Source organism: Pyrus communis, chromosome 14, assembly GCF_041283825.1.
Source record: "Pyrus communis isolate YQ-2024b chromosome 14, ASM4128382v1, whole genome shotgun sequence".
NCBI lineage: Eukaryota > Viridiplantae > Streptophyta > Magnoliopsida > Rosales > Rosaceae > Pyrus > Pyrus communis.
The window spans coordinates 3,271,378-3,331,432 of record NC_142578.1 but is presented as its reverse complement, the minus strand read 5'-3'; the positions used below and the strand labels follow the sequence as shown (position 1 = coordinate 3,331,432).

The window sequence follows — 60,055 nt, the reverse complement described above, 5'->3', positions numbered from 1 at the left end:
CTCAGGCGGGAACTTATCAACCCTGGAATCATTTATCTTTCACACCCATGGACGGAGGGAGGTAAGGCCCAATGGAGGCACATGCCCCCTCTCATCCTTTTTTATTTTATTTTATAAAAATTTCAAATTATTCATTTAATTATTTCCATTTTTTTTGCTTTGCAGGTTATTCAATTAATCATATTAAAATAGTGAAAATCCTCTTATAGTTTTTAAATGCCCCTCCGTCTTGTATATTTTTCTCACGCACTAATGTCTAAACTTTGTTGAGTTGCATGTATTTGGTTAATTAGTACAAATGAGCATTAGATTGTCAATAATTAAAAACAAAATCATACAATAGAGTAATAAAATTAGGCATTTTGCAATTAATTTTTTTCAGCATTTGTAAAAGAACTAGTTTTATTTGTTCAAAAAAGGAGCTCAAATTTTTTAAGGTACCTCTTTTTAGTTAAATTTTTGACTTCGTTCCTGTTCACACCCAACCCAGCTGATAAGGTTGAAATCACGATCAGCCAAATTTAGAAAAAAGGATTCCTTTTTTTGTTTAGCTTTGTATTTTGGGTAGTGGAAGAATGCCAAATGCAAACGTTGGGTAACTTTATTGGAGTATTATTTGAACTAATGTAATGTTTTTCGTTCTCGACTGGCAAGTCTGGCATAACAAGTGCTTGTCCAGCTTTTCTTTTTTCTTATCTGGATATTATCAAGCCATTTTTCCTTCGAGTCTTTTACTTGAAACAAACTAGTCGATCATCTGAGTTCACTCCGTATTCTAATTAAGTACACTCCAATTTTTATTTTCAATTCTCGTTATATCTACGAAAACCCCTAACAAAGCCGATTGTTTATAACGTACTGTTGACCCTAAAAATTACAAAGCTTACGTGGCGCGCATGTCTGGTAACTAATAAGCTAACTACGTCATTCGGTTGAATGCGGGGCGTGCCAACTCGTTGGCCGAGCTCGGCCGAGGAGTAAAATTTGTTGATGTTGCGTTGAGCGCGTTGCTGACTTCTTTATCTTGCGACTGCGGTTGATGAAGGAACAAATCTCGGCCTTTGGATTCTCGAGCCTGAAGACAAGGCTGCTAGTTCTGCGAAGTTCACAAATCTTCGGCATCGGATTCGATCATAGTGATTATATTCCTGAGAGTATAAGCACGTCAAATCAACACCAGACTGTACAGACACAAGTATTCAAAGGTGATGTATGTCTTGATGGTGAATGTGGTTCGGCCGTTAGAATGCCAAACTCTGAAACTCACTTGTGAGTATCCAATCATAAAATCACTCGGCGTTCAATGCGTCGAATGTCGTAACTCGTAACACCTTACTTTGCCGAGAAGGCTAATAAGATGACCTCTGCCAATAAGGATTCGGAAACCCTTCTCGACTGAGACTTGGATAGGTAACTAGTCAGCCTCGACGCAGTGATGTTTATCTAAACTGAAGATGCTTCGGGAACGGCTAATTCTACGGCAATAGTGCTGTTTATCCAAGCTGAAGATGTTCGCTGGTTGCCTTCATAGTGCTGTTTATCCAAACTGAAGATGTGTTGGCGGAAAAAAGAAAAAAAAAAATCTCAAGATGTTTGAGAGGTTTTGCGCAGGGCAGTTGTGTGTTGAATTGGAGGTCTTTGAACTGCACCCTCCTTTCTTTATTTATAGCAGCAAAACCCAATCCTAACCATACTCGAACTAGGACTCCTTACCCCAATCCATCTTATCTGGGCCAATCCCACTTCTATTAGGATTTTGAATTCAACCTCTTACTAGGCCATATTCACCTCCACTTTCCGGTATCCTTATCTGGCCGAGAATCCTTACTGCATCAGGACTTAACCACTTCATTCATTTGCTTCGCAATAGGGCCCACCTATTTCCTATTCATCTGGAATATTCTTTTCTGAACAGGGCTTGGCCGACTTTTAGTTAGGCGGCCTATGAACTGGCTGGGTAGAAATCCTCGAACAGAGCTTCTGGGCCGAGAACAATTCCATATTCAGCCCAACCCAATAATTTTAGGTCCAAACACGTACATACTCAGATTGGATGGCCTCAAAAGGTTTTATTGTCGATCAAAATCTCAGTAATAAGAAAGACGACACAAATTGTCATGGCCATCCAAGTGATGAGGAGAAAACAAGGTTAAAGAAAAGAAACAAAAGAATTGATCAGTATAGCCAGCAATATATATAGGTTTAATCGTTGCGTAGACAGAGGAAGAGGGTTTTTATAAAAGAAAAAAAACAAATTTTCTTCAATAATACGTAGTACGTAGTATTTAGTGGGACGAAAGATCAATGGCCGAGATTGAAAATAAAATATTGAATAGTTGTGAAATAAATTTAACGGCTAAAACACTCGTAACACTGAGTGTTAATAACATTGAAATCATGTACACCCACGAAAAAGAGCAGTTTTTCTTTCATTGTATGTATCACTAAGTAGTCCATAAAATCAACGATGAAATCTTACATATAGAAATCTAATGGAACTTTCCAACTGTAAATTCTTTCATAAAACTCGTAGCCGAACCCATTTGTACAATTGGTGTGTATAGATTAATATGGTTAGGGTTGAAGTGTTAATACGTAAGCAACGTTGTAGAATAAAAAATATATATAATATAATTCAAAAGATCTTAAGTACCAGCAAAAGCATCTGGTTAATCGTAACGACGCTATAATTTTTGGTTTGATTACAAAAATGCCGCAATTTAGTGTCAACAGCTAATTAATAACTTTAGGCGGAGCTCAACACATAGGCAGTCTGCAGTCAGCTAGGTTTACCTTTACCTTTTGTATACAAGACTGGTTACAAATAGATAGAGGTTGGCCGTTGGAAAGGGATTTTACCTGAGGACATGGACTAAAGCTCATCAACTATGCTAATTGAGCACCATAATATGCTGATTTGTATTCAACAATGTAAACAAACTTAACTTTGTCCTTTGAAAAAAAGAATAAATAGAAGAGGATTATGCTTAAGACGGGTGTAAGTGCAACTACCTCTTTGGCACATAAGGACAACAACTAAATTACCTCTTTGGCACATAAGGGCACCAACTAAATTACGTATACAAATAGCCCTATTTGGCATATGGGAGATTTATTTTATTGTGTTATTCTCATTTGATAGGAAAGGGATCCTCTCCGGATCTCTTCCACCAAATCCACCCAATTAGAGAATCCGGACCCTTGAAATTTGATTTAACGTCTAAAATTATTATAACTTTTAAAGGAAGTTCCTGTTTTTAGCCGTTAGATCAAATTTCAAGGATCTGAATCCCGTAATTGAATGAATTTGGTGGAAAAGATCCGGAAAGTATTTATTTCCATTTGATAGGGATAGGAGAGTATTAAACATGAGGGATGTGACCGAGGCAGTGTTTTGCATGTAGGTGTCAAGTGGGCTTTGTTCCCCTTGTCCGCAAGCCAAATCCTGGTCATACGAATATTTAAACTAGGATATTTAACCAAGAGGGGATTTCGTATGTGCTGCATCTCAGATTACGACATTCGCTTACCGGCGCTAAATTGCGGGCCGGTCATATGGACATCCATTTTGGGGTGCGGTACTCACCTTCTTTTGGTGTTCCAAAATTGTTTGCCGTCCAGAGACGACTTTATCAATGATAATTTGGTTAAGTACTATATATTTTCATTTTCTTGGTTCTATATTTATGTATGAACAATACTTGGCTACTTAAAGATGAATAGGAACTCTTACTTAAAATTTCTCAAAATTGTTCATTGTCAATTTATAGAAGTTCGTGTTAATAATTAAAACCGTTCATATTATAAATCACCCTATAAAATTCTTCTATGAACAAAATCAATTAAAACTAAGGTTGTTTAGTCATCAATTTGTTTAAAAACAAATGAATGGTATTGGTAAAAGCATTACGAACCATCTATGTATTTTCTACAGTAGATTGACTAAACGACCTTAGTTTTAATTTATTTTTTTGCAGAGACGATCTTGACAGTGTGATTCATAGTATGAACGGTTATGATCATAAGCACAAAGCTCTATGATTAAAACACTAAGAGTTTTAAGTAGAAGTTCCTACTCATCTTTGAGTAGCCAAGTATTGTTTCTTTATGTATACTAACGAGCAACATTAACATCGTCTTTTTTTTTTCAAATAAAATAAAATAGAATACAAATAAAATTTGATGAGTATTGACAAATGATTTAGGCTTATTTTTAGTTATGCACTATGAAACTCGATGTTAATCTCACTTTGTTCCCTGTAACTCAAAAGTCACTACTTTACTATCTGAAACTCAAAATTCGCTTCACTTTGCGCCTTGGGACTCAATTTTGATCCCAGTTTGCTCCCTAAAACTTTGAAAGTCGTTTCTACAAAACTCAAAATTCGCTCCATATTAGCTTAGATATGTTAATTTCTTATGTGAGTTCGATTTGGGCAAGCCAGGCTAATCAATTTCTTTTTTATTTTTTTTATCTCTTCAATTTCTTTTAAACATAATATTCTCAAATTGTTGAATGTTGAATAGTCTTATTGCACATGTGAAATAATCTTATTGGGTATTGGTAGACCTGGCAAACGGGTCGTGTCTGTCGTGTTCGTGTCGTTTTCGTGTAACACCTGTTATCTTAACGGGTCGTGTCGTGTCACACCCGTTATCTTAACGGGTCCTTAACAGGTCATGTCACTTTACCCAACGGGTAAAGTGACCCGACCCGTTATGACCCGTTAAGAAAAAAAAATATTTTTTTTAAAATTTGCACATACCACACATTGCGACATAAATATTACTTGAAAACATTAAAACATTTCTCGTTCAAGTACTATATCTACACTCGAAAATGAAAGCCTAATAAAAAAAATAATACATACACTACTAATCTATTACAAATATTAAATGTGCAAGGATAAAGAGTTTTTGTTTTTAAGATTGACTAACACTTAGAGTTTATTTATACTTTTATTAAGTATAACATAAGATTTTGTGGTATCCACTTGTGTAAATATTTTAAATTGAAGATCGAATTCATTCATTGTATTCATATAGGGTCAAGGAGTGTAGTTATAAAAAATCATCAAAATCGGAGTTAAAATAACCGTTAAATCGTGATTTTTCGTTTATAACCGTTGAAAAGCTTTGTCCCGTTACTTGATCTCTGAATGTTTTTTTTTTGTGATTTTTTGCTGATGTGATCTCCAAGCATATACAAACAATTTTGACGGTTTGGATCGTTGAAATTAGTTTTGGAGAATTCGTAAAACGATAGATTGACTAACGCTTAGAGTTTATTTATACTTTTATTAAGTATAACATAAGATTTTGTGGTATCCACTTGTGTAAATATTTTAAATTGAAGATCGAATTCATTCATTGTATTCATATAAGGTCAATGAGTGTAGTTATAAAAAAATCATCAAAATCGGAGTTAAAATAACCGTTAAATCGTGATTTTTCGTTTATAACCGTTGAAAAGCTTTGTCCCGTTACTTGATCTCTGAATGTTTTTTTTTTGTGATTTTTTGCTGATGTGATCTCCAAGCATATACAAACAATTTTGACGGTTTGGATCGTTGAAATTAGTTTTGGAGAATTCGTAAAACGATAGATTGACTAACGCTTAGAGTTTATTTATACTTTTATTAAGTATAACATAAGATTTTGTGGTATCCACTTGTGTAAATATTTTAAATTGAAGATCGAATTCATTCATTGTATTCATATAGGGTCAAGGAGTGTAGTTATAAAAAATCATCAAAATCGGAGTTAAAATAACCGTTAAATCGTGATTTTGCATTTATAACCGTTGAAAAGCTTTGTCCCGTTTACTTGATCTCTGAATGTTTTTTTTTTGTGATTTTTTGCTGATATGATCTCCAAGCATATACAAACAATTTTGACGGTTTGGATCGTTGAAATTAGTTTTGGAGAATTCGTAAAACGATAGATTGACTAACACTTAGAGTTTATTTATACTTTTATTAAGTATAACATAAGATTTTGTGGTATCAACTTGTGTAAATATTTTAAATTGAAGATCGAATTCATTCATTGTATTCATATAAAGTCAAGGAGTGTAGTTATAAAAAATCATCAAAATCGGAGTTAAAATAACCGTTAAATCGTGATTTTTCGTTTATAACCGTTGAAAAGCTTTGTCCCCTTACTTGATCTCTGAATGTTTTTTTTTTTGTGATTTTTTGCTGATGTGATCTCCAAGCATATACAAACAATTTTGACGGTTTGGATCGTTGAAATTAGTTTTGGAGAATTCGTAAAACGATAGATTGACTAACGCTTAGAGTTTATTTATACTTTTATTAAGTATAACATAAGATTTTGTGGTATCCACTTGTGTAAATATTTTAAATTGAAGATCGAATTCATTCATTGTATTCATATAGGGTCAAGGAGTGTAGTTATAAAAAATCATCAAAATCGGAGTTAAAATAACCGTTAAATCGTGATTTTTCATTTATAACCGTTGAAAAGCTTTGTCCCGTTTACTTGATCTCTGAATGTTTTTTTTTTGTGATTTTTTGCTGATGTGATCTCCAAGCATATACAAACAATTTTGACGGTTTGGATCGTTGAAATGAGTTTTGGAGAATTCGTAAAACGATAGATTGACTAACACTTAGAGTTTATTTATACTTAGATTCACCACTTCTATTAATTTTCATTTTTCCCTCTCTTTTTTGTTTCCTTTTCAACTTTTTCTTATCATTTTCACTTTTCCCTCCAACATCTTTCCCTAATTGAATTCCCTCACTTTTTTGTTTTATTTTCAACTTTTCTTAACATTTTCATTTTCCCTCCATTTTTTTTTTCAAAAAGGGCGGCAAGTTGGCAAATGGCAATGGCAAGAAATTGATTATTGAAATTTGAGAATGGAAACAAATCACATATGAGTCCTGACGCATCAAATTTCAATGGATGCAAAATCATGCAAATATGCAATGCATGATCATGCATATTAAATTATTAATTAATAATTATTATAGTTTTTATAAAATTTAATATATATATATATATATATATATATAATTAGTATAGATAGACTTAATATTTTGGGGGTATAATTATTATAGTATATATAATTATTATAATTATTATAAATTTTATAGTTAATTTAATATATATATATATTTATTATAATTTTTAGGGGTATAAAATTGTAAAATTAATGTATATAATTATTACAGTATTTTTTGAGGGTTATAAAATTATAAAAATAATATTCTGCTTATCGTGTATCGTGTTTACCCACGTGTATACCCGACCCAACCCGTTATCTTAACAGGTGCTTATCGGGTTACCCGATAAGACCCGATTCGTTATCGTGTCGACCCAAACACCTGTTAATTTCGTGTCGTGTCGTGTCGGGTTATCGGGTCGTGTCAGAAATTGCCAGGTCTAGGTATTGGATCTCACATATGTTTTAGGAGACAACTTGTAGGTTTCAGGGAGAAGAGAGAGTCCACAAAGTTTCAAGTAGATTACTATAAGTTTCAGAAAGCAAAGTGATGACTTTTAGTTATAGGAGGCAAAGTGAGATTAAAATAGAGTTCAAGAGGATGTAGCTAAAAATAAGCCAATGATTTATTTCCATTCTTTTTCCTCCATATATGTCTACAGTATACTAACTAGCTAGGGGGCTTCTTATTGGAGCAGTTCTAGCATGGAAACCCTCCCCCCAAGCAATACACTATGCTATCCACCTAGTGAACAGTAACTGCCCTTAATAAACAGTAATCGCCTTTTGCATTTCCACCGTTGCACTTCAATAGCTTTGGCAATAGGCAATAAAATATTAGTATTTTTTTGGGTAAAGTACAAAAAAACTACCTCAACTATTGGTATCACGACACTTTCATACCTCATCTTTTAAAATTGACAATGTCATACCTCATCTTTAGAATTTGGTCCAATGTTATACCTTCTGTTACTTGGCCATTTACATTTCAATTAAATGCTGACGTGGCTTGATTCGGGGCCCATTTTCTATTAAAAATCATTAAAAAATAAAAAAAAATTATTTAATATTTTTAAAATATTAAAATAATAAAAAAAGTAAATAAAATAAATAAAAAAAACAACCCTTAGTTCGTCCCTCCCCCTCCCTCTCTCCTCTCTCTTCTCCCCATCTTCATCTTCTTCCCCCGACTTGCAACACCACCCCCCCTAAAAAAAAAAAAAGAAAAAAAAAAGAAATAATTCCAATTTGTCTTCCCTCTGCACCCACCCTCAGTTTGTCTTCCCCCCTCCTCACTCCCTCTTCTCCCTCCTGCAACCCCCCCCCAAAAAAAAAAAAAAAAAAACCCCAGATCCCATCGGTGGGAAGATGGGTGCGCGAAGAAGGTGGATGATGGGTGCGGAAGAGGATGTGGAGAATAGATGAGAGTGGTGGATTTGGGGTTGGCAGGGGGTTGAGTTTGGAGGGGGGGGAGGGGGGAAGGGGACGAATTGGGTTCGCTTTGGATTTGTTTTTTTTTTCTTTTTTTTCTTGTTCTTCTTCTTTCTGGGTTGCAAGGGGGACGAACTGGGTTGGATTGGGTTTTTTTTTCTTCTTCTTTCTGGGTTGCAAGGGGTTGTTGGGCGGGGTGGGGGGGAGGGGAGAGAGAGATGGGAGGAAGGGACAAATGAGGGATTTTTTAAATTTTTTACTTTTCTTTATTATTTTAAAAAATATTAAATAATTTTTTTTAGTTTTTAATAGTCTTTTTATTAATTTTTTAATAGAAAGTGGGTTTCGAATCAAGTCACGTCAGCATTTAACTGAAAAGTAAATGGCCAAGTAACGGAATGTATAACATTGGACCAAATTCTAAAGATGAGGTATGAAATTGTCGTGACACCAATAGTTGAGGTAGTTTTTTGTACTTTACCCTATTTTATTTATTTATAAAATAATACAAAATAATTTTATTTGTAATTTCGGATAAGATTTTTAATTGTTCTCGTTGCGCCATGTGCCATTATCCGAAAAGTTATAAAATAATACAAAATAATTTTATTTGTAATTTCGGATAAGATTTTTAATCGTTCTCGTTGCTCCACTTGTCATAAAATCCGAAAAGACAATTATTGGTGATGGGATTTCCGATAAGATTATTAACCAATCACGTCGCACCACATGTTATAATCTGTTTACAATCTTTGAGGATATATTTTCATCAAATTTTTAATGAATGACGGCATGCCACATGACATTATCTACAACCAAATCCTTTCTAAATCCTCCATATAATCCACCATCCATTCTCACAAATTTCACACCAATTTTCTCAAGATCTCTATTATTATTCATAGTTTCTGCTTTATTCTTCACCAAAATCTCCATCATTATTCATAGTTTCTACTTCTTTCTTACAATGTCTTCTTCTTCCTCAAGGATGATGTGAGAAATCGATCAGCAAGAGGAAGAATTGTTTAACCAATTCTTTGTCAGTAGCAATTAAATACGGAATATGGATATGATCATCGTGCGGACATATATTCATATTTAGCACCTCTTTTCAATGTTTCTCCATTTTTTGCTGCTATGTACGAGGTCTTATACGGTAAACACATGGTTTATGTGTGAGTCCTATCGTTTCGTTTTTCTACAATAAAACAAGACACCTACTAAGAAGAGACTCGTACTAACTATAACATTAACATGGTATACTGAATGCTATTAGTATTGACAAATGAGATTGGATTAGGTACGGTGATGGAGTAAGAAAGTATAAAACTCACCTATTCGGAGCACCAACCGTCATATAAACATGTTTTCCAAAGATCAACAAGTTTATGTTCCAAGCAGAATAGCAGATGAAACCTTCATCCTAGACTAGCCCATTGTTGATATTGTAGGGGCCAATTCTATAATGGCAGTTCACGGAAAGTCTCATACTAGAGTTACAAGCTATGTTGTAAGCGTAATTAACCGTCCCGACACTCTCGGTCATATAAGCCAACTTGTCCAACCCATGGTGGCTGCACTTGAGTCGTGGGCTCAAAATTTAGAAGGGTAAAGTCAAATCATACGATGAAGCCAGGAAGGTAAATTAACTATCAAAACAATAAGTGATGAAGGAAATTTGAAGTTCTACTCTAAAATCAATATCTTTTTTTTTTTTTTTTTTTTTTTTGAACATAACCAAAATCAATATCGATGTATAGGAAAATGTATTTGTTTTGTAGTGGGTACTACGTAAGTGACACGTAAAACAAATTAAATATGGTTGGAAACAATCTTAAGAGCATATAATAGACTTGCTAAATGAGCTTCTAGCTAAAATAGAAAGAAATTGAAAAAACTCATCTCCAATCACAATTCCTCTTCTGCTTTTAAGATGACTAATCTTCAGCGAGCTCCTAAATCTGGAAAGGGAGAAAAAAGCTCCTATAATTTTTAGTTAAAATTTGATTTGATGAAATTAAATACATGATTGAAGATGCTCTAGAGACGCATATGATGTTTGATATAAGTACAGAAATACTTCTAGTTTAGCTATTTTTTTACGGAGCTCAATGCATATGTATTTAGCTAGGTTCATCTTTACCTTTTGTATTATAGGCTGGTTTACAGAAAGATGGAGGTTATTTGATGAATAGTGAATTTGCTTGAGGGCACCGACGCGTGCTCAAATTTTTTGTCAAAGCAACATTTCATTTTAAAGAAAAACCATTACAAAGCCCAAGAGCATATACGGATGCTTACATGGGAGCATAAAATTGCTTCCTACAAAACAAAACTATATTTTTTTTATGTTTAACCTTTTGATACCGACCAACCGAATGCTTATATAGGAATCCTTTATTAAGAGGGATTCTCAATTTAAAAAAAGAAATAAAAATGTGGACATCCTCTTGATTGTTAGATTTGATTTTAATAAAATTGTGTGACCTGTGATTTAATCTCAACCACACAATTTCATTAAAGTTAATCCAAAAGTCAAGAGGGTGTCCCCAATTTTTTTTTGAAAAATAGGGATCCCTCTTGTTAAAGGGCCTGTTGTAACATCACACATCGACCAACGGAGAGGGGGTGATGTGCCTTATATGTACATGCCCACCTCCATATAGCACCAGACCTTTTGGGAACTCAATGGCTTTGGGTTCCATCGGAACTCCGAAGTTAAGTAAGTTCAGGTGAGAGCAATCCCGTGATGGGTGACCTATTGGGAAGTTCTTATGTGAGTTCCCAAAAACAAAATCATGAGGATATAACCTGGACAAAAAACGGATAATATCGTGCTACGGCAGAACTGGACTGGGATGTGATACCTGTGCTTATATATATAAATGTGTAGATCATTAAAAATCAATTATAACAAGAAAAAAAATGGTTAATAAGACACGTTCCAGATTATCAATTAATATTAGTATCAATCATAACAAAAGGAAAAAGCTAATAAGACACGTTCCAGATTATCAATTAGTCCAGACGGGTTAAGTGTATTTTTGCTCACCTCTTAAAATGTGGATGATGCTTACACCTCATTGATTATCGTTAGATTAATTTAAATTCTAAAATTGTGTCTTAAATCAATTAAATCAAACCAATCCAACGACAATTAATGCAGTGAATATCACCCCACTTTAGAAGATGAGCAAAATTGCAATCAAAATCCTTCCTATTTAGCACATAAGGTGACCAACTAAAGGATAAGGAGTAATATCACCACTCTTTAGATTTCTTTAATTCAAAGACTAGAAATTAATAAAGGTATGTAAAAGAAGAAAAAAAATGTGTGAAAATTATTTCCTAAAATATAAATTTAGCCCAATATTTTGGCACAAGCTTTAATTGTGTAATCTCATTGGAGAGGAGAGTATTAACAATAACTTTTGAAGGATGTAATTGAATACATATTATTGAGAAAATTGTAGCAGTTGTTCCTCAATTTTAATCCAATTGGAGCAGTGACCCCTTAACTAAAAATCCATGACTATTGGTCACTTAACTCATGAAAACGTGCAGCTACATATGGTCATTTTCATCAACTCTGTTAGAATTCTATCAAAACGAGTCATGTCGGAAGAACCATTACTACAATTGGGTTAAAGTTAAGGGACAATTGCTCAAATTGTGTTAAAGTTGAGGGACCATTTTTCAAATTGGGTTAAAGTTGAGTGATCATTGCTACAATTTTTCTCATTTTCTTTTCCATATTTGCACCTTGATTCAGCCTCATGTGCGTAGCACGTAACTTATTTTGACAGAAGTTCTAACGGAGTTGACGAAAAAGACTATAGTTGCACGTTTTGATGAGTTAAGGGACCAATGATCATGAATTTTTAGTTGAGGGACCAATACTCTGATTGGGTTAAAGTTAAAAGATTATTTCTACAATTTCTTCTATCTTATATAGTTAATTTATCACGTACTAATTGTCTACTGGATAAATAGTGCATTTTTATATATGTGACGCACACTTACTAGACAGTAACACCACACTAGGACTAAATAATGGTTGTATGAGATATTTTCTCATTGTATGTGGGTATATGAAATTGTCAGCATGCTAATCCTCGTGATGCGAGTAATCAACTCGGAATCTACCACAACTCGACTATAAAGCCCAGAGGGACTTTGGCTTTGGCTTAATTATCATATTTGTTGGGACACAGCATGACTATTTCTATGGGAGAGTGGGTGGCCTTGGTTTTGGGAGGTTTTCCATTGTTGGGGTTGCTATTGTGGTGGTGGAATGAGCTTTGGTATGTGCTGCCTCTCAAACTACGACATTCGCCTACCGGCGCTAAATTGCCGCCCGGCCACATGGGACTTCCATGCTTGGGTGAAATCTTCACCTTCCTTTGGTACTTCAAAATTGTTCGTCGTCCTGACGACTTTATAAATGCTAAGCGGGCTAAGTACGATTCCATTTCTTTTTTGTTCTAAATATGCATGTATGCTAACTAGTAACATTAACATTTGGAAAAGAAAAGAAAAAACTGGTAACATTAATTAACATGAGAGTATTAAGTGCAATATATATTGATGAGTTTTGACAAATGATTTATTTCCATTCTTTATATGTATACTAACTAGCATCAACATGATAGGATTAAATGTTTGAGAATAAATTAAAAACTATTTTATGCTCTTGTACTTCTGGATATTTTGTCATAAGATTTTGATGATTATATATTTGGGTATGAATCTAACAACTACAAACTTCAAAGTATGTGATATCTCGAAAGCCGGAGCATATATTGTAGTTTTGACAAATGAAACTAGTTCAGGTACGGTGATGGAGTCGGAATGTATAGAACTCACCTCTTTGGATCACCGACCATCATAGCATGCTTCCCGGGAATCAACAAATTTGTGTTCCAATCAGATGAAACCTTCATCCTAGACTGGCCCAATGTTGATATTGTAGGTGCTAGTTCTATAGTGGCAGTTCATGGAAAGTCTCATACAAAACTTAGAAGCTATGTTGTAAGCGTAATTAAGCGTCCTGACGCTCTCCGTCGCATAAGCGAACTTGTCCAACCTCGTATGGTGGCCGCGTTGGAGTCATGGGCTCTGAAGGGTAGAGTCAGAGGATATGATGAAGCCAGGAAGGTAAATTAACTATCAAAACAATAAAGCAATAAGTGCTAGTCATGCAGGTGTAATATTTTATCAGAAAATATCTCAGTGCAATTAAAAATGTAATCACTCAATATGAATTATATTTTATTCTATCAGATTCTCGGTGCAAGACTTTTTGATATCTTCAACAATTTTTCATGTTTCATTATGTTTACAGGTCACATTTGAAAATATTGGGAAACTATTCGTAAGTTTGGAGCCGGGGCCTCTCCTTGATACCATTGATAACTTGTTTACCGGATTAGTCACTGGAATTAGGGCTCATCCACTGAACATTCCCGGATCGGCTTACCGCCATGCCCTTCAGGTTTGAATCTTAATGGATTTTGGTATAACAACTCCACTGATTTTTCAATATATATTCAGACCATATTGTAAATAACGTGCATGCATGCTAACTATATGAATGTGAATTTGCAGTGTAGGAAAAAGCTTGAGGACATTTTCAGGGTGGAGCTAGAGAAGAAAAAAACTCTAAAGGAAGGGGTGACAAATGATCTAATGGATGGGCTTATGCAGATTAAAGACGATGAAGGCAATAAATTAAATGATCAAGAGGTTCTAGATAACATTGTCAGCCTTGTTGTCGCTGGATATGCATCTACTTCACTATCAACAATGTGGTCTTTATATTATCTCGCAAAATACCCTGACGTCCTCCAAAAGCTCTGCGTATGATCATAGCATATCACCATAGTCTCATAATTTTACTCCAAAAAAGAAATATTCATGTTCTTTAATTATGTTTCATCTTAACGCGGTTCTCGTGATCTGTGATCATAGGAAGAGAATATGGCTATACATGAGAGCAAGAGTACTGGGGAGTTTATCACGTATGAAGATGTTTTAAAAATGAAATACACAAACAAGGTACTTCATCTGTATGCATTTTGGGATTTACCATTTGTTATATATTGATGCAATGAGCTTATAGCTTAATTTACTATAGTACTGCATCCGATGTTCTGATCCCCCCTCCTACTAACGTTTGTATAAAAGAGAAAAGTCATTCATTACAGTATCGTTATGCATCTCTCGCGATACTCCTTGTAAAAAAGAATTAATCTCAAGCCAAAATTTTCATATAATGATATACAGGTGGTGGAAGAAACAATAAGATTGGCCAACATTGCAGCATTTGTTTTCCGATTGGCTACTAAGGAAGTTGAGTACAAGGGTAAAAGAAAATGTAAATTATGTTTTTAATTACCATCGGCACTCATAATTTTTTTGTGTGTTTATAACCAAATTGGTTGGTGTAGGTTATAAAATACCCAAGGATTGGAGAGTGATTGTTTGGGTTCGATATCTCCACACAAATTCAGAGAATTTTGATGATCCCATGTGCTTCAACCCAGATAGATGGAATGTAAGTCAATATTTCTAACACGATAAATTAATTGGAGATAATTTACAAATTCATTAATGCGTGTTATTTCACTCCTTCAGGAACCAGCTAAGCCAGGAACATACCAAGTTTTTGGTGGTGGATCGAGAATATGTGCAGGAAACTTGCTTGTCAAGATACAACTTGCAGTATTTTTACATCATTTGTCTGTAGGATACAAGTAAGAAAACTTAATTTGTAGCTTGCCTTATATCTTATATGCTATTGAATCCTTAACACAGTATAGACATCAGTCCTGAATTTTATGGTGATTGAAATTTTTTAGGTGGAAATTGGTCAATCCAGATGCTGAAATGATTTATCTTTCACATCCATCCCCAGTTGATAAGGTTTATATCACGTTCAACAAAATTTAGAAATCCATTTTCTCATAGCCTGATCCATATGTATGGCTTGACATCTCACCGTTCTATTTTCCCAAGTCGTAGGCCTGCTTTGAACTTCAAAAATAGAAAAAAACTAAAGAAAAGGAACTAGGATTATTTCTATGTATCTTTTTGGTTGTGAATCATGTAATGTATGTGTTTTCTAATTCTTATGTTCCAACATTTATTTCCTCTATAATGATTTGGAACTCTTTTTTTTCCCTCTCTCTATCAATATAATTGAGTACATCTAGCCTGGTGTTCATATAGGATTTTTTGCGTGGAAAGAGGAGTTATATTCTACGATTGGGTGTGTATAAATGAACTAGGTTTAAGGTTGAAGCGTCGTAAAGTGACACGCAGAACAAAATAAAATATAGTTAAAAACAATCTTAAGCGCATAAAACAGTCTTCCTAAATGAGTTTCTAGCTAAAATTTAGAAAGAAATTAAAAAAACTTGTCTCCAATCATAGTTCCAATTCTGCTCTTAAGATAATAAATATTCAGAGAGCTCCTAAATCTGGGAAGGGAGAAAAGAGCTCCTAAAAGAAAAGTTTTAGTTTAAATTTGATTTGAAAATTACATACATGATTGAAGATGCTCAAGAGACGCATATGATGGTTTATCTTTACCTTTTGTCTTCAAGGTTGGTTTACATAAAGATAAAGGTTAATCGATGAATACTGAATTTGCTCGAGGCCACCGACGCAAGCTCATCAACATTTCATTAAATAAAACAAACATTACAAAAGTCCAAGTGCATATACAGATGCTTACAGGGGAGCAAAATATAGTTTCCTGCTAAACAAAATTAACTTTATTATTTGTTTGTTTAACCTTTTCAAACCGACCAAATGTTTATAATATAAAGATAAATATTAAGGAAACTCTCTTAAAATGAGATTTATGTGCTAATATTAAAAATATTGTGCAAAAAATATGAGATTACTCGTCTATAAAATCCCTATTTTAAAAGGATCTCCTCAGCATTCTCTAATATAAATGTAGAGATCATAGAAGAATTAATTATAACAAAAAAGCTAATAAGACACATTAGATTATCAATTAGCTAAAACCGGTGAAGTGCATTTTCACTCACCCCCTAAAGTGGGGGTGATCCTCATCCCCCGTTGATTCCAATTAAAAATTAATTTAAATTTCAAAATTCATGTCATGAATCAATTAAACCAAACTAATTAAACGGTAATCAATGGAGAGGTGAGCATCACCCCCACTTTAGAGAATGATTTGAGCTGACCCTACCCACCACATAATTTCTAGCTTCGCTATTGAATCTAACAAAAATTTCGAACTGATTCAGAGAGAAAGATAGAGAGATCCTGTCGAAAGAGAGATGAGAAGTAAATGGAAGGTGGAGTCAAATTCAGAGATGTTAAAGTGTTGCATTTGAAAATTGGGAAGGGCTTGAGATTTAGTTGTTGTTGGCTTAATTTGAATAGATTGGACTTGGCGGTGCAGATCGAACACATTTGAACAGAGTAAATCGAGAATTCACCAGACGAACGTGATGTCTGAAATGAATCGATCTGACCCACAACAGGTACGCAATGCACATTGGCTGACCACAAATCTAATTTAACCCACAATGCGGGACCGGCTTTATCCGCCGGATTGTCGACGTCTTCTTGTCCCGTTATATCTGCTTTACCAGCAAGCGGTGGTTTGTTCTTCATTTTTTTCAAATTTTGAATTTGTTGTTGAATTTGGAGTGGTGGTTTAGAAAAACACACAAAGGAGGGTGGGCTGGGGTTGCAGACTTGCAGTGGAGTGAAGGTAGGGGAATTCATGGTGCGGTGGATTTGCAATTTTTAACTAAACTTATTCTTTTAAAGTTGAAGTGTTGATTTAGTTCTTGAACTATTATATCAGTGAAAATTAGGTTCCTAAATTATTTTTTTGGTAAAATAAATCCCTAAATTCATTAAAAATTGATAATTTCATCCATACTATTATATTCAAAGTTATTTTATCTAATTTGTCATCAACTTAAGTCACTTGACACACTTTAGAGTGTAAAACCGTCTTTTTTTTCACCTACAAGCCTTTGACATTACATATAGGTTGTACATTTAACGTCTAATTTATCCTCCAAAGTTAACTTCATACACTATTTGTTTATGTAAAATTACCAATCTATCTTCCAATGTGTATCACATGTAAGTAACATGACTTAAATTGACGGAAAATTGAATATAGTAGCTTCAAATATAATATTAGGGATATAATTGGCAGATTTTTATAATTCAATGACTGATTTTTTTGGGAAAAAAATAGTTTAGAGACCTAATTTTCACTCAGGTGATAATTTAGGGACTAAATTGCCAGTTCACTTTTTTATATATAAATATTTTCTTTTCTATATAATTAGAAAGATTTTTTACTTATTTAAGTAATTAGTTATAAGGGTTAAATTGTCAATTTATTAACAGAACTTTGACTGAATGAGCTATGTGAAAGTGAATTTAAACCTGAAGATGTGTTAGTATAATGTCTCAAACGTGAGGCAGTTTTGTGAAAATTTGATAAACCTCAAGAGGTATTGGTGTAATTAACCCACTAAAAAACTAATAAAATTCAGATTACCAATTAACTAAGACGGGTGCAAGTGCAACTTCCACTTTGGCACATAAGGACACCAACTAAATTAAGGGCTAATTTGGTATTATCGTGCTTTTTAGAAAAAAAATATATATTTTTTTGTTGTGCTGTGAAAAACAAATGACTATAAAATAAAGTTGTTGAGTATTTGGTAAATTTTTTTGTAAAAGTGTTTTTAATAAAAAAAATGTAGTGTTTGAGTGTTTGAATAACTTTTATCTAAAGCTGCTATGATTATGCTAAATGACTAAAAAGCATATGGTGTTGAATGTAATATAATAAATGTAAGGGAAATGTTGTAATTTTGTAACATATGCGAGGGTGTACTTGCCCTTTGAAAATTACATGAGGAGAGTTCACCTACATGCTTAAAAAAAAAAAGTTTTTTTAAGAAGCATGATAGACCTTGCTTCTACTTTTCTAGTGCCAATGACATAAAAAATTTTGTTTTACCAAACATATTTGATGTTCCAATTTTTTTGTTTTGTCAAACGATAGACTAGTTAGATTAGATATTAGATTAGAGAATCGACAATATTCGAACCCACACCGTGGTGCAAGGGCAACACTACTCTACATCATTATGATAGAGACTTACTTGCGATATTCCAAATTTTTTTAATAAGCTGTTTTTATTTATTTATAAAAGTACAACAACCCAAACCAGTCCTAAGGTTACAGCTAGCCCTATTTGGCATATATAGGAGATTTTTATTGTGTTATTCTCATTGGATATGAGATGAGAGTATCAAACATAATCTTTCAGTAGGTATCATCTGGGGTTTATTCCCCTCGTCCACAAGCCAAACCCTGGTTAGACTAATATGTAAGAGCAACTTCAGCGTTGTAAAGGCCTTCTAGGGTAACTCACTATTGAATCCACTCACTGAACAGTAACTGTGTTTTGCATCTCCACTCCTAAATTGAATGGCCATGGTAATAGGCAATAAAATATTAATATTTTTTTCCTTACCCAATCCATCAGACATCCCCATCACCCTTTCCCTTTTTCCCCTCATTTGATCGGTTCTTCCTCTCTCTCTCTCTTTCTCTCTCTCTCTCTCTCTCTCTCTCTCTCTCTCTCTCTCTCTCTCTCTCTCTCTCTCTCTCTCTCTCTCTCTCTCTTTTCTTTTTATCTCTCTCTTCCTTTTTCTTTCTTTCTCTCCCTCTTTTCTAGCTCACTCTCGTGAGCTCTCTTCCTCCTTCATCTTCAAACCTTCAACAAATCAAGCTCAAAAATAATATTTTTGGAATCCTTGGAACTCAAGGAACCTAACCATGGCCTTGCATGCCGCATTGGTGCATGGTGCGAGGTCCTACCATTGAAGCTGAGAGCTTGAGCTCTCAATCTCGAACCCAGGTGATGTTTCTATCACTATCTTGTGTTCTTGAGCTTTAAATCCTGTTGCGTTGCAATTCTTGTGGTTTAATTCGAGGGCTTAATTCCATGCATGCATCCCATTCTTTTTCCAAATTCCAACAAAGGAAAACGGACAAATTCGAGCCGTGTCACCCTTAGGTCAGCCACACATCACACAACCCTCAGGCGATGGATTCCTGCCTAGCCTGTCCATTGGGCCTCCCCCGAGGCCCATTGCCCGCATGGGCTGGAGCCAATTGCTGGGGCAATTGGGTGATTGGAATCGCCGGTCCATCGGGCTAAAGAGCACGCTGGAGTTGCTCTAAACTAGGACATTTAGCAGAGAGGAGCTTCGGTACGTATGTGCTTCCTTTCAGTCTACGACATCCGTTTATCGGTGTAAAAAGGTATTACTTAGAAACTCACCTTATATATTTACATTTTCATTTTGAATGACATATTTATACATACATATTTTATTGATTTAAAAAATAATAAACAGGTTAATTAATATATATTTTTAGACTTTTAAAAATAAAAAACATATGACATTTTTCAATAAGCCAAATCAGAACGAATATATTAGGTACTCACTAAATATTATCCCGTGCTAAATTGCTGGCCCATCACATGGGACTTCCAGTTTGGGGTGAATTACTCACATAGTATGACTTATTTCACTTCTTTTTGTTTTATATATGTATAATAACTAGTAACATTTAACACGTTCTTTTTCTTTCAAATAAAATAGAATTCGAATAAGTTTGCTAGCCCCCTTGTCGGCATGCTGACCTGGTATTACGAATAAATCACCTCGGAATCTACCACAACCATATAGCCCAGAGGGACTTTGGCTTTGGCTTAATTATCTTGCTTGTTAGGACACATCATGAGCACTTCTATGGGAGTGTGGGTGGCCTTGGTTTTGGGAGCTTTGCCATTGTTGGGGTTGCTCTTGTGGTGGTGGAATGAGCCTTGGTATGTGCTTCCTCTCAGACTATGACATTCGCCTACCGGCGCTAAATTGCCGCCTGGCCACATGCATGGGACTTCCATTTTTGGGTGAAATATTCACCTTCCTTTGGTACTTCAAAATTGTTCGTCGTCCTGACGACTTTATCAATGCTAAGCGGGCTAAGTACGATTCCATTTCTATTTTGTTCTATATATGCATTTATGCTAACTAGTAATATTAACATTTGGGAAAAAAAAAAAAAAAAACTGGTAACATTGACAGGGTAGTATTAAGTGCAATATAGTGATGAGTATTGACAAATGATTTATTTCCCTTCTTTATATGTATACTAACCAGCATCAACATGATAGGATTCAATGTTGTTGAGAATAAATTAAAAACTATATTATGCTCGTGTACTTCTGGATTTTTTGTCGTAAGATTTTGATCATTATATATTTGAGTATGAATCTAACAATCACAAACTCCAAAGTATGTGATATCCCAAAAGCCGGAGCATATATAGTAGTTTTGACAAATGAAACTAGTTCAGGTACGGTGATGGAGTCGGAATGTATAGAACTCACCTCTTTGGATCACCGACCATCATAGCATGCTTCCCGGGAACCAACAAATTTGTGTTCCAATCAGATGAAACCTTCATCCTAGACTAGCCCAATGTTGATATTGTAGGTGCTAGTTCTATAGTGGCAGTTCATGAAAAGTTTCATTCAAGAGTTAGAAGCTATGTTGTAAGCGTAATTAACCGTCCCGATGTTCTCCGTTGCATAAGCCAACTTGTCCAACCTCGCATGGTGGCTGCGCTGGAGTCGTGGGCTCTGAAGGGTAGAGTCAAAAGATATGATGAAGCCAGGAAGGTAAATTAACTATCAAAACAATAAAGCAATAAGTACCATGCACGCATATATGATATTTTATCAAAAAATGTCTCGTGTAATTAAAAGTGTAATAATTTTATTCTATTAGGTTTTCGGTGTAAGACTTTTTATTATCTTCAACAACTTTTCATGTCTCATTATGTTTACAGGTACATTTGAAAATGTTGGAAAACTATTCGTAAGTTTGGAGCCGGGGCCTCTTCTTGATACCATTGATAACTTGTTTACTGGATTAGTCACTGGAATTAGGGCTCATCCACTGAACATTCCCGGATCAGCTTATCGCCATGCTCTTCAGGTTTGAATCTTAAAGGGTTTTGGTATAATAACTCCACTGATTTTTCAATATATATTCAGACCATATTGTAATTAAATAACGTGCATGCATGCTAAATATATGAATGTGAATTTGCAGTGTAGGAAAAAGCTTGAGGACATTTTCAGGGTGGAGATAGAGAAGGAAAAAAAACCTAAAGGAAGGGGTGACAAATGATCTAATGGATAGGCTTATGCAGATTAAAGACGATGAAGGCAATAAATTAAGTGGCCAAAAGGTTCTAGGCAACATTGTCAGCCTTGTTATCGCTGGATATGCGTCTACTTATCTATCAATAATGTGGACTTTATATTATCTCGCAAAATACCCTGACGTCCTCCAAAAGCTTCGCGTATGATCATAGCATATCACCATCTCTCATAATTTGACTCGAAAAAATAAACATTCATTTAATTATGTTTCATCTTGACGCAGTTTTCGGGATCTGTAATTGCACGAAGAGGATATGGCTATACACAAGAACTATTAAGGGTACAAGTCAGCAATACAGTTAGAAATATAGTTAGCAAGTTTGTTAGTATTTGATTAGAGTTGTGTAATCTTCATTCTTTCAGTTAATACAAATCATATTTCTCTCTCTAAACTCTCTCTCTCTAAGATCTCTGTGTTCATCCCTCTATTCATTGTTCCTTCTTGATTTCCTCTTCAATTCCCAAACATTTCAATGTAGTTAACAAGAACAAGACCGGGGAGTTTTTCACATATGAAGATGTTTCAAAAATGAAATATACAAACAAGGTACTTTATTTGTATGCATTGAGGGATTTACCATTTATTATATAATATTGATGCAATGAGCTTATAGCTTAATTTCTGTAGTGCTGCATCTGATGTTCTGATTCCCCCTTCTCATAACGTTTGTATAAAAGAGAAAAGTCATTAGTATCGTTATGCATCTCCCGCGATACTCCTTGTAACAAAGAATTAATCTCAAGCCAAAGCTATTGCACTTTATATAATGATAAACAGGTGGTGGAAGAAACAATAAGATTGGTCAACGTTGCAGCATTTGTTTTCCGATTGGCTACTAAGGAAGTTGAGTATAAAGGTAAAAAAATGTAAATTATGTTTTTAATTACCATCGGCACTCATAATTTTTTCTGTGTTTCTAACCAAATTGATTGGTGTAGGTTATAATATGCCCAAGGATTGGAGAGTTGTTTGGGTTCGATATCTCCACACAAATTCAGAGAATTTTGATGATCCCATGTGCTTCAACCCAGATAGATGGAATGTAAGTCAATATTCTAACACGATGAATTAATTGAAGATAATTTACTCATTAATTAATGGGTGTAATTTCACTCCTTCAGGAACCAGCTAAGCCCGGAACATACCAAGTTTATGGTGGTGGATCGAGAATATTTGCAGGAAACTTGCTTGTCAAAATACAACTTGCTGTATTTTTACATCATTTGTCTATAGGATACAATTAAGTAAGGAAACTCAATTTGTAGCTTTACTATTTACTTTTTATGCTATTAAATGTTAACACACTATAGACATAATTCTTGAATTTTATTGTGATTGAAATTTTTTAGGTGGAAATTGGTCAATCCAGTTGCTGAGATGATTCATCTTTCACATCCATCACCAGTCAATAAGGTTGACGTCATGTTCAAGAATATTTAGAAATCCATTTTCTCATGAATGAGGATGCTCTCCGGATCCTCTTTGTGAGGATCATAAAGATTCTCAAATCGTGTTCGTTCATCGTATATCGTGTGGTTAGAAATCATTGTAAATACTTTTATTTAAAATTAAACATGAATAGTACTTGATGAAAATTGATCGCACGATGTACGATGAACGAACACAATTTGAGAATCGCCGGAATCTTCACAAAGAAGATCTGGAGAGGGCCTCATTCTTTTCTCATACCCTCATCCATATATATTGTTTGACATCTCGCACCGTTCTGATAGTCAACTAAAAGTGAAATCACTCAACATAAATTATATTTTATTTTATCAGATTTTCGGTGTGAGACTTTTTACTATCTTCAACAAATTTCATGTTTCATCTATGTTTACAGGTAACATTTGAAAATATTGGAAAACTATTCTTAAGTTTGGAGCCGGGCCCTCTCCTTGACACCATGGATAACTTGTTTACTGGATTAGTCTCTGGATTGAGGGTTCATCCACTGAACATTCCCGGATCGGCTTACCGCCATGCTCTTCAGGTTTGAATCTTAAATGGTTTTGGTATGATAGCTCCAGTGAGTTTTTTGGTCAAAAATCCACTAATTAAGTAACATATAATTTCAATATATATTAAGTAACGTCCATGCATGCTAAATATATGAATGTAAATTTGCAGTGTAGGAAAAAGCTGATGGACATTTTCAGGGTGGAGCTAGAGAAGAAAAAAACCCTAAAGGAAGGGGTGACAAGTGATCTGATGGATGGGCTTATGGAAATTAAAGACGATGAAGGCAATAAATTAAGTGACCAAGAGGTTCTGGATAACATTGTCAGCCTTGTTATCGCTGGATATGCAACTACTGCTGTATCAATAATGTGGACTCTATATTATCTTTCAAAATACCCTAATATCCTCCGAAAGCTTCGGGTATGATCATAGCATATCACCGTATTCTAATAATTTGACTCGAAAAGAGAAACATTTATGTTCATTAATTATGTTTCATCTTGACGAGGTTCTCATGATGTGTAACTACAGGAAGAGAATATGGTTATGCATAAGAACAAAACTGGGGAGTTTATCACATGCGAAGATGTTTCAAAAATGGAATACACAAACAAGGTACTTGATCTGTATGCATGCTCAATTTACCATTTATTATATAATTGATGCAATGAGCTTATAGGCTTAATTTACAGTAATACTACATCCGATGTTCCGATTCCCCCTCCTAATGACGATTGTATAAAAGAGAAAAATCATTCATTACTGTTGTTATGCATCTCCTGCGATACTTCTTGTAACAAGAATTAATCTCAAGCCAAAACGATTGCACTTCATGTAATGATATACAGGTGGTGAAAGAAACAATAAGACTGGCCAACATTTCAGCATTTTCTTTCCGATTGGCTACTAATGAAGCCGAGTATCAAGGTATAAAAGAAAAATGTGAATTACGTTTTTAATTACCATCGGCTCGTATAAAAACCTTTGCGTTTATAACCAAGTTGGTTATTCTTATAGGTTATAGAATACCCAAGGATTGGAGAGTGATTGTCTGGACTCGATATCTCCACACAAATTCAGAGAATTTTGATGATCCCATGTGCTTCAACCCAGATAGATGGAATGCAAGTCTCAACATTTCTAGTAAGGTAAATTGATTAAATATAAATTGCTAATTAATGAGTGTAATTTTACTTTTTCAGAAACCAGCTAAGCCTGGAACGTATCAAGTTTTTGGCGGTGGATCAAGATTTTGTGCTGGAAACTTGCTGGTCAAGGTGCAACTTGCAGTATTTTTACATCATTTGTCTAAAGGATACAAGTAAGGAAACACATTTGTCGCTTAACTATATATTAGATAAATGCTTTTAATTTGTTTTTGGACAAATTTATATGCTTTTTAATTTTAAATATATATGCAGTATACCTAATTTTATTGTGACTGAAAATTTGTAGGTGGAAATTGGTCAATCCAGATGCTGGGATGATATATCTTCCACTTCCATCAAGAGTTGATAAGGTTGATATCATGTTTAGTAAAATTTAGAAATCCATTTTTCTACAGAAATCTTTTTCCCTTTGGTTGTGGATCATTTAATGTAATTAATTTATGGGTGATTTTGTATTAAATCAATAAAAAACTACAATACTTATAGGGGTGTGATATCCACACACCATTTTTTACTTGTCACACATCCTTTTAATTTTAAACAATCAGAACAATGAATTAAAGAAAATCAAATGATAGAAATCAACAAGGGGTGTGTGAGAAGTAAAAAAAGGGTGTGTGGGTTAATCATGTATTGTGATACTTAAGTGCATATTTAAAGTAAACAAAAATTAAATAATTTGCCATTATAGCTGACACCCACTACAACTTAAATCTCTTTTCTCATATTTTTTTCTTTTATATTTTGGAATATGTCTATATGGATTCAAATAGTGTAATGCAGTGTCCATTTTTTGTATCTATTTTTTCACATTTGAATTCAGCTGTTACGGTGCAGTGTTTGTTTTCTAATTCAGTTTTATGTTTGGATTTAGACACTGGAATGCAGTGTCCATTTCCTAATTCTACTTTTTATATAAGTGTTGGCTTAAGGGCTGGGTGTGGAGCCAAAAATAATCAAGAGGCGACACATGAATTTTTGGGTGAAAATGACAAAATTAACCTCGAGGCACATTGGGATTTCTACGCGCGAGCAACGGAAAATCATCCCTCAATCAAGTCAAAAAGTGCCCAAAATAGGTATTTATTTGTAACCTATTTTATCCATCCCTATCAAATCTTCTCCACAAGGAAACCCCCAGATCATTCATTTTTTATTATATTAATTAGCTAATTAATTGATTTACTATCCAATTAATTTGCTAATTAACCACAAATCATGAACTTCACCCACAAAGCCATCCAAGTGGCCGGTCCATCTCCACCCAAAGAGGACGGCCACACCCCTATATAAACACCCTTATTCTCTCCAAAACTCAATGGACTAATAACATTGTGTTGACAACTAGCGACATCTTTAGTTTGGACTAATAGTGCTGGAGCTGTAGAATCAAGCGATCAAGAGCATCTTCAATTTGGACTAACATCACTGCCTCTAGTTGGTTGGTTGTCTATCTAACTCTTGGCAGGTGAAGAGTTTTTAACTTATTCAACGAAAGGGGACACTTCGTTAGCTTCCTAGCAAAGTGGAGTGTTCTATGATTGATTACTCTCAGGTGTATTTAATTTGCAGTTTGGCATTTAGACGGCTGGACCACGTTCACCATAAAAACACTCATCTCGTTTAAGTACCTATGTTGCTACAGAGTACAAAAGTCAGCAGCTTATTCGACACACCATGACATGTATTATGCTCGTTCGACCGAGCTAGGTTATGAGTTGGTAGGCCCGTATTCACAAGAAGGGGACATAGTTAGTTCATAGTTACTCGGCCTGAGCCACGTAGGCTAAGTAATTTTTAGGGTCAACAATAATATAAATTTTTTAGACCTGTTTTTGTCAATATTGTATGTATTTAAGAGTAATTTGAGTTTTTCCTGTAATGAATACTCAAATGATTTAATTATTATTTTAAAAAAAAAACTATAGAAGGAGATAAACACAATACAAGACGATTTTTTATTTTTTATTTTTTATGTATTTTGAGAAATATAAATTCGATTATAAATCGATATCATCCAATTCTTATAAGGTATGAATTGACAAGTTAAAATTAACAATCCGAACTACGATTATTTGATGCTGATAACTCAATTAATACATGGGATCGGATATGAATTTGACCAACCCCATCATGATTCACTTACATGCTTATACAAAACTGACGCATTACAAAAATGCCATTTAGAGAGACAAAATTGACACATGTGTGGACAGACTCTCTAATAGAGATATGACATACCATTGTATGTAGAATAATGCAAGTGTATTAGCAATTGTGTAAGTTTTATTTGTCTAAATAACATTATTGATTTTCTAAAGTAGATAAATAAATAACATTATTCATTAATATTAAGCCTAAGATCGAAACTGTTAATATTATAAATTACTTTCAAAATATTATCTCTACAAAAAAAATTATTAAAATATGAGATATTTTGTCATCAAACTATATAAAAACAGACAGACGAATTCGATAAAAACATTATGAATCATTATCTATTGCTACAACTGATTGACTAACCTTAATTTTACTCGAATTTTTGTAGAGATGATCTTTACGTACATATTGATTTATAGTATAAATGATTTTGATTATAAATACGAGATTCTGTGAATCGGTCAGGAAGTAAATTGAGAAGAAATTTCACTTCAATCTTAAGGAGGCAATGTTCTCTCTTTTGAAAAAGAATATTAACAGAATAGATTGTCATGTATTTTGTTTTAACGTTGCAATCCATCAAATCCTATAGGGACACAAGTAATAATAAGGACAATACCTGCAGGTTAATACTCATTATCTCATTGAGGAATCAAATCATATAATAGGACGCGACATGAAGCATTTTCAGCGGGGTTGGTATTCGTTTGTCTATTTGCTCAACCTGGTCAAACGATTAATCAACTCGGAATCAACCACAACTACATAGTCGAGTGTGGCACTGGCCTTAAGCGAGGACAAGAGCCAGGGGGGATTGATTTACATATTCTATAGCTAGACAGGGTCAAGGGACATACATGGATATCTCTATGGGAGTGGGGGTGACCTTGGTTTTGGGAGGGTTGCCACTATTGGGGTTGCTCTTGTGGTGGTGGAATGGGCTTTGGATATTGTTTCCTCTCAAACTAGAGGTGAATTTGATCTAAAATCGAGTTCGAAACACTATTAACTAGTGGTAATTTAGGATAGAGTGATCTAAAATTTGGTCCCAATAAAACAAAAATGATCTGTATATTAAGAAACTATTTGTAAGTTTGGAGCTGGACCTCTCCTAGATACCATTCAACATTCATGGAATTGCCTTTAACCATGCTGGTCAGGTCCTTAATTATCTTTAACTAATTTCACCACAAAAATCAATTGAGAGCTTTTAAAAGGACTATGTGTCCTTTGAGTTATTAGGCACAAATAGTTTCTTACATACACGTCATCTTGTTCCTTGGACTATATGTGTCTGTTGAGTTATTAGGCACGGACAGTTTCTTACAAGCACACCATCATATTCCATGTATATATATGGTCATTGACGCTTTTTTATTGTACATGCATGCATGTGGTGTAATTGTCAACAGGATACAAGTAAGGAGCAATCTTGTTACATCTTTATTAAATATATCGATATGTATTTTCGAATGAGCTGAACTTTATGTACTTGAATTTTTCAGATGGGAATTGATCAATCCAGATGCAACATCAGTTGATGGAGTTGATATCACCATTAACAAAATTTAGCAATCCATTTTCTCATAAAATTCCATTGATAAGGCTTCATAGCTTGTTGTCCTCCCTTACTTCCCAACTAGGTGGCCTCCTTTGAACGGGGGAAAAAAAAAAAAAAAAAAAAAAAAAACGCAAAAGAAAATTGAAGTCTCTATTAGTTATATAATCAAAACAAATCCTGCCTTCTTAGTTTAGGAACTGTCTCGGCCCCAAATGATACTTGGATGCAGTTTCGTGATTTTTTCTTCTAGAATCTGATAAGATGGTTGGAACTTTTGGTTTGTTCTTTTCAACTTCATGGTATCCCTTTTATGAAAAATGGGGTTAATGCTATGAACTCATAAAACAAGATTGATTATAATTTGGAGTTGTTTTTATTCTAACCATGAATGGTAATTGTTGATTAAGGAGAATATTGGCTTCGTTCTTATATATAAGGATTAAGTATTGAAAACTCTTCAATTTTTTAATGTCATTTTAAATTGGTCTCAACATGTTTAAACATTCTAAATAAGTACTCAACCTATTAAAATGTCACATCCATTAAGTTCCAATTAAATTGTTGTTAAATTAACTAGGGCTTACTTTGTCTCCAAATCAATAAGAGGTCATGGAGATTGCTTAAATGGTATTGTCTGCCATGAAGCGACCGCCACCATCTTCATCGGCTTCAAAGAAGAATTGGAAGGTGAATCAGTTAGTGAGTTTGGAGTGGGACTCATTGTTGCCAATTGTACATTTAACGAAAAATTAATTAGGGCTTAACTGATATGACATTTTCAATAGATTTGATACTTGTTGAAATGTTTAAAAAGGTTGAAACCAATTTAGAATTACACTTAAAAATTAAGAGTATTAGGTACTTAATCCTATATACAATGAAGTTGAATTATCAAAGCTTTCCTTATTTATATTTTGAGTTAGTTATAAATGTGTCCCAAAAATGTTTCACGGTTCTCACTTTGATCCTCAATTATTATTTTTTGTTTCATCTAAAAAATTTCTTAAACTTTTCAAGTATGTCTAATGATGACTATTAATAACGTCTATTACAAAATTAGCATAAGTAGGTCACTTGTGGGGTTGGCACTCATTGGCAAAACAAATTAATAAACCGCCAAATCCAATTCGACTATTTAGGTACAATTTTCACTTTTGTTGTCGGTCCCCATTTTAAAGAATGCTCAAACAAAAATGTCTAAAAGTTGTGCAATTTCACCCAAAATCCGAGGCATCCGTAATTGCACTTGCCTAGTCGTGCGCACAACAAATGATCAATTCTATCAATTTAAAAAGTCTTAGTTGTATGCACAACAAATGGCTAATTCTATTGATTTAAAATGTTTAGAAATGAGACAAGAAAATAATTCAATTACCAAAGTAAAAAGACCACCAAATTTTTAGTGACAAAAATACAAGTAACCTGCTTTTACACTATAATAAAAGTTGAAGCTCTCCCTTTCCCTTTGGTCTAGCAACAACAATACAAAACAAGATCAATATCTCTCAACTACCGGCTACCTCTCCCTTTTAGGATTCACGGCATTCCTACCTTTGGGTGGCTTACTGCCGTAGTTGGAGCGAGTCACAGTTCCGATTCCATTTGAACGAGCATTCCTACCAATTCCATTTGGAGGGGTAGATCATGTCGATTAACTCGGTCCAGCAGCAAAAGGCGCCACTCAATCAAGCTAACAGAATCTCCTCCTATCACTTCATTCGGGTGATAGGGGAATTTTTCTTCTGGGGGGACCCAATTAGACGGACTTGAAGTGAAAGGAAAGCTGAGCTTGCTCCAAACCATGAGATCCAAGAGAGTGCCCGATCATCATCATTCCACTCCTTTCTTGGTCTACTTCGGTTACAACTTGATCTACGGTGCGATCAGACCAAGTGCGAGATTGGATCAAGAAAGCAGGAAGGTCAGCCCTTGATTGTTAGATAGATACCGACATAATATCATAGTTAACAGCTTCTTGATTGCATCCATGAAAGTTCGAGATTCTATCTTAAAATTAATTAACAATCTATAATAAATAAAAAAACTAATTAACAATATAAAAGGTAATCTAATTTATTATAAAGATATGCAATATCTTTCTTTTTCGACATGAAATTCACTCTCAACGAGTGTTGTGAACTCTTATGATCAATTTTTTGAATTCGTGGACAACGGCCTCTTTCTACACAACTTTCTATACTCATTTTCGGAACTGTGCCCTTCACCCTGCTCTAATAGGAAAAAGCAATCTCTCTCCCTCTCTCTCTCTCTCTCGCTCTCCGTGCTTCAAAATTATCATTAGTGTATTGGTAATGGTAGTGCCCCACCTTGCACCACAGCTTGCTTCATCATAGTTTCTCTCCCACTACTCTCTCTCTCTCTCTCCCTCTCTCTCTCTCTACTTCCCAAAGCTTGAAACTTTGAGCACAGTGGTGAAGTGGCTGAGCTCAGAAACAAGAAGATGCAGAAGAAGGGTTTCTTGGTTTGGATTTTCTCAATAATTTCAGCTGCAATCTTCTCCTTCCATTGCTCTCTTGCTCTCAGCCAAGATGGTAAGGAAAACCTTCCACTTCTCTGTTTTATTGGTTTTTTTTTTAGTTTTATTTTTTTTTCTGTTCTAATGTCTTTATTTTTGGACTTCTCGTCGATGAAAAATGGAGGCATTGGGTTAAAATTTTCATCTTTTCTTTATTTATGATGGACATTTACTTTACTAGTCAATTAGTTGCATTTTGTTGAGCCGGAAGTTCTGATTTGCTTTGGTCATTAATGGCAAACATAGAAAAATCAAATCTTTACTGATAATTTACATTCTTTCTGCCTTACCTTCAAGTATTATATTTGGGGTTTATCTATGACATAATTAATCTTGTTTCTTGTGTTTTTTGGTAATTATTTTGCTTCAGGTTTGGCATTGTTGGAAATCAAAAGCACTTTGAATGACAGCAGAAACATTCTCAGTGACTGGCAGGATTCCGATGAATCACCCTGTAATTGGACTGGCATTACTTGCCATCCTCAGGACCTTAGAGTCAGCTCTGTGTAAGTCTTCAAACCCTACTTTTCAATTTACTCAAACTGCTTTTGATTTAATCTGCTTGTTTTCAAAGTGCTTTTCATATATTTTGAATTGGGTTTTTGCAGTAACTTGCCTTACGTGCAACTGGGTGGGACTATATCTCCCAGCATTGGTAAACTCAGTAGATTACAGAGATTGTGAGTCCAATACTGAATTAGTAAAAACTCAGCTGAGAAGTCCTCCAATTTTGATTTTCTTCTGATTGTGCTTTTTCAATGTAAACCAGGGCACTTCACCAAAACAGCTTACATGGAAACATTCCTAATGAAATTACCAATTGTGCTGAGCTTAGGGCTCTGTAAGTGGAAAACCGAAACGGCTTTGCTCTCTTTTCTGTTTCTTCTTTGAGTTGTGAAATATATTTCAGGTGTCACTTTGCTTTCTATTTATATTGACTCTAGCATTGAGCATTGCATACTTTATCTTCAATCTGTTAGGTACTTGAAGGCTAACTACCTTCAAGGAGGTATTCCATCAGATATCGGAAACCTTTCTTCTCTCACCATACTGTAAGAATTTTTGTCTTTGTTCTCATCTTTTCTGTTTACGGAGTCTTGCATGCTTAATTATCAATCATTTGTATTGGGAAATTGGAATTTGAATTATCACCATAGCAATTGCAACTGACTGATTTAAATATTTTACACTCCTGTGTTGATGAACTTTACAATGAAATTGTAGGGATTTATCGAGCAATTTATTAAGAGGTGCTATACCTTCATCTATCGGCCGCCTCTCAAAATTACACTTTTTGTAAGCTATAACAAAGTACCAAATGGTATTCTATGTAGTTTTTTAATTGGATTGGTGTCTGAATAGCATTATTGCCTATGTATGTCATAGGAACTTGTCCACCAACTTCTTAAGCGGTGAAATCCCAGACATTGGAATTCTAAGCACTTTTGGGAACGATTCGTAAGTACTCACTGTCTCTGTCGACACTTTCATGTTGAGTGAAAATGGCCTAATTGAATCGAACACACACACACACACTCACTGTTAAATCCCTAGAGACTGAGTCTTTAATTATAAGTGTATGTATGTATGCATGTGTGGCTTAAGCTAAATAAACGCTCAAAGCCTAGTGTAATTGTGCTTTTTGAACTAAGATTTAGGCATGCATTATACTTGTGTGAGCCAATTGCCCATTTTGACTGATTTGTCTGTAAAATTTTTGAACTGGTCGATAAATATTCACGAATAAAGATGTTTCCACTTACTTTTCAGTAAATATATAGCACCAATTGTACACTATATGCAGTACAGATAGGACCTTCAATACCTTCTCTCTTCTTCCTGTCTGAAGCATTTGTCATCTTGTTCTGAAATTTCCTTGAACATTCATATAGGTTTGTTGGCAATCTAGATCTTTGTGGCCAACAAGTGCACAAGCCCTGTCGGACCTCACTGGGATTTCCTGCAGTGCTACCACGTACTGCTGTAAGTGATGAAGCAGCAGGCAAGTTCTCGATCCCTTTTATCAGCTTTCTAGTCGAAAGACATGTTTTCTAAAATGCAGTTCTGGAATTTTGTAAATCACATCTAACCAAATTCTTATGTAAAAAGTAGCAATGTGCTTATGCTAATTTATTGAATTCACTGTGGATATTCCAGCGCCCTCTAAACGATCTTCTCATTACATCAAAGGAGTGCTTATTGGTGCAACGTCTGCCTTGGGCTTTGCGTTTCTCATTCTCCTTACCTTCCTTTGGGTTCGGTTACTTTCAAAAAAGGAAAGAGTGGCTAAAAAATACACTGAAGTTAAAAAGCAAGTAAATCAAGAAGCAAGTAAGTTCGATGTTTTCTGGACTTCATACAGTTATAAACTCAAACTTTATTATGGTTGCTGACAAAAAATTGAACATTTGACAGGTACAAAACTCATTACTTTCCATGGTGATATGCCCTACCCTTCAAGTGAAATCATTGAAAAGCTAGAGTCACTCGATGAAGAGGATGTTGTAGGATCGGGAGGATTTGGCACTGTATACAGAATGGTTATGAATGATTGTGGTACTTTTGCTGTTAAAAGAATTGATAGAAGTCGGGAAGGATGTGATCAAGTTTTTGAGAGGGAATTAGAGATCTTGGGTAGCATTAAGCACATAAATCTAGTTAACCTGCGAGGCTACTGCAGGCTCCCTGTTTCAAAGCTTCTCATATATGATTATCTAGCTATGGGCAGTTTAGATGATTTCTTGCATGGTAAGTATCACCTCTCAGAATGTGCTAGAAATGAATGCTTTTTGGGGGATAGACTAGCTAGAATCGAATGATTATTTGATTTGCTTTTTTTTTTTTCCGTGATGTCTTTATCTCCTTTAGAGCATTGGGTGGAAGAGCAGCCTTTGAACTGGAATGCTCGTTTGAAAATTGCCCTGGGTTCTGCTCGAGGCATAGCATACCTGCACCATGACTGCTCTCCAAAGATAGTACACCGTGACATAAAATCGAGCAACATTCTTCTAAATGAAAACTTGGATCCCCATGTCTCTGACTTTGGCCTTGCAAAGCTTTTGGTGGATGAGGATGCCCATATTACGACAGTGGTGGCTGGCACCTTTGGCTATCTGGCTCCAGGTTTGTCCCATATTATGGTCTTGTATGCATTTCGTAACCCTGTTTCCGCTGTAAGTAAATATAGTAGAGCTAGATTATGGTGATCACACGGTTCAATCGTTATAGATTTTGGTATACAGTCACCTATGTCGGACATCCTTACCATGATTTACCATTTAGTGAATGTTTATCACACAACTAAATGAATGCTGAATGAATTATCTCTGCCCTAAAAGTTAAAACCTGCTTGATCAAAATATGAGACGACTGACTAACCGCTCGCTGTAATATTGAAATATGAAATTTATAGAGATGCTAGTCAATTGTTTTTTGGTTATTGCAGAGTATCTGCAAAGTGGGAGAGCCACTCAGAAGACAGATGTATATAGCTTTGGAGTTCTATTGCTAGAGCTTGTGACCGGAAAAAGACCTACTGATCCTACGTTTGTAAAACGAGGCTTAAATGTTGTTGGTTGGGTAAGCTCCTTTCCTTCCTAAAATTACTAAGACAGATGCGTTCATATTTTTCATGTAAGACAATGTTGTCAGACCACAGTATCGATCTGAGTTACTCTTTCATTAATATGCAGATGAACACCCAATTGAGAGAAAACAGGTTGCATGAAGTAGTAGACAAAAGGTGCAAAGATGCAGATGCTGAAACTGTGGAAGCAATTCTTGATATCGCGGCAAGGTGTACCGATGCAAACCCTGATGACCGGCCATCAATGAACCAGGTATTGCAGTTGCTAGAGCCAGAGGTCATGTCACCGTGCCCGAGCGATTTCTACGAGTCTCATTCAGATCATTACTGATCATTCGGCTAAAATGCCTAATGACTGCAGGATTACAGAATGCTCATTCATGTTCTATTGAGTTTGTGCTGTTGTCCCTGCCCCTCCCTGGGGGTAAGAATGTAAATTAAATTTATGTATCAGACAAACCATGGTATCCAATTTCTGCTTGGATGGCACAAACCCAAAAGAAGAAAAAAGATTCCTATGCAAACGTTTGCAAAGAGCTGCAAGCTTTCCTTTCTTTATTCTACATGTAATGGTTTTCTTTTATTTTCTATTTTATTTCCAATGTTAGGCAAGCGACCACACATGGGAAAACACAACCGTTCATTTGTGTTTTCTTTTATACACGTTTTTTGCTGAGCCAATCGTTTTTAAATCACAAATTAGGTCGTCTTCGTAAAAGTCAACTAAATTGATGATATCTCCAAAGGTGATACAAATACGTCAATTAGGATGAAAAAACATTAAATATTTTTCAAAGGGCGATACTACTTTTGATGCCACAATTGAGTCATTTGATTCTTTACTTTCTAACTATGTTTTTTTTTTTTCACGGCAAACAAAGATAGAGTCAAATGTCTTCAATTTAACTTTTTAAATGCATGAGGACCATTGACAACTAATAGGATGAAAACTAAATTCAATTTTAAATTATTTTTTAATAATTAATATAACTATGGGGTCAAATATATTAATAAAATAAGGAAGCATTTTTGTGTATCATCATAAACTATAGTGTATGCTCCTATAAAATAAATATTTGACATATCAATTAGAAATGAAGAAGATCTAACATCTATATCAATTGGCCATATCAGCCATCAAATAATATCATTTGTTCAAAAAAATAAAAAAATAAAAATGAACAAACAAACAAATAAATTAAAACACACATGATGGACAAAAAAAAAAAAACACACACACACACACACACATGATGAATCGTTCTTTCTTTAAGACAACCGGTTTTGGGAACCAAGTCTCTCATGAAATTTCTAATCTAGAGTAACTCACATATTTTTTGGGTCATTCCTCTGTATTTAGCTTCAACAATAAACGTTGCTAAAACTTTTTGTTTTCTACTTTGCCGAGCAACTAGGTCTAACTATGTATATATAAAGGTAAAATAGCCGGAGGTAAAATCTTTATTTTCGTACGGTTTAATAGTATTCATTTTTACTTGTAAGTTAGAGGTCTTATGTACAATGGAGAATTCGAATCATATTATTGCTAATCAATTATGAGGTTTAACCCACTCTCTCTCACCGTCTATGTAATAATATCATGATGTTTTTTGATATGGGTCCAAAGTAACTAAAAATTAGACCTATTTCAAAAATCAAAAGTCACCAAAAATTGGACCTATTTCAAAAGGTGGCCTATAAAATTGGACCTATTTCAAATTTTCCCTAATATCATTTATTCCAAACAAAAAAAAAAACAAAAAAAAAAAAAAAAACCATATCTTCGATTCATCCAGCTCAATCTCCATCTATATAACCTTCAAACTATCGAACTATCATCCTTCGTTGCTTTAAGCCTGACCCTTTCATAAGGGCAGGAGCTGAGTTAGCTGCGTAACCTAATTATTAATTGGCTTAACTAGCCCTAAGAAAATGGCTGACCTCACTGCCGACAGAGTCTCAGTCACCCAAACCATCAAAAAGCTTCAAGGGAAGGTCGTAGTTGTTACCGGCGGCGCCAGCGGAATCGGCGAAGTCACCGCGCGCAAATTTGTCTTGCATGGCGCACGCGCAGTGGTGATCGCCGATATCCAGGACGAATTAGGCCAAACCGTCGTCGCATCCCTCGGTCCTGGTCGCTCCACCTACATCCACTGCGACGTGACCGACGAGGACCAGGTCAGGAGCTTGATCGAATCGACGGTCAAGATCTACGGCCGCCTCGACGTCATGTTCAGCAACGCCGGCATCGGCTGCGCGTCACAGCAGACAGTGCTGGAGTTGGACCTCTCCAACTACGACAGGGTCATGGCGGTCAACGCCCGCGGTATGGCGGCTTGTGTGAAGCATGCGGCGAAGGTGATGGTGGAGGGGGGCGTGAGGGGTAGCATCGTGTGCATGGCGAGCGCAGCGGCGGGCCAAGGGGGACCGATGTTCACGGACTACACAATGTCGAAGGACGCGGTGATGGGGCTGATGAGGTCGGCGAGTCTGCAGCTGGGTGCTAGCGGTATACGAGTCAACTGTGTTTCTCCGGGGCCGGTAGTGACGCCGCTGTTCTGCTGGCAGTTCCAGATGGAGGCGGAGGATGCGGAGAATTTGTGCGAGGCGCAGTTGGGGTTGAAAGCAGGGAAGAGGATGTCGGCGGAGAATGTGGCAGACGCCGTCGTCTTCTTGGCCTCGGACGACTCTGAATTTGTTACTGGCCACAATTTGGTCGTGGATGGTGGGTTTAAGATGTAGATAGATGCAGAGAGTTGTATCTCACCTCTAATAATCACTACTCGAGAATCACTTCCAAAAAATAAAATATTACTAAACTATCATCATATTTCTTTATGTGTTACCTTGTTGTAATCTGAGTGGATTATGTGCTTAAGACACTATTAAAGAGTTTGGTCGCTCAAGTTTCCGTTGGAGGTAAAACCATGGCTAAAAATGTCAAACCTGGTACTATTCACATTACTCTTTATTTTTTTCTTATCGTTAAAACTCAAAGTTTTCAAATCCTTTTCATTAGTTTTCATCATTATTTTCTGTTGAATTGATTCAAAAAAGGTCTTAGATTTGAGAGTTGCTCCGGATGCTTGCCTTGGATAATGTTTAAGTCGAATATGGACAGTCAAACAATACCAGATCTAAAAGATATAATAGAGCACACAATTGTGGTTTTATTGCAGTGTAGGAAAACAATTATACTTGAGCACCTTGGTGTTAATTTGATCTTGATCGGTTTTCGTTTCTCTTTTCTCCTAATAATTTAACACACTAAAAATGTCATTTTTTAAATAATAAAAAAATAGAGCACATATAGGGAAATCCAAACTCACATGGACACTAAACTCTCGACAAAAAGAAAATAAAAAAAAAATAAATATATATATATACACACACACATTAATGAAATTCTCTTTGTCAACTAAAAGAGGGTGAAAAGACAAATTAGTATTCTATCACACAAAAAGATGATGGCCAATAATGTAATTTCACAGGTCCAAATTTTACTGTTTTTTATTGAAGCCTCACCTACATGTGATGTTAAAATACCTTCAATAAAATAAAAAATAAAAATTAAAAAAAAAAAAAAAAACCTCCCACTCCCCCCACGTTTTCTCTCTCCCTCTCTTCAAAAAAATATGTTCATACACACAAAATATGTAGACAAATGCTAGTATATATAATCACATGTTCTGAAGGTTTAACTTTAGAATATTTTCTAAAATAAAATAATAAAAAAATATTAGGATTTTAGTTGCATATTTAAGAAAAGAAAAGGGAACTAACTCCTAGTCTTATGCGTCACTCAGTACTATGGTCTGGTCACTTGGAAGTGAGAGGTCTTATGTTCGAATCTTGTTGATGGCGAATTCGATATCAAATTAGGTTGCACATTGTGTGGCTTAGCTGAATTCCTCCTCTCCTTAGTGTAAAAATATTGATGTAATAAAAAAAAATAAAAATAAAAACTCCCAGTCTTATGCAAGCTGCTTTGGTCTTATATCATACGGGTAAGAAAGAAGAATCCTTTGAATTGTTAATTAGTTTTCCTTTTTATTTATAAACACAACTGGATACAATAAGTAGGTATGTAGAAAACTAGAGAAGAAGACAATTGGGTTTATACATCAGTTATTTGATATCTCTCTATTTATTCTTTAAGGAAACCCTAATTTTATGCAACTGCATCAGTTTGTCTATATTATATATCACTGGATATCATGCAAAGCTCCCTTTGAATTAAGGTGTTGGTCTGTTCATCTCTTTATAAAAACAAGTTGGACACGTCCAACTCAATTTATTTCTCCAAATAACTCATAAGTTTACATATTAATACTACCGATTTGCCTTTGGCCCTGAGGTCTACTATAAGTAACAAAATTATTTTACCCTGAAGTTTATACACATACACACCCGAACTCTTGTTCTTGAATCGGTTCAATTTTATTAAATCATGTGTGGGTATTAATACATTTGAGTCCTAAATCATTTAGCTTATCTTGTATGTTATTATTAAACACATAAAATAATCTCTCTTAGTGCCTGTTCTGTAAAAAAAAAAAAAAAAAAAAAAAAAAAAAAAAAAAAAAACAGAGGTGCTAAGACCTCCCTTGTAAGTCCTCAAAGAGACGTGTGGTATGACATAGCCTTGAGATGTGATAGCCTCAACTTTTTGACAGCAAATTAAACACATAATTAAGGCTTTTATCTTAAGGTAAAGATTTATGTTTGTTACTCCGACTATAATTTTATTTTCATTTGTATAAAGAAAATACATGCATGAGTATATCTATCTACAAGACCAAGCCAGAGCATACATATAGGAGTGTACTATTCACACATTTCATTTTACTTCTCACACACATGTATAAATTTGGAAGTCTTTCCCCTTGAAATGCTGCTGATCCTTTGTCCCTTTGCGGCCTTTCTTAAGAGATAGAGTAATCGTCACTCGACAGCTCGAAAGCGGATCAGTACAAAACCATGTGATCTGTACTCGTTTACGTACCCCACTGGCTTCGTCATACCCTGCCTACTCCTCTTTCACTGGCTTATTTGTACCCAGCTACATGATGGAACTCCCCTCGGTCAATCCTCACTCGACAGCAGCTCCGTCGTAGCTTTTGGTTGCTTGACAAAGAAATGAGACCCGACTTCCCATCATCATCAATATGATATTGCAAATTTGTAATCGGTATCCGTCTTAAGAATTATATATAGTGCAAATTTGTAATTCACATTTATTTCTAGTGAGTTCCACGATGAATCGGGAGCGAGAGTTGGTGGTTGGTGAGAGATTATTAATGTATCGAAAATACAACTCAATAGACTATAATACCTAACAAAATAATAATAAAAAGAGAAAAATGTTATTAACATTTTAAAAATACTAATAACAATTCTCTAAAAAGATTAAAATTTGAATCGATGGTGACAAAAGAAATGGGAACCATTAAACAACTCCCATGTAATTTGATTCATCAAGCTATATATTATACTTTTATTGGCAGGGTACAGTAGAGGTTTGGTGTAAGTGCATGATTAAATATTAACAAGTTGCAAGGCAGAGGGTACAATACAGGGTTATAATACTTTTATTCATCAAGCTGTATAATTTGGTGGTTTGTTTTATTCACACCTATACTTTACTGACAACGTTCAACATATTTATTACACTTTATATTTACTTTTTAAATAAAAAGTATCTTAACGCATCTCATTTATTTTTCTTATTTTTCAATACTACCTCTACATCTCACACTGTCACATCCTGGTCCAGGTCTCATCATATCATGGGCTCGACTCTACCGTAGCATGATATTGTCCATTTTGGGTCCCGACCACGCCCTCACAGTTTTGTTTATGGGAACCCAGACAATAACTTCTCAGTGGGTCACCTATCCTGGGAATGCTCTCACCCCCAATTCGCTTAACTTCGAAGTTCCGATGGAACCCGAAGCTAATGAATTCCCAAAATGCCTCGTGCTAGGTAGAAATGAGAATATACATATAAGGCTTACATGAGCCAATCCCTAGTCAGAAGTGTGCCAACAAGGACGTCGGGCCCCTAAAAGGGGTGGAGTGTGAGTTCCCAGAAATAAAACCGTGAAAGTGTGGTTGGGGTCCAAAGCAGACAATATCGTGTTACGGTGGAGTCGAGCCCGAGATATGGTGGGGGTCCGGACCGGGATGCGACACACACTTATACACATCCAACATCACACTCTTCTCAATTTTAGAACAATACAATAATTTGAATTTTAGAGACAAGAAGGATAGATTAATTGTTGTATAAAATCTTCAACATGCCGTCTAATTTATACATCCGAGTATCCTTTCGAATTTTTTTGAACAATCAACGTTGGATTCCAAGAGCCCGAAAGCACAAACAGTAGGGACTATTCTTAAGGTTATGTCATTTGTTTAAACTTCATGTTCGTTGCTTTCAGATTTGTAAAAGGAACACATTTGTTTGTTTAAAACTGCCAACAGACATGCACCCTTTTATGAAAGATTATAACCCAATTCCAAATCCCTTCCAAAAGGTTATACATGTCTAATGGCATTGCTTCAGTTTAAACCAGCGAAGAAACATTTGAAATGCTTCATTACCAAATAATTTCTTGAATGCCTAAACCAACGAATAAAAAGGGAACTAAAGCTCGATTTTATATTTCATTCGTAAAAAATAAATATGTTTGGGGTTTTAAGGTTTTGTTCTAAAAATGGAGATGGTGGAAATGACTTTAATAGCTTAAATAGTTATTTCATATTGTTATAAAGTTTCATTGATTTAGTGTATCAACATTTGGCGTCGTCTGTGGAGATTGATACAAAAAGCTATGTCTGTTCTCTTTTCGTCTCACCACCGTGTTGAGAACGAATCCCTTCCATTGATAAGAGGGTAAATCTTACGTGTACTTATAAATAATTGAGTTACTTTCTATAATACCAATTGATTTTATAGCAGAAGTTTATATTTCTTCACGTTCTCCACCTTGACTTTTCAGCTTCTGATGTTCAACGTGAACTTACGTGGCATGGCCTCCTGTGTCAAACAGGCAGCTCATGTCATGGTAGAGGCACGTGAGGGGGAGCATTGTGTGCACAACAAGTGTCACGGCGACTGGTGAGCGGTACTAGGGTTGGTTCGTTCGGCGAGCCTGCAACTCGGAGTGCACGGGATTAAAGTGAACTGCGTCCTGCCGAACGCGCCAGACATGCACGCCGTTGACTTGCAACGCGCGAGGGAATCAAGTGGAGAAATTTTTAATTGTGACTAGAATACAAGTGGTACATCACGTGTTTTAATAGGAATGGTAAGAAATTTTATTTTTTAAGTTGTTAACTTTTTAATACACATATCCCATAATTTGTATAAGAACACATGGTACATCATTCCGTATACCGATCATATTGAAAAATCTCTTGAATCAAGTGGAGGTAGTGAGGCAGGTGTGTGAGAAGTTTGCGTCCTTAAAGGGGGTTGTGCTGACGGCGAGGCATGTGGCAGAGGCGGCGCTGTTTCTTGCTTGTGAAGATTCTGAGCTTGTGACTGGACATGATATGATGGTGGATGGTGGCTTTATTTTCTGCATGATGATGCTCTTCTTGGATTCTCCATTATGATCTGCGTGAGTGTTAGGATCAATAATGGGCTTTGTATTTGCATCTGTGTTTCTGGTTTTGTTGAATGGGTTTCTTTTTTCTTATTTGCATAGAAAAGAATGGGCTTCGTTTGAGTGGTTGTGTAACAAATTTCTTTCCTTTCTAATGTAAAAGTATTTTCAATCATGTTTTTTATTTTTAATTAAATTTAATTAAAAATAAAAACATTATAAAGTAACTTAGATTTACTTTATTTATTTATCTATTTATTTTGATACAACGATATTCTACTTTGAGCAGAAGTGGTATTGTGCTAGGCCAAACAATGAATCAATCAATAATTAGTTATCGAACTCAACAGAAATAATATACGCTTTTGTTATCTTTGTGAGTCGTACCTAAGACCTTTTATTGAGGAATACCAAGCTCTTTATAAAATTTCTATTTTAACCTTGTTTAAGGGATCATAACGAGAAAGAGCCAATAGAATAAGGGCTTATTTGGAAATGTTTTTAAAATGACTAAAAGCCTTTAGTGAAAGTTTTTTTTCAAACCAATTCCTAGTAAAAATGCAAGTGAATTTAGAAAGCATTTGAAGTGTTTTCTGCTAGAAGCACATAACTAGTGTTTAGTAAGGTCTTTTTGGAACTCAAAAATCGTTTTTAATCATTTTAAAACCACTGCAAAGTAAACCCTATATTGTGTACCTAAAATAATATAAAAGTAATAGTCATTAATGTGTCATTAGGAGCACACATTCTTAAGGTTTTGCTATCATAGAGAGCATAGTTGGAGTTGAATTTATCTAAACTTCTAAATCTCATCTAGAGAGCACATTAAAAATGCTCTAATAATGCATATTCAACTCATAACACATGAAAGAGGAATCATGCCCCATTGAGTAATTAATCATAGTGCTTTGGTTAATCACGTTTTTTTGTGTGTACAAGCTATGTTAGGGAGGAGAATTAAAATCGAGATTTCAAGTGCATTAGAAAATATTCTTAACTAGTTGAATTACAAGTCTCTTTTTACTTAATTACAATCAAAGATGAAGGAATTGAAACACTGCAAGAGGTTTTTAAAAGCTCAAAGTGCATCTTTGTGCTAAGTCTTTTTATTTTTCTTATTTTCAGGTGCTATTAAAAATGCGCTTCCGTCCAATATTCATAAGAATCCTCAACTCCCCTTCTACAGAGGCACGAAGGGGTTCGGGTGCCTTTTTTTTTTTTTTTTTTTTTTATATATTTTAAGAAAGAGAAAACTGCGAAGTCTTTAAAAAATGTTCATGATAACATTATATATAATTTTTCTTCTTAGAAATGCTATCTGTATATATGGAGTTGTCAGTTGTGTGGCAAATTGCCAACAAAAATGGCCTTTCGACTTCACCAAAAGACCACTTGATTCGAAAAATCTGGTCTCTCTGACCTTTTTCATCTTCCTAAAGAAAATCATATTCATATCCATTTCTGAAGCAATTGGAAGAGAAAGAAACATCCAATAGAAATAATGGGCATGCAGCTGATGAGGACTTCTAGATTTCATCACCATCTTCTTCATCCCGAAAGCACTTCTACCCCTCCCACAAAAGCACTTTTTGGTTTAGGACATGTCAACAGCAGAAGCATAGTAAACATCAAAAGAAGAAATCAAATTTATGGGATTGTGGCTTCAAGCAATTTGGCTTCACCACTATCGGACAGCTGGAAGCCTGAGAAGGGTTCGGCTGCTCCTTCTCTCAGTGACATTATCTGGCCTTCTGCAGGTAATTAGAATCATAAAGATTAATATTATAAATAATAATACCAATTAATCATGTGTTTAGATGCATTAATGATGAGCATTTGGTGAAAAATAGGGGCTTTTGCAGCAATGGCAATATTGGGGAGGATGGATCAGATATTAGCACCAAAAGGAATGTCAATGACAATTGCACCTTTAGGGGCAGTATCTGCAGTCCTCCTTGCCACTCCTTCCTCTCCTGGTGCTCTGGTATTAAACTTGTTCTACTTTCTGAGGTTTAAATCAGGAGAGATTCTTGCATATAAACTGCTGATATATTTATGTTTCTGCATCACTCATCACGTGATTTATGTAATGATATAAATTACATTAAAGATATATTTTCAAGTTTATAACGCTTATCACGTGACTTATAAAATGTTATGGTAACATGTGCATGACATATTTCAGGTGACACACAAATTTTTCCTAAAATTATCCATGAATACTCTTTGTTCTTTGATAATCTATTTGGTGAATATGATCCATAAGTTGCTTTGTTCTCCTTCAAGCCTAGACTGCCTTGTTTGAGTTGTGAGTCAATGGTAGACATGAGTACATGTATACAATTATCACAACTCCAGCTGTATGGACCCAACATGATGAAAATGGAAGATAGCAAAATTAAGTCCAGATTTTCTTGAAGTTCCTTATTAGGACTTATTTTGATCCAAACTTTTAATTGTTCTGGACTGTTCATTTAGGAAGTTGAAAATTTAATGGGGGAAATGTCAATAAGTCATAGATGTTTTGTATATGAGTTTGCCAATCTATAGAACTCTTGTAAGAATTTGCAAGTCAAGTAATTAAGATTGTTTATCCTTACACATGAGATCCTCTGTTCAAAATTCAAATACCCAATCTTCCTTACACTTAGTCTTTTTGTATGTGAAAAGACCTATATACCTAGGTCAAATAAAGGGTTAAACGTATATTACAGAGTCATATAAGGGTCAAACTTAAATTCATCTTGGCCGAAAAATGACCAACAGAGTTAGATTTGTTCGACTTAGATTTGATGGTTAAACAAATTTGCTATTTTTCAAAAGGGGTAATTTCAATTTTTGTGTCATTCCCCAATTAAATTTAAGATAATCAAAAGCATATATAGCCTATTGAAATAACACACTAATTCTCCCTTGTGGTTTTGCAGAAGTACAATATGTTCATGGCACAAATAGGTTGTGCAGCAATTGGTGTACTAACATTTTCCACATTTGGCCCAGGATGGCTTGCTAGGAGCGTTGCCCTAGCTGCATCCGTTGCTTTCATGATTTGCACACGTTCCACACATCCACCTGGTAATTCCTGCTACCTCCTATCCAACACAAAATTCTCATTAATCTCTTTTTTCTGCTACTAAAATCAGGTGCACAACCTATTATGTGTTAAATTTGCAGCTGCAAGCTTGCCTTTACTCTTCATCGATGGAGCTAAGTTCCATAACTTGAGTTTCTGGTATGCTTTGTTCCCAGGCGCCGCGGGATGCGTTCTTCTTTGCTTGATTGTAAGTACTCTTACATTAATTACTCCTAGCAAATTGCAAAACTTGTTTGCTTATTTGTTCTGAACACATTTCAACACTTTTAGTATGCAATGGCTGATCTCACTAATTATCTCGATATTTCTGCAGCAAGAAATAGTGTTATACTTGAAGGAAAACTTCAAATTTTGATCATCTGGAAGCAAACACAAGCTTGGCTACTCACATAGTTGGAGACATCGTACATTCCTTCATCTCAAGTTCAATATTGAAGGAAATGCACCAACACTATAGAAATGAAAAACAAAACTCGAATACAACTAAAGGTCAGCAAGTCTTGGGTTCGACTGCACCCGAATCTCCTTAGGGACACATGAAATTAAGTCTGAAGGAGTTTGTTGCCCACAATTATACTGTAATTCTATTGTAAAACGTGATCTAAATTATTCTCCTCTACACCAAGATTGTGGTCCTAAATCCTAAAAGTAGTGCATTGATGGTTCTAAGGTTCTTAAATTGATGTGAGGAAATATCTACTTGCCATATGGTCCATGACTCCATGAGAGTAAATTCATTTTGCTTTAATTAGTCCAATATCAAATATTGATTTTGGGGCTTAACATCAATGGTTAATATATGCAATTCATCAAATTGATCAAAGATTGTAATTTCATGGAGAGATTTTTCAATGTGCTGGAAATATGGTCCGGTACACTGATACAACACATATCATAATATAAATGGTTGGATATTAGAAAAAAAAAATTACAACCACTTGTATTATGACACTTGGTGTATAAGATTGTGTTCCTGGTACACTAAAAAATATCTCAACTTTTAGGAGTTTGTTGCCCACAATTATATTGTAGTTCTATTGTAAAACGTGATCTAAATTTATTCTCCTCTACACCAAGATTGCGGTCCTAAATCCTAAAAGTAGTGCATTGATGGTTCTAAGGTTCTTAAATTGATGTGAGGAAATATCTACTTGCCATATGGTCCATGACTCCATGAGAGTAAATTTATTTTGCTTTAATTAGTCCAATATCAAATATTGATTTTGGGGCTTAACATCAATGGTTAATACATACAATTCATCAAATTGATCAAAGATTGTAACTTCATGAAGAGATTTTCCAATGTGTTGGAAACAAGGTTTGGTACACTGACACATCGCGTATCATAATATAAATAGTTGGATACTTAAAAAAAAAATTACAATCACTTGTATTATGACACTTGGTATATAAAGAGTAATTTTATTGCACGTCTAAAAGTTTAGTGGATATGAAACAGATAAAGAGTAATTTTATTGCACGTCTAAATAAATATCTTGTTTTTATATTTACATGTAAAGAATGCAGACGCAAATAACATATTTTTGATGTAAACTAAAGAGAATTAAAACAAACTCTTATATAACTGTTTAGGCCCGGGCTCAAAATAATATTATTGGGCCGAGTGTGGATTTATGTTCGGCCCAAAGTTTTTTAATATGCTATGGGCTGCCTGGTGGTCTCGAGCCGTTGAGCAAGGATGGTCGAATCCTATCTCAAGAAGGAGTAGTTCGGATGAGCGAAGGGGTCGAAGAATTCCTGATACGATAAGGGGTCCTAGTGCAATTTGGATTCTCGACCAGCAATGAATACAACCTCAAAAAAAGGGTGAGTTCAAAGTCCTAATAGGAGTAGGATTGGTCGAAGTGGAGTTGGAACAGAACAAGAAGTCCCAATCCAGTTATGATTTTGACTCGATCCCAAGGAGGATTTGGTGGTATAAATACAAGACATCATGCAACAATCAGGCTTTCTCGAATTCAACACACAATTGCTCTGCGCAAACCTCTCAAACAACTTGAGATTTTTCGTTTTCTTTTTCCGTCGACACATCTTCAGTTTGGATAAATAGCACTATGGAGGCAACCAGTGAACATCTTTAGTTTGGATAAACAGCAGTGTTGCCGTAAAATCAATCGACCGAGGAGCATCTTCAGTTTGGATAAACAGTACTGCGTTGAGGCCGACTGGTTATCTATCCAAGTCTCGGTCGAGAAGGGTTTCCAGATCCTTGTGGGCAGAAGTCATCTTATTAGCATTCTCGGCGAAGTAAGGTGTTACGATTTACGACATTTGGCACATTGAACGCCAAGTGATTTTATGATTGGATACTCACAGGTAGTTTCAGAGTTTGGCGTTCTGACGGTCGAACTACATTTACCATCAAGATATACATTACCTTTGAGTACTTGTGTCCATATAGTCTGGTGTCGATTCGACGTGCTTATACACTCACGAATAATCACTGTGATCGAATCCGGCGCCGACGATTCGTGAACTTCGCAGAATTAGCAGCCTTGTCTTCAGGCTCGAGAATCCAAAGGCCGAGACTTATTCCTTCCTCGGTTGCAATCGCAAGATAAAGAAGTCAGCAACGTGCTCAACGCAACATCAACAAATTTTACTCCTCGGCCGAGCTCGGCCGACGAGTTAGCATGCCCAGCATTCAACCGAATGACGTAGTTAGCTTATTAGTTACTCGGCCTGCGCGTCACGTAGGTTTTATAATTTTTAGAGTCAACAATAACACAATTCATTTCCAATTTAGTCAAATCTAAAGGGCAAAGATAAAGCTGAACATCAACTTAGTTTTAAAAATACACTTGTTGAAAGGGATTTAAAACTTTGATCGAATACAACTTTCCCAACATTCTATATGTACGTATGAGATTGAGTGAGAGAAAGAACAAAAAAGGATCAAAAGCCTCCCTAGCTCTATAGCTCTCTTAGTCAACCTAATTCATTAGTCCGCAAGCAAATTTACTAAATCCAAATGACATTCTTTGATGATAAAATAGAATTATGAGTCTCGAACTATGATTCGATTAATGATAAAGAAAGAATTTTTTTTAGTTCAATTATCCACCTTAACGATAAAAATAAAAAATTGAGCAAACTCTAGTGAGTCTGACTCATAGTGATCAAACTCTATTGGATGAGTTTAATTTGTGTCTATTTAATAAATAAATCTCAAAATTTAAATTCAAAATCAGTGATAGATATGATGTTGAGCATTATCATCAATCGAAAATGGTAAGTGAAAATATTTAAAAATAAAAATAAAAATAAGGTGCAAGAAGAAGTACGATGGGGGCCTATAGAGAAGGATTCCCTACCTTTTTTTTTTTTTTTCCTCCCCTTCCTTCTCCTTTTATTTGAACAGTCACGGTTAAATTACGTCAACATTTTATATTAATTTTTTTTTTATAGAAAAACGAAATAAAAAATATGGGAGGATAAGATAGAATGGAATAGAAAGAAAATGTGAGATAATATAATTCGGAGCCTATAGGCACGTGAGAAATGGACCATCGAAAGCAACGCTACACGGTGACGTAAAACTGATGGGAGACCATCGTACATGGACAGATGCGTCCACTCCACATCCTCTGCTTCCTGGGCCCCACTGGGCCCACTTCATACGTCCTTCCATTCTATTTCTTAAAAATTGCAGGTGGTGGGACCCACTTAACTTTTGACCTGATCATCATCCAATCAGGGCCGTGCATATTACGCCACGTATAGGAAGGCTTCGACGTCGGGTGGTGTCCAACGAGCTGGAAGATTCCGAGGGGGGACGCTGTCTTTTAACGTGATGCCTTTGGACGAGATCCGAGCATCGCAGCTGTACACGTGTGCACGACACGTCGAAACCCAAGCAGCTAGGGTTTTGAACGTCGGTGGAAAATCTCCAATAAAGCCTCGTGATTCGAGAACGAGGGGCACTTGGCATGCTATATATGGCTCATTTTTTTTAGTGCCGTAAGATATGGGAATGTAAGTGACAAAATCTTCTTTTACAAATATGCTTTATGTTGCATTGTTGAAAGAAAAAGACTGATCGACCCGAAAAAAAAGAAAAGAAAAGAAAATGACTGCTCGGTATATGTGTATGGATCGAAGATGGAGATAACGAGAAATGACTTTTAATCCGACAGAGAGTGTTGTAACCATGGAGCGATATTCTAATATAAATTATATGATCTATATGATATGAGAGAAGTATAATTTTTGAATTTGAGTATACAAGTTAGGTAACTAATTGTTTTGTTTAATTGTATTGGGCATTGTTAGACTCTTGGTAAAATGATCACCATGTAAGTGAAAAAGTTTTCAATGAGACGGAATGTATTTTCGGCACACTAAACAATACTTCTATAATGGGAGATGGCTTGCACTGTGAATTCATGCAAATTTTACGAATTTATGTCTCAAACCGAAGCTCTTTAGTTGACTCGAACACATTATACTTTAAAGCCCTCTTTGTGCGGATTAAATGGACTTTCATTCTAACTAAAATATGCAAATACATAAATATAATATAATATATATATATATATATATATATATATATATATTTGTATATGTATAAATATATTATCTTTTTGGATGGGGTAGGTGAGGTGAACAAACGTTTCTTACAACTGTAGCCTCTAAAATTTTGCATGCGTAATATTCATTTTTATATAATTTAATGAGATGACTTGAGTTACAATCCTTTTGATTTTTTATTAGTTTTCAATCAAACACAAGCTTTAATTAAAAATGAGAACACTCCAAAACCCTAGGGAAAATTTGCCAAATTAAAAAAATAAAGAAAAAGAAATGAGCCTATGGAAACCTCTTGGCTAAATCATCGATTAAAGGGACTAATGTACTATGTTAAATCACTCGAGTTATGTCAAATATTTTTTTTTAAGGATAATGTTAGAGAGACTAAATTTTAAATTAAATTTGTAAATCAAATGATCTGTCACCAATACGAAATAAGCACGTTAATCAATGTTTATGTAATAATCTAATCATCAACAACCACATTATTTGGTTTAAAAAATTTAATCTCTCTAGCATTATTCATTTTTTAAATAAGGAATCCAATTGCCAATGGTGAATTGGTAGCAATTTCAATGGTCATATTCGATATTGGAGATATGAGTCCTGCTCTCCTAAGGTCTTTATTTGAGGACCTGAAGAACAAATGTATATTAGTCACAAGATTATGTTAGTTTAAAGCCAAATGTTTAAAAAAATTACAACTTAATAAATCAAAACAAGAAAATGATATTACTAATCGTTCATGAATTTTAAGTTTGTCGTGGTTTATTAAGTTGTTAAATATTATAAGCCTTGAGATATATATACTAATATAATCTTGTGACTAATTAATATGGTTTTGATCCTTATAGATCCTCAAAATGAGAACTTTAGAAGAGCAGGATTGTTGCAGATTTTACTATTAAACTTTTGAGTATGAAAGAGAAGTTAAACGACGCGTGACAGAGATGTTTTGCAATGATTATCAAATTGCTTCTTCAAGTTTCTAATTCTGTCATGAATTGAGAAGAGGAAGCAACCGCATTCTCGACTTGGCTAAATATTAGCTAAAGAACATACATTAGGCTTATAAGGATATGATTGCATCAAAAGTTGGCTTCCTTTTGATTTCCTAATGAATTCCAATTCCTATGGTTTGAATATGGGAAACTTATATTTAGTTATGGCTGCTCGAATAAGACAGTTCTCCAAATGAGCAATGATTTGAACAAATTCGAATGTGAGATCAAAATATAGGAGATCTCATGTTTTAATAGAGGAGATCTCATATTTTTGTGAGATTTGTAAATATATGACATGGCTCGAGTGTCCTACACAAGTTTTCTCTCTTAATTGGCAATGAAGGAGAATTTCCATTGCGCTAAGGTTGAAAATCATAAGATTTTGCATTGTTAAGTTTCAAAATAAAATTATTCACACATCTACTGATGACCTTAGGCCCTTTACACTGGTTCAGGTGAGCGTGATACCTATTATAGGAACCAGACATTTTATTTCTATAAAATCACTGCTACACTAGTGTGAGTTCAATATATTGGTAGCACCTCGAGTTTGATATATTGAACTTAGGAGTCTAATATTTTGAACTCATGATTTCAATAAATTTGTATCACTCAAATTTTTTGACCTATTGTAAAAATATGATACATCTATGAGCTAAATATATTGGTATCACACTCATTTTTTTCAGCCTAGATCTTGTTGATCACATTTAATAAAAAGATGATCACTTTACTCATAGGAAATTTATCGAACACAAAGGAAAATGATGTGCCTCCCTAATGTATCTAAAAAAACTGTAAAAACTTTCTGCCTGGATTTGAAATGCATGTGGTCTTTCAACCGATCCCTTTCATTGCCCAAGCAAAAAGGATAAGTTGGTGGACATTGCACACCCCTATTTTTTGTGGCACAAGTTGTAGTTCCCAATAAACAAAAGCACCATTAAGGTGCTCGTTGCTAACTTGAAAGTATGATCAAATTTGCTAAACAAATCACGCAAGAGAAGTTCCTCCAACACACTTAACCTTATTGCCAATTTGGCCAAGATCATAGTTCTCAACATAGAGATATTTTTTAAGTGTACCAGTAACATGAGATGGTATGTGTCATTAAACAAATGATGAGATATTTGTATTAAAAAATTACTAATTTAAAAATAAAACTTTCTTCCACTTATATAATGACAAATAATGTTTACATGTGTTCTTGAGTAAAAAAAAAAATATATATATATTTTTATAGAATAAGAATGCCCACTCAAAAGAATGCCCAAAGACTTAGTAATAGTGAATAATAGTGTTTGATACTTTCAAAAGTATCATCATTGTATTTTGATGGTTGTAGTTACGAGAGTCACTATATAAATAGAACACTTCGTCTGTTATCAAATGCACTGCAAAAGAAAGCAAGAGAAATAATATCAATATCCCTCATTCTCTTTATCTGCCATCCCTTTTTATGTAATAGCTACTAAAGTCATAGTGTGATATTTTGCACCTGGTTCGCTCTTGTCCTTAGAATATCTTTCTAACTTTTGTCTATTTATAACACCTTATCAGCACGACTCTCTAACCTTAAATAGTTCACATCTCCCTTCATCGAAAGATGAATTGACATCTCCCTTCACCGGAAGATGAACTCACCTTATCAGCACGACTCTCTAACCTTAAATAGTTCACATCTTCCAAGGGCTCGCTATGAATGGACTCACATAATAATCCAGGATTTCAAGTCAATGGCTAAGTACAATTTTATGCTGGAAAAGACTTTCAGCACATTTTATGCCTCTAATGTGCTTCTGCAGCAGCAGTATAGAGTACGAGGCTTCGCTGAATACAACCAACTGATATATGTGCTTTTGGTAGTTGAACAAAACAATGAGTTCTTGATGAAAAATCATCAGTCCCGACCTACTGGATCTGCATCATTCCCAGAAGTGAATGCTGCTTCCCTTGAAGTGAACGCCACATCCTCTGGTGGTGATAATCATAAACGACGATGTGACCATAAACGAGGTCGGTGGAACAGGAAAGGCAAGATTCCAATGCAAAATTCAGGCCCGAGCTTTAAAAATGGAAATCTCCACAAAGGCAAAACTCGTATGAACAATGCTCCTAAAAACTCTGATAAAGCTTGTCATAAGTGTGGTGGCGATAGGCACTGGGCGCATACCTGTCGTACCCCAAAACATCTGGTGGATCTATCTCAAGCCTTCCTCGAGGAGAAGGGTGTCGTGACTAATTTCCTTGATCAGGCTAGACTAATGCATATACCTGATCCAGTGTGCGACTTATCAGGACAGTTGAACACAACCCACCTAGATGTCTCGAACTTTATTGTGGAAAGGGGGAATGAAGTGTATCGGTCCGACTGAATCATTTATATTTGATGTACTTTTATTATTCTGAACTTGTAGTTTAAAAACTTGCATTTCAATAAAAGAGGCATTTAAATTTCTAAGTTGTTTTTAACCGTGATCCCCTTTACTCAGAAAGCATGCATAAAAGTTATGGTTATTCTCAAAACATAAGAAATGGTAGAGATATTTCTCTTGCAGACAATGCAACCACACGTATAATACTTCGTGATTGAAAGTATTTCTCAAGCTTGATGCTTACAAGAGTAAGGGTAACAACAATATCAGGTCAATTAGATGTAATTGAAGGCTTAGAGAAAGCCCATATTATGTTACCAAATGGAACAATATTGTCCATACATAACGCATTGTATGCTACTTGATCCATTCGAAATTTATTGAGTTTCAAAGATATACATTTAAATGGATACCACATTGAAACAAAAAGTGCAGAAAATGTGGAATATCTATACATTACGTCCAATGATACCCAGAAACGTATATTGAAGAAGTTGCGTGGTTTGTCGAGTGGATTGTATTATACATATATAAGGACAATCGAATCACATGCTGTCATGAAACATAATTTCATTGATTAAAAAGATTACATGCTTTGGCATGACCGTTTGGGTCATCCAGGATCCACCATGATGCGTAGGATCATTACCAACTCTAACAGACATCCATTATTGAGCAGAGACATTGCTATCTCAAATGATAACCCTTGCAAGGCTTGTTCTCAAGGGAAGTTGGTAATTAGACCATCACAACTAAAGATTGATGATGAATCCCCATCATTTTTGCAAAAAAATTCAAGGGGATATGTGTGGACCTATTCAACCATCTTGTGGACCATTTCGATATTTTATGGTTTTGGTTTATGCCTCTACCCGATGGTCACATGTTTGTCTCTTATCTACTCAGAATGTAGCTTTTGCGAGACTTATTGCTCAGATAATCAAGTTACGAGCACAGTTCCCAGATTATCCCATTAAGTTAATTCGACATGATAATGTTGGTGAATTTACGTCTCAAACCTTTGATGATTACTGCATGACATTGGGCATTGATGTTGAATACCCTGTTCCTTATGTCCATACTCAAAATGGTTTAGCAAAAGTATTGATCAAGCAGCTTCAATTAATGGCTCGCACTCTGCTCATGAAAACAAAATTGTCAGTTTCTGCATGAGGACATGTCATCTTACATGCTGCATCATTGATTCGATTGAGACTTATAGCCAACCACCAATACTCCTCAGTACAACTCGTGTTTAGACATCACCCAAACATTTCACATTTACGAGTTTTTGGTTGTGTTATTTATGTGCCTATTGCACCACTGCAGCGCACTAAAATGGGACCTCAACGTAGACTAAGAATTTATGTGGGTTTTGATTCACCATTTATCATTAGATATTTGGAACCCCTAACAGGTGATATCTTTATAGCTCGTTTTGTTGATTGTCACTTTGATGAGACAGTCTTCTCGTTGTTAGGGGGAGAAAAGACCGTTCTAGAAGAATAGCAAGAGCTGACTTAAAAATGAAGTGAAAATGATCGTTCATCTTCAAAGTGTTGCCAATCAAATGCCAAATGCATTTAATGATGCTATGAAAGTGACAAAATCACATATACCAGCTGCAAATGCACCTACAATAATTGATGTCCCTATTGGACAAAATAAAGTGGCAGCGAATGATTCATTTGGTGGACGCTTGAAGTGTGGTAAACCCCTAGTTTCAAAAGATTCAGCCATTCGAAAGAGAAAGACGCACAGCTGAATCCAAATGAAATCATTCAGGAAGAGAAAATGAATGAAAAATCCGCAATTTATGATTCTGTACTTCCAGAAAAAGAAAATGTCCTTGATGAGACACATGTCCCTGAAGAGACAGTAGTACATGAAAGCAAAGAAATTTCCATAAATTATGCATGTACAAATGAATTATGGAATCAGAATGAAATAATCATCGATGATATGTTCACATTCGCAGTAGCCATTGAAATCATATTAAGTGACGATATTAAGCCCCGCTCTGTTGATGAATGCAAATAAAGACAAGATTGGCCTAAGTGGAAAGATGCAATCCAGGCAGAATTAAATTCTTTGGAAAGGCGAAGTGTTTTTTTACCGGCAATCCAAACTCCGCTTGATGTAAATCCCGTGGGTTACAAATGGGTAGTCACAAGAAAACGCAATGAGAAAAACGAAATTGCAAGATACAAAGCATGACTCATTGCACAAGATTTTTCACAAAGACCTGGAATTGATTATGAGGAGACATATTCTCCTGTAATGGACACAATTACGTTCCGTTACTTAATAAGTTTAGTGGTTTCAGAAAAGCTTGATATGCGACTTATGAATGTCATCACTGCGTATCTATATGGAGAATTAGATACTGACATATACATGAAGGTCCCAGAAGGACTTAAGTTGCCTGAAACAACTAACAAACCACGAGGTATGCTCTCGATCAAATTAAGACAATCATTTTATGGGCTGAAACAATATGAACGAATGTGGTATAATCGCCTTAATGAATATTTGATCAAAGAAAGATATATCAACAATGTCATTTGCCCTTGTGTGTTCATTAAGAAATCAAATTCTGGATTTGCTATAGTGGCAGTATATGTTGATGATATGAACCTAGTCGGAACTCCTAAAGAGCTTAATAAAACTGTTGAATATCTGAAAAGTGAATTTGAAATGAAAGACCTCGGGAAAACAAAATATTGCCTCGGTCTGCAGATTGAGCATTGTGTTAATGGAATTTGGTCCACCAATCAACTTACATTAAAAAATCCTAAAGCGATTTGGCATTGACAAAGCTTATCCGCTCAGTATACCAATGGTCGTTTGTTCTTTGGACATTAAGAAAGATCCATTATGTCCAAAAGAAGATGATGAAATGGTTATTGGTCCAGAAGTACCATATTTGAGTGCAATATGTGGTTTATTATACTTAGCACAATGTACTAGACCATATATGACTTTTTTAGTTAACTTGTTAGCAAGGTATAGATTTGCTCCAACAATGCGTCATTGGAAATGAGTCAAAGATGTTTTGCGATACCTTCGTGGGATAACAAACATGAGTCTCTTTTACTTAGGAAAATCCACAAATGACCAAATCCTTGCTGGATATGCAGATACTGGTTTCCTCTCTAATCCGCATAAAGCCCGCTCACAAATTGGATATGTGTTCACTAATGGAGATACATCAATCTCATGGCGCTCAACAAAGCAAACATTAGTTGCTACATCTTTAAATCACTCAAAAATACTTGCTTTACATGAAGCAAGTCATGAATATTCCTAGTTAAGATCAATGATCCATCATATCCAGAATTCATGTGGTCTACCTTCGAAGACAGACAATCCAACTGTCATCCATGAAGATAATGTAGCCTGTGTTGTCCAAATGAAGGAAGGATTCATCAAGGGCGATAAGACTAAACATATATCGCCAAAGTTTTTCACTACACATGAGCTTCAAAAGGCTAAAGTTATTGAAGTCAGACAAATCCTTTCTAATGAAAATCTGGCAGACCTATTCACCAAGTCTCTACCAAAGTGCACGTTTCAAAAGTTAGTGCAGAGTATCGGATTACGTTGACTTACCAATCAACTAAATTTGAAGAATGCGGAATCAATGGGAGATAAATATCAGGGGAAACATCCATGATACATGCTTGTTGTACTCTTTTTCCTTCGACTAGGATTTTTCCCATAGGGTTTTTCCTATCAAGGTTTTGACGAGGCAACATAAACATATTTAACACTATATCAATAATCTAGGTAAAGTTGTACTCTTTTTCCTTTGCTATGGTTTTTTCCCACTGGGTTTTTTCGAGCAAGGTTTTAACGAGATAACTGATGTTGATATGTGGGCATCTAAGAGGGAGTGTTATAGAATTAATGGGTGAATGCTTAAAGACTTAGTAATAGTGAATAATAGTGTTTGATACTTTCAAAAGTATCATCATTATATTTTGATGGTTGTAGTTACGATAATCGCTCTATAAATAGAGAACTCTGTCTGTTATCAAATGCACTGCGAAAAAAAGTAAGAGAAATAAAATCAGTATCCCTCCCTCTCTTTATCTACCATCCCTTTTTGTGTTATAGCTACTAAAGTTATAGTGTGATATTTTGCACCTACTTTGCTCATGTCCTTAGAAAGATTATCTCTCTAACTTTTATCTATTTATAATATATATATATATATATATGTATATATATTCTCAATATGATAGAAGCAAGAACATCACTATCATTTGATGGGGTTGTGTGCCAAATTGTCTCTCTTTTTGTTTAATGGGACCCTGTCTAATCGATGTGATATCATAATCTTATATCACCAGTTGCTAACTTGAATTTCTAGATTAGTGCAGGGATAAGCACAAATCTCAAAATTCAATCTCATTTAATGATAATAAATAAGGTGGTGAGCATATACTATACTAAATGGTGGTGAGTAAAAATGCACTCATCAAACAATTTTGGTAGCGATATTCCCAAGAATCTAAACCCAAACGAAACCAAGATCGGAGTACTGATTAGTGATTATATGGAAAGGATGAAGAATTATGAACTTTATGGTTAGCAACTTCTTGAGTTCTATATGTGGAAGAAAAAACTTCAGTCGAGCTGCTCTGTCACGATACCTCAAAGACACGCACAAGGAGACCCACCGATGGCAAAGGGTTTATTTTCCTTATTTGTGTCTTGGATGGACGGACGTGGCAAGGCACCCCAACAGAAAATTTTCTCGTATGCCTTTTGGCCTCCACCGAAGAAAGGAAAGAAAAGAAAAAGTAGACGAATAAACAGAGAGAAAATAACATGGATGACTCACCATCATGAAGTTGACCCCCACAACATGAAAGAAAGAAAGAAAGATGGATGCTTGGCTTCGCTGAGCTTCACAAGAAATCTGTGCAACCAGATTTTATCGCTAGCAACATTATATACGTTTCGATAGGTATACATACATATATACATACACACAGACCAATCATCTGCGCATCCCTCTTCTGGTTAAACATTCTGCAGCTCATTTTTAACTTCAAAAGTTTCTTGGTGTGCAAGAAACGGCAAGCGATATCGGGATGGAAGCATAAAGAGGAACTAGTAAGGGCTCGTGTTTAGAACTTGTCTCATGAATTTTTCAAATAAGAAGATGAAATGAGAGGCTTTTCCGTCAAGTTACATTCACAAGAGAATTTTATTTAATTACATGAATTGCATACAAAACTGGTCCATTAAACACTAATTTAAGATCCCCATGAAATAAAAAAGGATTACAAATGGGGCAAAAACCACCATCTTTTGCTTTTGAAACCTAGTTCCCACCACCACATCTGGATCGGGGTGCGCCATTTTGCTTGGACTTATTCACACTTCTATGCCATACTTAAAACAAGAAGATAATAACCCGGGAATTCGAATTTTGCAGAAGAAACTTAGTAAGACCAGGACCAAAAGGCATGATCTTCCACCGGGAATCCGAAATTACAGGAATTTGCAGGCGTATCGGAGTAATCGACATCTTCAAGCTTTGGGAAGATGTATGGAGGCAGCAGGCTTTTGCTGAAGTTATCTTCTTCATCTTGGGAGAGGTCAGACTGCTCAGGTTCAAAAACGTACGAAGAATCACCAGGCTCCATGAGTGAAGAGTGAACTCCATCCGTGTAATGTGGGCTGTCTGAATCAAATATATCACTCCTGCCTGAACTATGATCTTCCTGCTTAGAGGCCACAGCTGAGACTTTTGATACTTCGCCTTCTGAGGCCGAGTCAGCAATTGGCTTGTGCGACGGTTCTTGAGACAATTTGTTGGTATCAGATAGTTCTGAATTTCCTCTCACTTTCTCTTTGAGTTGCAGCTTGTCTGAGAGGACAAGAACCTGATGGCCAATTCAAACATATCATGTCAAATTCAAGAGCAAAATACTACAAATGGAAAAACTAAGGCAGCCAATGACATATATTAATCGCTACCTCGGCCTTCAGTTTATCATTCTCTTTCGAAAGGCTTTCACAGTTAGCCTTGAGATTATTGTAGTTGGCTTGCAGCACCTCATAATCCTTCTCAAGGTGTTTTGTCTTCCACCTCGCCCGGCGGTTCTGGAACCATATCGCAACCTGCCGAGGCTGCAAGCCAAGGTCCTTTGCAAGCAGGACTTTCCTCTCTGGTTCCAGCTTGTTTTCCACATCAAAGCTTTTTTCGAGAAACCGGACTTGATCAGCGGTTAGCCGCCTCTTCTTCCCTGGTTGATGGGGATACTCATCCAAGTCATCTTCCCCGTTATCTTCGTGCTCATACTGGTGGAACAATGACCTATTCAATCCACTTCCTCCGCGAACATCTTCGAAACTCACCATCGATCTTGAACCTGAACAAGGTATTATCTGTTAATTAGGAATACCATCTTCCAAAATATTACCACACACATGAACAACATCTTGCCACACAATTTTCCACTACAAATCATATGGATTATCTAAAATTGATGAGCATTATCAGCTCCGATCACAAAGTGTGTTTGTTATGGCTGTTGATTAATCTACGATTCCGGATTCCGAATTCCGAGATAATTAACATAACAATAACCAAACAGATGAACAAGGGCCTAGACTATGTGCAAATTTTAATCTTTGCTTAATTCAAACACAAGTTAAGCAGCAACATGCATATCTAACATATTCATATATGCCAAA

At 35.3% G+C, this 60,055-nt stretch overlaps 5 protein-coding genes, 1 long non-coding RNA gene and 1 pseudogene across 7 annotated transcripts in view; 6 read left to right on the top strand and 1 right to left on the bottom strand.

Annotated features, from left to right (window-relative positions):
- Positions 1–12,619: 12,619 nt before the first annotated feature.
- LOC137712065 (ent-kaurenoic acid oxidase-like) lies at positions 12,620–15,355 on the top strand. Its single transcript, XM_068451210.1, has 9 exons — positions 12,620–12,864; positions 13,237–13,561; positions 13,749–13,898; positions 14,012–14,263; positions 14,375–14,461; positions 14,690–14,768; positions 14,854–14,960; positions 15,041–15,159; positions 15,265–15,355. Exons 1-9 carry the CDS (start codon positions 12,620–12,622, stop codon positions 15,353–15,355), a joined length of 1,455 nt encoding a protein of 484 aa, XP_068307311.1.
- A 4,570-nt stretch (positions 15,356–19,925) lies between these two features.
- Positions 19,926–22,593, top strand: LOC137712038 (uncharacterized). Its single transcript, XR_015955853.1, has 5 exons — positions 19,926–21,177; positions 21,348–21,496; positions 21,614–22,006; positions 22,206–22,273; positions 22,505–22,593. It is a non-coding gene; the product is annotated as an uncharacterized LOC137712038 (long non-coding RNA).
- Positions 22,594–22,687: 94 nt separating this feature from the next.
- Positions 22,688–25,244, top strand: LOC137712374 (beta-amyrin 11-oxidase-like). The gene is made up of 8 exons (XM_088684571.1): positions 22,688–22,769; positions 23,077–23,140; positions 23,571–23,720; positions 23,858–24,109; positions 24,221–24,304; positions 24,538–24,616; positions 24,707–25,010; positions 25,145–25,244. Exons 1-7 carry the CDS (start codon positions 22,735–22,737, stop codon positions 24,844–24,846), a joined length of 804 nt encoding a protein of 267 aa, XP_088540697.1. The 5' UTR covers positions 22,688–22,734; the 3' UTR covers positions 24,847–25,010; positions 25,145–25,244.
- A 5,508-nt stretch (positions 25,245–30,752) lies between these two features.
- On the top strand, positions 30,753–35,259 carry LOC137713865 (LRR receptor-like serine/threonine-protein kinase FEI 2). Its single transcript, XM_068453218.2, has 13 exons — positions 30,753–31,131; positions 31,486–31,621; positions 31,724–31,795; positions 31,885–31,956; positions 32,096–32,167; positions 32,340–32,411; positions 32,502–32,573; positions 33,008–33,117; positions 33,273–33,446; positions 33,531–33,863; positions 33,984–34,238; positions 34,561–34,694; positions 34,808–35,259. The coding sequence occupies exons 1-13, from the start codon at positions 31,041–31,043 to the stop codon at positions 35,030–35,032; spliced, it is 1,818 nt and encodes a 605-aa protein (XP_068309319.1). The 5' UTR covers positions 30,753–31,040; the 3' UTR covers positions 35,033–35,259.
- Positions 35,260–36,527: 1,268 nt separating this feature from the next.
- On the top strand, positions 36,528–37,607 carry LOC137713912 ((-)-isopiperitenol/(-)-carveol dehydrogenase, mitochondrial pseudogene; annotated as a pseudogene). Its single transcript, XR_015955858.1, has one exon. The product of XR_015955858.1 is annotated as a (-)-isopiperitenol/(-)-carveol dehydrogenase, mitochondrial pseudogene (transcript).
- Positions 37,608–43,675: 6,068 nt separating this feature from the next.
- On the top strand, positions 43,676–46,194 carry LOC137711884 (uncharacterized). Its single transcript, XM_068451041.2, has 5 exons — positions 43,676–44,074; positions 44,168–44,301; positions 45,245–45,392; positions 45,492–45,598; positions 45,725–46,194. Exons 1-5 carry the CDS (start codon positions 43,819–43,821, stop codon positions 45,764–45,766), a joined length of 687 nt encoding a protein of 228 aa, XP_068307142.1. The 5' UTR covers positions 43,676–43,818; the 3' UTR covers positions 45,767–46,194.
- Positions 46,195–58,540: 12,346 nt separating this feature from the next.
- The window catches only part of LOC137712470 (uncharacterized), a 2,243-nt gene continuing 728 nt past the window's right edge, over positions 58,541–60,055 (bottom strand). The window contains exons 2-3 of the mRNA XM_068451539.2: positions 59,336–59,730; positions 58,541–59,241 (exon numbers count right to left, since the gene is read on the bottom strand). Of these exons, the coding sequence (XP_068307640.1) occupies positions 58,798–59,241; positions 59,336–59,730 (839 nt within the window). The 3' untranslated portion in view covers positions 58,541–58,797. The remainder of the gene's footprint in view (positions 59,242–59,335; positions 59,731–60,055) is intronic.

Coding starts and splice junctions, on each gene's coding strand:
- LOC137712065 (XM_068451210.1), top strand. CDS start 12,620: ATGACTATTTCTATGGGAGAGTGGGTGGCCTTGGTTTTGGGAGGTTTT. Junction 12,865..13,236: donor ATAAATGCTAAGCGGGCTAA/GTACGATTCCAT, acceptor AAACTAGTTCAG/GTACGGTGATGGAGTCGGAA. Junction 13,562..13,748: donor GATATGATGAAGCCAGGAAG/GTAAATTAACTA, acceptor TTATGTTTACAG/GTCACATTTGAAAATATTGG.
- LOC137711884 (XM_068451041.2), top strand. CDS start 43,819: ATGGGCATGCAGCTGATGAGGACTTCTAGATTTCATCACCATCTTCTT. Junction 44,302..45,244: donor CTTCCTCTCCTGGTGCTCTG/GTATTAAACTTG, acceptor GTGGTTTTGCAG/AAGTACAATATGTTCATGGC. Junction 45,393..45,491: donor ACGTTCCACACATCCACCTG/GTAATTCCTGCT, acceptor TTAAATTTGCAG/CTGCAAGCTTGCCTTTACTC.
- LOC137712374 (XM_088684571.1), top strand. CDS start 22,735: ATGATCCCATGTGCTTCAACCCAGATAGATGGAAT. Junction 22,770..23,076: donor TCAACCCAGATAGATGGAAT/GTAAGTCAATAT, acceptor GAAATTTTTTAG/GTGGAAATTGGTCAATCCAG. Junction 24,110..24,220: donor ATATCCTCCGAAAGCTTCGG/GTATGATCATAG, acceptor GTGTAACTACAG/GAAGAGAATATGGTTATGCA.
- LOC137713865 (XM_068453218.2), top strand. CDS start 31,041: ATGCAGAAGAAGGGTTTCTTGGTTTGGATTTTCTCAATAATTTCAGCT. Junction 32,412..32,501: donor CTCTCAAAATTACACTTTTT/GTAAGCTATAAC, acceptor TGTATGTCATAG/GAACTTGTCCACCAACTTCT. Junction 33,864..33,983: donor TTTAGATGATTTCTTGCATG/GTAAGTATCACC, acceptor TATCTCCTTTAG/AGCATTGGGTGGAAGAGCAG.